The 60948-nt window shown below is 49.1% G+C and overlaps 1 protein-coding gene across 1 annotated transcript; it reads left to right on the plus strand.

Annotated features, from left to right (window-relative positions):
* The first annotated feature begins 12281 nt into the window (after nucleotides 1-12281).
* Nucleotides 12282-59089, plus strand: PLEKHG3 (pleckstrin homology and RhoGEF domain containing G3). The gene is made up of 18 exons (XM_049770317.1): nucleotides 12282-12485; nucleotides 44835-45221; nucleotides 45778-45875; nucleotides 47335-47404; nucleotides 48618-48664; nucleotides 48756-48906; nucleotides 48993-49124; nucleotides 49342-49524; nucleotides 50036-50128; nucleotides 50324-50410; nucleotides 50656-50689; nucleotides 51370-51468; nucleotides 54342-54380; nucleotides 54648-54670; nucleotides 55137-55517; nucleotides 55924-56037; nucleotides 56308-57703; nucleotides 58231-59089. Exons 2-18 carry the CDS (start codon nucleotides 44874-44876, stop codon nucleotides 58923-58925), a joined length of 3990 nt encoding a protein of 1329 aa, XP_049626274.1. The 5' UTR covers nucleotides 12282-12485; nucleotides 44835-44873; the 3' UTR covers nucleotides 58926-59089.
* The last annotated feature ends 1859 nt before the right edge of the window (nucleotides 59090-60948 follow it).

Here is a 60948-nt window from a genome sequence, read left to right on the forward strand (position 1 = left end):
AGGAAGGAGGAAGGAGGAAGGAAGGAAGAAGAAAGGAAGAAAGAAAGAAGAATGAGAGAAAGAAAGAAAGGAAAGAAAGAAAGAAAGAAAGAAAGAAAGAAAAAAAAAGAAAGAAAGAAAGAATGAAATAAAAAGCAAGAAAGAATGAAAGAAAGAGAAAAAGAAAGAAACAAACAAAAAAAGGAGAAAGGAAAAGAAAGAAAGAAAGAAGAAAGAAAGAAAGAAACAATGAAAGAAAAAGAAAGAAAGACAGAAGAAAAAAGAAAAAAGAAAGAGAGAAAAAAAAGAAAAAAAGAAAGAAAAAAGAAAAGAAAAAAGAAAAGAAAAAAAAAAAGAAAGAAAAAAAAAAGAAAAAAGAAAAAAGAAAGAAAGAAAGAAAGAAAGAAAGAAAGAAAGAAAGAAAGAAAGAAAAAGAAAACAAACTTCTGTGTTAGGATTCTCCAGAGAAACAGAATTCTTTCTTGCCTTTCTTTATGTCTAATCTACACACACACACACACACACACACACACACACACACACACACACACACACACACACACACACACACACAAACACACACACACACACACACACCTGTATTATGTGAGGTTCTGGCTCATGCAATTATGGTAGCTAAGAGGTCACATGCTGTGTTGTCTGTAAGCTGAAGACCCAGGAATGTCTGTGATGTAATTTAAAGGTCTGACAGTCAAAAGAACCTTGGGTATGGCTTTTAATCAGGTTTGAAGACTGAGAACTAAGAGCCCTGAGGGCAGGAGAAGATTGAAATTTAGGTTCTAGTAGTCAAAGAGAAACCAACCTTCATCCACCTTTTTGATCTCCCCAGGCCCTCAGCAGATTGAGTGAAACTTAGCCACATGAGAAGGGCAATCCTTTTTACTCAGGCCACCAATTCAAAAGCTAATCTCTTCCAGAAACACCATCACAGATACACCCCAGAAATAATTTCACTGACTAGGGACATCTGGGCTTCCTCTGTTCTAGTCATTATAATGCATAAAATTAATGTTTAAGAGTCCTAACAATTATTCAGCATGGACTATGTCCTAGGCATGTGCTAAGGATATATGTATGAATTACAGAAAGAATAATTCTTCTATTAAGTAACTTACAGGATCTCTTCCAGTTATGAAATTCTTTTACTTGATGTTGCATTAGGGAAATGAGGCTATTAAGGCAGGGCTTGGGAACAAAATAAAAGCAAACATAAGAATAATATAAATGGTTTTTATGGTCTACAAACTGTGCATAGTAACTTACAAAGATGTACTTACTAATTCCCGAAATAGTATTACTTGCCCCATTTTCAGATGAGAAAACTACAACCTAGAAGGAGGATTGGCTTGTTTAAGAAGCAGAGCTGGGACCAGAGTGATAAAATAGCAGTAGGGCATTTACCTTGCATGTAGCCAACCCAGGATGGACTCGGGTTCGAAATCCGGCATCCCATATGGTCCCCTGAACCTGCTAGGAGTGACTTCTGAGTGCAGAGCCAGGAGTAACCCCTGAGCAGTGCTGGGTGTGGCTCAAAAACAAACACACACACACACAAACAAAAGGAAGCAGAGCTGGCATTTGAGTCTGTTGACTCTCGGGCTTATGCTTTCAACCACTGTATTCCTGAGGGCTGTGATGTCATCTGTCTTTTCATGAAGATGGCATCTCTCCAGAAAACCACTGGGTGGCAGGTGAACTGGGGGAAGGAGGGAAGATGGGGAACAGAAGCAAGATCCTCTTATGAGGACCAGCAAGCTTAGAGGGGGCTGAGGTTGAGGAAGGTTCTGGAGACAGAGCTACAAGAGTCTGAGTTCAGTAAGAAGCTGTGTCCCTCAGCAACACTTGCTCAACCTCATCCTTGCTCCCTCTTTCTCTGGAGTGGAACTGGGGATTAAGACAGGATGTTCTCTGGATTCGAACAGCAGGATTATTCCTCAGGAACAAGCAGAGCTGTGATTAGGAGCTTAAAGTCGGTGGTTGGCAGGCGAAGGCCCAACCTCACCTTTTGTAGCCTACTGGCTTGAGAGGCTACAAGTATTAGGAGACTTTGGTTGTTTTTCCTATTGCCTCAGCTTTATGACTCTAAGCACATTTTTCCCATTCTGTCATTCAGTTTTCCAGCCTCAGGATCGTGTCTGTTAGTCACGTGTGAGACTGTCAGGCTTCTGGTAAATTGTAAGGTGGGTTTGGTTGTGCAAGATGGATGAGGACATTTCTTTCTTTGGTTTAATTCACTTGACTTGCTCTGCTCATCAAGTTTAGTGACTCCTTGGGAGTACAGGGGGGAGGGTACCTATTGGTTGAAGTTGGCTCTTAAAAACACAATTTAGGGTCTAGAGTGATAGTCCAGAGATTGAAGCACTTGTCTTCCATATGTCCAATCTAGGTTCAATTTTTGGCATCTCACATGGTTCTTTGAACATCGACAGGAGTGATTCCTGAGTACACAGCCTGGAATAACCCCTAAGCACCACTGAATGTGACCTCCCCAAACTTTAAAATAAGTACAGTTTAGGCTCCACATGGGCCTAGGGACCTGTCCTCAGTCTGTTATTAAGGCCTCAAAAGCTGAGATGTGTGACCTGACCTTTCTGAGCCTCAATGCTTATTCTCTGTAAAATGAGAGCAAAGCGTGACCTGCCCCAAAGGAGTCTGGGAGGAGGGAAATAAAAGGTATATGGGGCACAGCAGGGCACCGTCTTGCTTCTGGTTCTAATCTCCTAGCACACAGAAGACCACAACAGGCCAGTGACAAAGAGGTTGGGAAGGTAGAATCAGAGTTAGGAGGCCTGACTTTGCTTTCTGGTAGGCTTAGTGAAGGAACAGAGTTTGTTGTAGCAGGAAAAGCCAATATGGGGCTCCAAGATTTCCAGAATTAGATGAGACTGTAGGAATCTTCTTTGGCCACAAAGAGGGTTGTGTGACAAGAACATGGAAAACGTGTAAATTGAGGGAATGGATCAATAGTGCAGTGGGCAGGACACTTGCTTTGCATGAAGCTGAGCTGGGTTTATTTCCAGGCATCCAATATGGTACCCCAAGCACTGCCTGGAGTGATTCCTGAAAGCAGAGCCAGGAGTAACATCTGTGTACACACCTCTGGGTGTGGTCCCAAACAAAATCAAACAACAACAGAAAGATTGAGTGAGGGGCTGGAGTGATAGTACAGTGGGTAGGACATTTGCCTTGCACTCAGCCAACCTGGGTTTAATCCCCGGCATTCCTTATGGTCCTCTGAGCACCGCCGGGAGTGATTCCTCAGCACAGAGATAGGAGTAACCCATGGGCACTGCCAGGTGTGGCCCCAAACCAAAATTAAATAAATAAATAAGAGTAAGTGAATTAGGGCATCCCCCACAAAGCACTACTTATGAGAGAACTTGAGACTTTGCTGGCAGTCAAGGCTACAATAAGATGGTGTCTGTTCACTACTCAGCTAGAAAAACAAAGTTATTTGCCTTTATGTCTTTCCTCGGAACTCCTAAACCTGCACTTGGAGATGCTGGCAACTTAGCAAACTGGATGGACTAGGTCCTGATGGTCCTAATCTGGTTATAATCATGTTTATTGAGCGATCCAGCTCAGAAACTCAAGGGCACCCAACTCTGGATCCCGTGGGCAAAGCAGAGCTGTTTTGTCCTCTTTGGGTGAGACAGAAAAACCAGGGTGGGAACCAAGTGGCCCCTGTCTAGGAGGAAAACATCAACAACCAAAATTACAGTTAAGATCTGCCTCCCTCGGCAAGTAACTGCGCAATTACCTCTTAATTAAGTGCTCATTAATTTGTTTTCTGAGCCTTACAATATGGTGCTTGCTAGGAAGGCTCCACCCTACTCGTCACCAAGGTGTTGAAGATGAAATATTTCACACAAATCAAGGTGGAACTCCTCCATCTAATTAAACATAATAACCCAATCTAGCTCAACATTCTGAGGTCTTAATGCCATGATCCTTTATCTTGGGAGCACTGAGAGGAATCGCAGGGTTTTATTTTGAGTCCTGAGTTGTGACGGAGGGCACAGAATGAGAGGAGAAGATAGAAGTCAGAATTCAGACCAATCTTTTTAGGAGACTGGTACATGGATCTCTTTGATATCTGATTTCCTTGCTTCTTAAATATGTAGATTCCTGGAAATTGCTTTCACCTTGAGTCAGAAACTTCCCAGATAATTATTTTTCTTTTTGGGGGGATTTGCTCCCAAGTGATGCTCAGTGTACAAGGAAATGAACCCAGAATTAATGCATGCTAGGCATGCACCCTAACCATTGTACTATCTCTTGACTTACCGTCTTCACTCAGGTCTAGAGGTCTCAGAAAGAAGCAAAAAAAGTCTTTTGGCATATTAATAACATGAAGTACACAAATAATTCAAAACACTATTCTGGCCAATAGTTTCTCAATTTACTCCAGGAAATCTTTCCCTTTAACATCAGGCTGGGGATGCTGGATGGCTCGTGCCTGCACTCTGTTCATCTACAGGTGATGATGCAAATACAGAAATATTAGGCCCAGGGCTTGAGCTATGGCTAAAAGGACCGGAACATATGTTTTGCAGGTGGGAGACCAAGGCTGGGAGTGACCCTTGTCACCGCACTGGGAACAGCCCATGAGCAGCACTGGATGTGACCCCGCCCCCAGATGAAATAACTAAAAGCTTCTGACCCCAAAGACTGGGTGTCAGAGAAAGAATGGCCTTATTGTATAGGATTCAACCTCTGGGTGTCAAAGGCTGACCTCTCAGCCAGCGTCCCTGCTCTGAGGACTTGTGAATGCTACTTTCCAGCCTCTTTATCTACTGATAAGAAAGCTGAACATAAGTGATCTTCAGAAATGGTTCGCACGCGGCTCCCAGGTTCTTGAGACAAACCACAAGTGAGTGGCAAATGTTTCTGTTGTAGACACAAACTCAAGCCAACAATTTATTTCCTCCCATCACACTCCAGGGCAGCAGCGTGTCTGAAAGAAGAGGGGGCGACATGTTCCAATTCTGTCCCCTGCTGCACCCCTCCACTTTCTTCCCTTTTCTTTTTGTTTCCTTTTTTATGGACCTCCCTCAGTAGTGCTCAGGGATTGCTCCTGGCTCTACACTCAGCAGTTACCCCTGGTGATGCCTGGGAACACATACAGTATATTGGGGATAGAACCCAGCGTGGCCATGTGCAAGACAAGTACCTGCCGTACTATGGTTCTGGCCCTCTACACCTTTCTTTGAAAAAAATTTTTGTGGGGGCCAGAGCAATGACGCAAGTTGTAGGGCATTTGCCTTGCACGTGCTGACCTAGGATGGACTGCAGTTCGATCCCCTGGCATCCATATCGTTCCCCAAGCCAGGAGCAATTTCTGAGCACATAGCCAAGAGTAACCCCTGAGCATCACCAGGTGTGGTCCCAAAGAAACAAAAAACAAACATTTTTTTTTTTTCAGTTTTTGGGCCACACCCAGCGGTGCTCAGAGGTTACTCCTAGCTCTTTGCTCAGAAATTCCTCCTGGAGGATCGGGGGACCATATGGGTTGCTGGGAATTGAACCCAGATCCATCCCAGGTTGGCCGCATGCAAAGTAAATGCCCTAACGCTGTGCTTCTGCTCCACGCCCCACCTTTTACAAATTTTTTAAATAAAAAATTTTTTTTAAATTTAAACATCGTGGTTACAAGGTTGTTCATAATAAAGACAGTTGTTTTACCTCTTCCCCTGTCTGGTTTCATTTGTCTAACATTAAAGGGTCCAGTAAGGGGAAAGCTGCTCTTGATAAAGAACTCCAAGAAAAAGGGTCCAGGAGTCTGACTCAGTAGTTGAGTGCCTGCCCTGCATGCAAGAGGCTATTAATTTGATCCCTGATACCACCCCATATCTGAGTGCCACCAGCAGTTATGTGGGTGCAAACCTTGGTGCCACAATCAACATACCATTCCTGGAGCACAACAGCAACAAGCAAAGGGAAAAGGAGGGAAAAGAAAGGGAACTTCAGGAAGAGGTCCCTCACCAGCACTCCTGAGCTGCGGTCCTCTCGGTGTTACTTGTAAGCCTTGTGTTCTGCTCAGTTCAATAGGACTGGGAGTCACTAGGATCTGAGCTACACTCCTATAAGGTCATAGGCATGACATTGAACTTTATTATGCTCTGGAAAGGTTGATTCAACTTGCAGACACTCTATAGTAGTTGCTAGGGAGAGGCTCAGAGAGTTGCTCCCTGGCATGACATGGAACCCTGAACCTTGCCAGGAGAAACCCCCAAGCACTGTCAGTTCTGGTTACAAAGGAAAAACAAAAGAACAACTAAAAGCAACATCCCCAGACTCAGATCTGTTGAGCTATATTTCACATATAATCACTTTCCCTCCATTTTTACCAACTTCCCCTACACTATCTACTCTTATTCCATATAAATCTGCCTATTCTGAACAGTTATGAATGGAATTATATATATGTGTGGACCTTTCTAACTGGCTTTTCACTCTCCCATCTCCTGATTCCCTTTGTTGCCATGATGTTATGAACACCAGGTTGCATGTTTGCCTAGCCGGGACACTCATATGTATTAGCTGTGGTGCTGACTGGAGGTCTCATCAGGTTACTTGTACACTTGGTCTTGATGCCCACAGACTTTTTCACTCCTTCAGAAGTAGTGCTCACATGCATGTTTGCCAGGAGTAGAGTTTTCTTTAAAAAATTATTTTATTTATTTATTTTTTTTGGTTTTTGGGCCACACCCGTTTGACGCTCAGGGGTTACTCCTGGCTATGCACTCAGAAATCGCCCCTGGCTTGGGGGGACCATATGGGACACCGGGGGATCGAACCGCGGTCCTTCCTTGGCTAGCGCTTGCAAGGCAGACACCTTACCTCCAGCGCCACCTACCCGGCCCCTAAAATATTATTTATTAATTTATTAATTGATTGATTGTTTTTTGGGCCACACCCAGTGGCACTCAGGGGTTATGCCTGATTCTGTACTCAGAAATTGCTCCTGGTATGCTGGGGGACCTTTTGGGATGCTGGGAATCGAACCTGGTCCCTCCTGGGTTGGTTACATGCAAGGCAAAAAAATGTCCTACCACTGTACTATCTCTCTGGCCAGAGTTATTTTTTTTTTTTTTTGCTCTAGTGCTCACACACATCTTTGTATTTACAGTGCTCGTGTGTGTGTGTGTGTGTGTGTGTGTGTGTGTGTGTGTGTGTGTGTGTGTGTGTGTGAGAGAGAGAGAGAGAGAGACAGAGAGAGAGAGAAAGAGAGAGACAGAGAGAGAGGCAGAGAGATCAGAGAGAGAGACAGAGAGAAAGGCAGAGAGAGACAAAGAGACAGAAACAGAAACAGAGACAGAGAGAAGCATCTTCCTTTTTGTAGTGCTTACATATGTATTTGGCTTTGGCTTTTGTTGCAGCCAGAAATTACTTGCAGTATTGGGGACCACAGCATAGTTGCTGAAGCTCATTTGGACCACCAAGGATTTAAAATCATGACTATATACTGTTTCTCTGGAGCCTTGATCTATCTCTTCATCATTGATGGACATTTAGATCTTCCTACCTTTTGGTTCTAATGATGAATGCTGCCCACTTTTCCTCATACTTTTCTTTCTTTCTTTCTTTCTTTCTTTCTTTCTTTCTTTCTTTCTTTCTTTCTTTCTTTCTTTCTTTCTTTCTTTCTTTCTTTCTTTCTTTCTTTCTTTCTTTCCTTCCTTCCTTCCTTCCTTCCTTCCTTTCTTTTTTCTTTCTTTCTTCTTCCTTCTTCCTTCCTTCCTTCTTCCTTCTTCCTTCTTCCTTCCTTCCTTCTTCCTTTCTTGGGTTTTTTTGGGCCACACACACAGAAATCACTCCTGGCTTGGGAGATCATATGGGATGCTGGGGGACTGAACCACAGTCTGTCCTAGACTAGTGTGGGCAAGGCAGACGCCTTACTGCTTGAGCCACCACTCTGGCCCCTCTCCATACTTTTCAATCCATATCAGTAGAATTTCTCTATATGGCCAGCACTTGTGTTTCATATTTAAATCTTTTTTTTTTTTTTTTGGTTTTTGGGCCACACCTGGTGATGCTCAGGGGTTACTCCTGGCTATGTGCTCAGAAGTCGCTCCTGGCTTGGGGGACCATATGGGACACCGGGGGATCGAACCGCGGTCCATCCAAGGCTAGTGAAGGCAAGGCAGGTACCTTACCTCTAGCGCCACCGCCCGGCCCCTCATATTTAAATCTTAATTTCTCCATATGGTCAATACTTATTTTTTAAATGTATTTAGCCATCCCAGCAGATAAGAAATTATATTTCAATGTTTCATTGATATGTATTTCCACTGTGGCAAATGGTACTCAGTGTCTTTTCATGTAACTTCTTTGAGGGAATGTTTATTCAGATCCCAAAAAAAGGGGGGGCACACCCGGTGACGCTCAGGGGTTATTCCTGGCTATGCGCTCAGTAGTCGCTCCTGGCTTGGGGGACCATATGGGATGCCGGGAATCGAACCGCGGTCCATCCTAGGCTAACGCTGGCAAGGCAGACACCTTACCTCTAGCACCACTGCACTGGCCCCTCCTTTGCCCATTTTATTTTATAGGGGTTATATTTTGGTGGGAACACTCCCAGATGGGCTTAAGACTTACTCCTGGTTCTATGCTCAGTGATTATTTCTGGCAGTGCTCAGGGGGTTACTCCTGGCTAAGTGCTCAGAAATTGCCCCTGGCTTGGGGGGACCATATGGGACGCGGGGAATTGAACCGTGGTCCTTCCTTGGCTAGTGCTTGCAAGGCAGGCACCTTATCTCTAGTGCCACCTCGCCGGCCCCTCCATTTATTTTCGTAAAGTAACGTATTTTCCGGCATATAAAACGACTGGGCGTATAAGACGACCCCCTAATTTTGCAGTTAAAACCTAGGTTTAGGCCTATATTCGCTGTGTCAGACAGAACGTTCCTGTGCTGCAACTGTATGTCCCACAGTGAGACAGTCACAACAACAAAGGTTCAAAGGTCATACTGTCATAGACTTCCTCTCTGACTCTTGCCACTCTGAGCAGGCTTTTTACAGTGTAGATTCGGGTCCAGAACATTGTCTAATTTGCATGCCTAAAAAGCCTGCTTGGATTGGCTGAGTCAGAGAGGCGGTCCGAGCAGCCTGGCAGTGATTGGTGCAGGATCGAGTTGGAAAATTCCTTTTGTGGCAATATTCAGACAATTTTCGTTTAGCAGCATATTGAAACACTTTTTGGGATATACTCGGCATATAAGACGACCCCTGATTTTCGGTTGACTTTCTTTTGTTTCAAAAGTCATCTTATACACCGGAAAATACGCGCGCGCGCGTGTGTGTGTGTGTGTGTGTGTGTGTGTGTGTGTGTGTGTGTTTTCCCATTCTCGATGTCCTTAAAGCATGAAGTTTTTAAATTTTGGCGAATTAAACACAGTTGTTCAATTCATCTCTTTTTTTCTTTTGTTGCTGTAGCTCACACTTTGAAAAAAAAATCTGGCTAAGATGCAACTTGGAACTCTGAAAGCTTTGAGATTTGGAAGCTTGATGCTTTTCTAGTTTATCTTTGAAGGGCCTTTCCCTCTTTCCCTTCCAATGCTCAGGGTTTCATTATCAATTTGTCAGCTTAGGCCCGTCTCTGAGCTGGAAATACAGAGCCTCAGGGGACCTTTCCAGTGCTTACATCCCTCAACTCGAGGTCTACCACAATAGAACAGCTGAGATGACAGTTTGGAAATGTCCTTTATTGTGAAAACTCAATGGCCTTTGTCTTTAGGATTTGAGATTTTGATGCCAGTGTTGGCAGCCAGAAGTGAGGAAGGGGGGAAGGGAGGAGAGAAGAAACCCTCCCCCTGGCTTCCCCATGATTCATTTCAAACCCTCTGTGTTGTTTTGGTTTTCTCACTCATAAAACCAGGAGAATATTTTCCATCTCCCGAGCTCCGTGGGGGGGGGGGGGGAGGACGTGAAGGTGAATCAATTCATATTTGTTCGCACACTTTGAGATCTTGGATTAAAGGCATGACTGGGCCACAAGCTGTTATTATAATAATAAATGATTTAATTACTGGCAGGGCGAGGCCACTAAAGCAAGAATTGGCAGGAGCGAGAGAGGCTCAAGCTATCCAGTGCTTAAGCCCACACGTGGAGAATAAAACAGGCTTTACCTCCAAAGACTGAGGGCATCTCACCAATGGCACAAATTATTTCACCTGAATCCAGTAATACTTTCCTGAGCGCTTGCCACATGATTTCTGTTATTTTCTGGTTCAGTTGGCCATATGGAACATCAGGGATTGAACCTGAGACCCCAATCTCTTAAGGAAACAAATTTTGCACCACAAAAACATGGAAAACGAGATGAGTCATTAGGATCAAAAGCTGGATTGAATAGAACGAGTATCTGAAAAGTGGAATGAATGGATGAGGCTGAAGGGCTGTGTGTTGTTAGGAGTCCTGGCTTCTGCAAGAGAGCTGTGTGGTCTTGCCTTAGTTGCTTCTAAGACTGCAACCGCTCTTGCAGAAGGGCTTGGAATCACGGTGCATGCAGAAAGCATTTCCAGAAGAGTGCAGCTCCGGATCTGCTCTGGCTATTTATTTATTTGATCTTGGCCAAGCAGCTGGGAGTCTCCTAAATCCCCGCTCTTTTCTGGAAACCGGTGATAGATAGATAGGGGTCCTTACTAGCCTCTAGGCTGCAGCGAGTTGAGGGAACACACCCATTAAATGAGCGCTCCAGCGGTCACTTATTACCTAGGCAGAGGAGCCGGTGAGCTCACTCAGGCCTCAAGTCAGGGGCCCTTTTTTGGGAAGCAGAAACCTGAGGAGGGAGGTGGCACCTGCGAGCGGCTGATAGGACTCCGGGGATGGGAGAAGAAAGCTGGAACGAAGCCAGCCCGAGGTTGAACGGAATGGTCCTGGAGGATGAAAGGGAGGGACCCTGTGTGTCCCCTGCAGTCCCGGGCCAGCCCTCAGGACCTGGAGGCACAGCAAAGGCCTTTTGCCTCCAAGTCCCTTCCGCAATCTCGACTTTCACCTTCCAGCCAGGGCGTGGAGGGCAAAGCCGGGCAGACCCTCCTGCCCTCCCCCCACATAGGAATGTGGGTCCCGCTCCCCGAGCCATCAGGAGCCAGGGACCCAGCTTTCTTCCCCTCCCCCACTCTCCCAGGGATCCAGTTTCAAAGTCACCTGAAAGCCATTTCCTCCCGCCAGCTCCTCCCCACCCCTCCCTCTCTTGCCAATCACCTGGAACCCGCATGGGCCCGGTGCAGCCTTGGATTTGTTTGCAAAGCGCGCTCTGGAGCCGGTTGCTGTATATACACCGCTGACACTCGGTTTGCAAAGAGTTCTGTGCCATCAGCGTTCCGTCCTCCTCTCTTGGAACGTTTAGGCCCCCCAGAGACCTCTTTGGGGGTGCCTCGTGGGCTTCTCCCCGGCAGGAGAAGGCGTGCCGGGCCCGCCTCTTTCTAGGCAAGGCTAATCTCGGCGAATTATCCTGCATTTTTAAACGGATCTGCTTTGACCCAAAGCCAGCCTCCCCAAAAAACGCGCGGCTCTGCTTTGCGCCACTGTCTCCCTGTCCCCGCTTGCTGGTAGTGTAATCCTCTGCCACGACGCAGGGTGTCCCCCATCCCTGTTGTTTTAATTTAATTTAATTCCATTAAATTTGATTGTTTTTGAGCTCCCAGAAGAGCGGTTGCTTCTCCACTTTGGCCAGCTCCACAGAGGTCGGGGTTTCTTTCCCTCTGCAAAGGGCGCAGGCCACCGAAAGAGTTTTGGCGACGACGAGTTCAAGACCTGCCTGGACTCAGGGAAAAAAAAAAAAAAAGCCAAGGTGACCTGCTGGGCTCGGCTGTTGCAAATGGGGACTTTCCAAATCTGCTCCCCAAAGAGCGACTTTTCTGCCCCTCTCCCGTCCGTGCGTCCGTCTGTCCCATCCGTGCGCCCCACGGAGGATGCTCTGGCCCGTGCCAGGGAGCGGGTGGCGAGGCAGGGATTCTGCAGGTCGGGGCCACCCGGCGTGACCCTCCCTGCCACGTGCGTTTCCCAAGTCTGGCAGACTTTTAGCAGCTTGGCAAACTTGGCTCCAGCCCCGCTAGGTGCGCCCGTCCCGTCCCCTTGGGCACTTGGGGAAGGGGTTAATCATTAGCCGGGGCTGAATTTAGACTCCCTCCACCCCCACCTCTGGAAACTGCATTGGGGCCCCCTCCGATCGCCATCCCCTGGATCCCAGCGTTGGGCCCCGAGTCTCCACCCACTGGAAAAATTCCTGGCGCGCCCCGCCCTCGGCCCGCCCGCCTGCCCGCCCGCCCGTTCGCAGCCCCGGTTCGGCCCCGACTTCCTGCCGATCGCTGGGAAGCCGCGCGCTGGTTGGGGTCCCCGGGGGCCGCCCTGGCACTTGGCCGCGTCCCCTGGAGCTCCGGCGGTCCTAGGAGGCGGGAGCTGCCCGCCAGCCGGGGTTCTGCTCAGAGCGACTTGCTATTCACCGCGCGCCCTGCGCCAGCGCCTCCAAGGTTGGCCCCTCGGTGAGTGTCCCTGTCTCCGGTGACCAGGTGGCTCGGTCCTTCAGGGACCCCCGGGCCTCCTCTACAGGGTGCCACCCTTGATTCTCTCCCCGGTGAGTCCTGGGGGGCTCCCCGGGCGGTCCCCAATGGAGCGGCCTCCCAGCTGGGGCTGGCGCGCTAGCGCGCGGGAGCGTGGTGCCAGGAGCCGTTGGCTGTCCTGCGGCCCCCGCCCCCCAGAACAAAAGGCGCCAAGGCTCCGGGTGGAAACCCGCGAGGCCCCTGCGCCCTCCCCGCGCCTTCCTTCCCTGGGCGGCGGGAGCTTTGGCACCGTCCGCGGTGCCCCCAGTGGGTTGTGCGCTCCTAGGGCAGGACCCGGCCGAGCGCGCCCCTGATCCCGGCTTTGTGTGTCTTGCCACTCGGGACCCATCCCCGGGACTCTGGGTTCGTGTTTTGGGGGATCCTAGCGAGCGTTCGAAATTCTTTATTCCTGCAGCGTTTACCTCTCCGGAAATCTTTTGGGCACCCATTTTTCTCATCCACCAAATTTTGCCTGGAAAGCTTGAAGACTTGCAGGCTCCAACTTAATGAGACGTTCGTAAAGGGTTCCTTTGACTCCTTGCTGTTGCTTTTGAAAACAAAAGGAAGAACCGAGTGAGAAATGTTTTGGAGAGAGCTTGGAGAGGTGTGGCTTGCAGTGGGGGGAGGGAGGGGATCAGTGTCCTTGGCCGCTGGAGGAATTCATTTATGTCTTGAAATCTCTGGCTATAAGCTTTTGGTAAGATGACTGGGCCTGTAGCCTGCTCTTCGCGCCCCCCAGGAAGCGGCCCAGACATCATGACCCTACAGGTAGCCCTGGAATGGGGGTTCCCAGAGTCTTCCCAGCCAAGCCTCTGCTTGCAGCCCAATCTTAACACCGACGTTGCCCAAGACATAATAAGCAGGGAGCAGTAATGACAGCCCCCAAGAGGGCTCCGCGCCGAACACACTAGCCTCCCTGCCTGCCTCTTGCAGCTGCCACCCGGCTGGTTTCAGTGACCGCACCCCAACCAGCAGATACCTAGAGACCTAACTTAAAGACCTAGCTCTTCCTCTTTGCTCTTTCCCTGTCATATCCTGGGACACTTTATTCCTGCCTCTGGCTGGGAATACTGTTGCCCTTCTCCCCTTCCTCTCATGAAGGATGGGCAGGTTGGAATATATACCAAGACCAAGGAGCTGACTTGATTGGGGTTGGTTTCAAAGCTGGGTAAAGTGTGTGTGTGTGTGTGTGTGTGTGTGTGTGTGTGTGTGTGTGTGTGTGTGTGTGTGTGTGTGGTGAGACATGCTGCCTTTTATTAGACTGACTTTGCTGGGAGAGTATGAGACCACTGTGTTGGGAGTCAGGCCAACACACCTTTTTTTTTGCATAGGATTGTGTCCTGCCTCGACTGAAGTAGATCAGAGTTTGATGGGAGACAGGCTGGAGTTTGTGATTTGCAGGCAGGTGGCCCAGCTCCCTGGACAGAGTGCTGCCAGGAGTGGCCCCTGAGCACTGAGCACTGCCTGGTGTGACACCCCCACAGCAAACCCAATAAGTAACTTGATGGTGGGTTAGGCGTGCAAGGTTCCTAGAGCTTCTGTATGTACACATGACGGAAGCAGAATCCAGAGCTGAAATTCAGGAGACTTGAGTCTGGTCGTATTGGCCAGTTAGGGCGGAACTCAGATTTCCACATACTGTCTTAACTTCTCCTTTGCTTGTTGGGACCTGAGTAAGCCAACTACCTTTTTGGATTCGATTTCCACTTGAGTATTGTGGGTGCTCTTCGTAGAGACTGTGGTAAAGATCAGACGAAGACACATTTGTGCAAAGATCTATGTCATGAACGATGATACAAAATAAAGGGCACATGATAGCTAGGAGGGGGCCTCCAGAGTTGGATAATTATTGGATGTGGCCTGTGGGTGCCACCAAGACCAGGAGCCAGTGGTGGAAGCTTTTTCTGCTGCACCCCTGGCCTGTAATATCTCAGCGGCAGAATAAACATTTGCCTAACCAAGTCCACAGTTCTTGTAGGGCCCCAGTGTTTACACTGGAAAAGGCCAAAGGCCATGGCCCGAGGAATGACCTGGGCTACAGGGACAAGAGATTAGGTTCCGATGTCTTCTTGGCTTGTTTCTTCACCTTCACTGCCTACCCAGAACCGAGAAAGAGAGAGGGGAGAGAGGGGAGAGAGAGAGGAGAGAGAGAAGAGAGAGAGAACAGGCTTAATCTGGGGATTGGGGGATTGAAGTGATTTGCTTTGAGAGTGCTTGTTGCCTTTGCAGCTGCACTGAGGGCTGTCTTAGCTCCTCTGCTCCCCTCCCAGGCTGTCACTCTGTCCTGCTTCTCTGGCCAGCTGTGTGTCCATAGGCCTTTGTTCCAGGGCTCAAGCCTGCCCTCCCAGCATAAACCCACTAGTCTGGGACACTAGTAGCTGGAACTCACTACTGCCAGCAGGAAGGCTCTGCTGTGGTCTACATGGGGTCCTGTTGGATTGTCATTACCCCTTGTCAGGCTTATCTTGGGGTCATCAATTTGACCCTGGCCAGATTCTGTTTTCTATCATTTCTCCTCCCCCTCCTAAATTATTGGCACCTATTTTTCCTTTCTGTACTCAATACTAGCTCTATTTAAATGTATTCATTCATTCAATGGTTATTCATTTATTCCATAGGTTGTTGTGAAAGAAGGGAGATATTTTAGGTGGGGTGACCTGAGAAATAGCTGAAGGAAGGGCTTTTTGAGGTAAGACCTACAGGAGGGGTACTTGCCTTTCTCTCTGATTTCTCTTTCTTGGAATTCAGTCCCACCCAGCAAATGAAGGCAGAGAGGATATTTCTTTTTCTTTCTTTCCTTTTGGTGTTGGATATTTCTATTGGATGCTCAGGGCTCCATTGGATCCTGACAGCTTATTAGCCCTGCGGGGCTAAGCTCTTTTGAGCTAGTTTTTCTCACCTATAAAATGATGTTAGTCATCCTACTTACCACCTTGGTATCGTGAGAATCAACTGAGATAACCTCTGTCAAACCTGAATATAACCTATCGAGGTGTTCAATAAACTACTGTCTCTGTTTTTTCTCCCAGATTCTATAAAGGGAGTCCAAGACCATTTAATGCCTTATCTCCCTGGCCATTGCCCAGGGCACAAATGACAAACCTTCTTTCTCAATTATAACAGGAGTGGGGAATTCTGGTGAGATGAAAACAGAACTCATTACAAATTTTCTAGCAATACTTTTGTAGTCTTCCCTTGGTTCTTGGTGGTTGAAGGTACAGGACTAGGAACTGGACAGATGGCTTAAAGGGCTGAAGTTCCTACGGAACCCTGGGTTTGATTCCAACTACATGATACCCTCGGTTCTGTAGTGTCACTGTGATGGCCCACCAGTGCTACTGGTCTTGAGCAGGACTAGGTTGATGATCACCTGAAGTGGTTCCTAGGTCTCCTGAGAATAGCCTTAGATACACCCTTTGTGTCTCCTCCTCCAAATGATGTTGGACTCCAGCCATGTGTTGCCTTCCTTGTTGATGGGAGAACTGGGGGCAGCCTTGAACCTCCCTGGCTCTGGAACCTTCTTCCAACTAGTTCTGATGAATCACACTTTGGACGCTGGTCTCTCTCTCTCTCTCTCTCTCTCTCTCTCTCTCTCTCTCTCTCTCTCTCTCTCTCTCTCTCTCTGCCTGTCTGAGGATAACTTTCTGCCCTCGACTTCAAATGCGTCAGTCATGCTCATTGGTGGGTGGGGAGAATGAGGATCTGGCCAACCTCAACAGAGGCTTTGGGAAGCTTTTCTAAGAAGAACCTGTGGAGTGGCAGAAAGATTCTCCTTGAGGGTCTAAGGCAGCTTGGGAAAGAAGGTCCATAAAGGGGTGCACTGGGCCAGAATTTGGAGTCACAGAACCAATAGACACTATCAGAGCTTGGAGCCTGGCCACACCCTGTGGCTCAACTCTGCTCTGCTTCCACCAGCTGATCTGAGGAGTCTCTTCCGCTCTCTGCTGGAACTACCAACCCCAAAGGGAGGGGTTGATTTGAAACTCTGCTGGCAAGGCTGTGGTGTGCGGTTTCCGGGGGGGGCCCCTGCCCTGGTTCCGGAAATAGGGCTGGCTGTGAAGAGTGAGGCCTGGGGAAGTGGATGTCCATCTGACTTCCTTGCGTGAGGGCCCCAATAAGCACACTGGACAGCCAGGCCATCTCTGTGGTGAAGGAACTTTCTAGGTCTTAAGATCCATGCAGTAAGGCTAGGTTTAATCCAGGCCTCAGAGGAATTTGCAAAAAAGGCCCCAAAAATTTGCAAAAAAGGCCCATCTAGGCATAAGAGAGATTTGGGTTGACCTTAAATCAGACTGGGGAAATAATCTGGCAGGATCAACTTGCCTCTGATCCTGATCCTATGGAGGCGTGACAGTCTTCTGAGGATTTTCTGCTCTAAATTTGGTGCTCCTTGGGCTGACTGGCATTGGCTCTCCCTCAGAACCTTGAGAACAGTATAAAGTGACATCAATGAAGGATGGGGTGCTGGGTCCTATCCTGTAATATGGGCTTAGCGGTCTCTTTAGTACGAGGTTTTGCTCCCTGGGGGAGGAATGCAGAAATGGCTGCCAGCCCAGTCTAGTGGTGGCCATTGCCACCGTATTTTTGTTTTTCTTTTGACCTTTGGGGAGGGAGCTTGATTTAAGCTTCAAGTAAATGAAGGCACACAGGACCTGAGCAAGGCTCTCTTGGGTGGAGAGTGGCTGTGTTTGCAATTTGGGAGGAAAATATAGTCTGAGGGCCCTGGACGTTGATCTGATGAGTGCTAGAGACTCATTGGGAGTTGAAGGGGGGAAGCAAAGGGAGTGAAGTCATAACAGGATCCTAAGGGGACTCTGTCCCTTGGCCCTTTCTCTCTCTCTTTCTCTATCTGTCCTTCAGGGAACTAGATGGCCAGTAACCTCCACCATCTGTCTCAGTGCTTGCTGGAGTAGAATTCAGATGAATTTTGATGCATAAGTAAAACTAATTTTTTTTGAGATCTTAGGCACTGAAGAAATCTGTGTGCTTTTAACAAATGTTCCATTCCTGTCCTGGAAGGAAGATTCTTAAAGGCGGACATGCTCCTAGAGGCAGAGTTTCTCCTGTCTGGAAAAGTAGAAAGGTTCATTTCTCCCAGGCCTCTTATTCTCCAAGGTGGACTGTAAGGTAAACTTATTGTCTTGGCCATACTTTCTCCTGTGACACTGCCATAATACCTTATAAAGCCTTTCTTTCCCTGTAAGAACTCAGCTGCCACTTACTTACTTACCTGTAATTGAGATCTGCTGGGGTTCAACTTTCTACATGTTCTTTACACCATCCCCTGTTTAACTTTTATTTTAGGGTTCCTCTCCCAGTCTTGCTTAGTGTGTGTGTGTGTGTGTGTGTATGTGTGTGTGTGTGTGTGTGTGTGTGTGTGTGTGTGTGTGTATGAACACACATCATGCCCTTACCTGCATTACACATGGAAATCAAACCTGGGTCTCCTGCATGCAAAGCATCTTCTTCAGCCCTTTGTACTATTTGTTTAATTTATGTATATGGTTTTTGGGGAACACCTGGCAGTGCTGGGGGATTCTCTGGGAGATACTTAGGGAGAATGTGGTGCCTGGCCATAAACCTGGGCCTCTTCTCTGCAGAACAAGTGCTCCAACCCAATGAGCTATTTCTCCAGTGCCATTTTGAACTTTTTTTTTTTTTGCCACACTTGGTGACTCTCAGGGGTTACTCCTGGCTATGTGCTTCGAAATTGTTCCTGGCTAGGGGGACCATATGGGACACCGGGGGATCAAAGTGCAGTCCGTCCTAGGCTAGCGCCAGCAAGACAGACACCTTACTGCTGTGCCACCACTTCGGCCTTGCCATTTTGAACTCTTATTTATTATTTTGGCTTTGTAGCCACATCTGACTCTGCTCAGGGATCACTCCTGTTGTGCTTAGGGGGCCTTTATGTGGTCTTGGAGATTGAACCCCTGTCAGCCATGTGCAGCGCAAGGGCCCCATCTGCTGTACTATTTCTTCAGCCTCCTCTTTAACTCTTTAAATGTTAAGTGGTACTATTCTTTTTCTTTTCTTAATTACTCTTTCTTTCTTTCTTTCTTTCTTTCTTTCTTTCTTTCTTTCTTTCTTTCTTTCTTTCTTTCTTTCTTTCTTTCTTTCTTTCTTTCTTTCTTTCTTTCTTTCTTTCTTTCTTTCTCTCTCTCTCTTCTTCTCTTTCTTTCTTTCTTTCTTTCTTTCTTTCTTTCTTTCTTTCTTTCTTTCTTTCTTTCTTTCTTTCTTTTCTTTTTCTTTCTTTCTTTCTTTTTTTTTTTTTTTTTTTGGGTCACATCCAGTGGTGCTCAGGGGTTACTCCTGGCTCTGTGTTCAGAAATCACTCCTGGCAGGCTCAGGGGACCATGTGGGATGCTGGGAACAAACCCAGGTCCCTACTTTGTCGGCCGCATGCAAGGCAAAAGCCCTACCACTGTGCTATCTCTTCGGCCCCTCTAAGTACACACTGACAAGAGGCAGCAAGGCAAGAGAGTGGAGAGAACGGCAGAGTAACCGAAACCCAGTGCAGAGAGAACAGATGTGATTGCGGGCACTGCTGCAGGGGACCGGTGTGACACACAAGCAGCCTTCTTGGATCAGCATTTTGATAATTGATGCTTTGCTGGTAATTGTGACCTGAGTCATCAGGAAAAATTAAATTGTGTTCCCTTGACAGTTTAGGAAATGAGGGCAGGGCATAGAGAACAGTTAAAAAAAGATTCCCAATCCAATTGACTAAGTGGGTAACAAATGATGAGACTTAATAAGCAAATTGAGGAATGTTTTCCTGCAACCCCTGAGGAGGAAACCGAGCCCTTCATGGAAAGGTTCACTTTTCATTTTGGTGGGAGCATACCTGGCGATTCTCAGGGGTTACTCCTGGCTCTGCACTCAGAAATTGTTCCTGGCAAACTTGGGGGACCATATGGGATGCTGGAATCGAACCTGAGTTCATCCCGGATTGGCAGCATGAAAGGCAAATAAATGCCCTACCATCTCTCTGGCTCCAGGATGGCTCACTTGTTGGGCATCATTGTGAACTTATGAATGATGGGAACACTCATGCTTAGCGGTACAGGGCCTGGTTCCAGACAGAGCGTCCTTTTTGGAAGAGGACTTCCTGTTCTCCACACTGGGTACAGTCGGCCCAGGAGAGCCAGAATGGGCCCACACTCAGCTCAGCACGCCCCAGCCTGGCAGCCAGTTAGTCCAATTCCGTACACTTACCTTTGAAGCTCCCTCCTGGGATCCACACAACACTTTGCCTGGCAGAAGCTGATAAGGAGGAGCTGCAGCTTCCAAGTCTCAGGCCTCACATCAGCTTTGCTCCCATGTTTTGGTTCAAATTTAGGGCAGGGAGATAGCTTAGAAGTGGGTGCCTGGCATGTGCCAAGGTATGAGCCTGAACTCCAGTGCCACATGACGCCTCTTCATCTGATATCCAACACCTTGGGTGTAACCCTGAAAAGCCCCTGGATTTTGCTGGATATGGCCTTGGTGGTCCAAGTACTGCTGTGTCTGACCATTGAACCATTTGGCTTGGTTGGCCCAGTTTGACCAGGACTATCTCCATCTACCCCAGTTCCCTTAGTATTGCTTGAGAAACCCCTCCCTATTTATCCCCCCCTCCAATATTTTGGGGGGAGTCACACCCGATGGTGCTCAGGAGTTACTTCTGCCTCTGCGCTCAGAAATCACCCCTGGCAGGCTCAGGGAATCATATGGGATGTCAGAAATTGAACCACTGTTTCCTGGGTTGGATGTGGGCAAGACAAACACCCTACTGCTGTGCTATTTCTCTGGCCCACCTTCCTATTTTTTTTATTCAGGTATACAATGTCAAGTGGTAACTTTTTCTGCAGAGGGATGGGAAATTTCTGCTGACTGGCACTCCCTCTCTCTCTATTGAAACCTCAGAGACAGAATGTTTCAGACAGGGTAGAAAACTTCCTTCTTTTTTTTTTTAAACTGGATTCCTTTTCTCTTTTTTCAATGCCCAAAGTAACTTTCACCTAAAAGTGGTATTTGCTATCCTTATACACTTCAGATACATCATTAATTTCTATGTAATATTATGTTGGAGATGTACTTAGTGAATTTGCATATTTTGAATCCAGTACTGTTGTCTATTGTTTTACCCACCTTTAAATCTTTTTTGTTTGTTTGTTTTTGGGTCACAACCAGTGTCGTGCTCAGGTATTACTCCTGACTGCGCTCAGAAGTCGCTCCTGGCAGGCTCGGGGGACCATATGGGATGCTGGGATTCAAACCGGGGTCCATCCTGTGTTGGCTGTGTGCAAAGCAAATGCCTTACCACTATGCCATCGATCTAGTCCCTAAATCTTGTTTATTCCATAGTGGTCTTGGTCATGCTACAGTCCCCTGCTAATCACCATGTAGGTAGTTTCCATTTCTCATCATTGTAATTGCAGTATTCAACATCCATGTGTGTGTGTCAGCAGTGGAATTCCTGGGTCATAAGTTGTCTTTTTCAAGATTCTCCCAAATAAAGTCTGTCTAAGCTGTGTGACCAATTGAAAGTCTTCTCCGAAGTAGGAGAAATTCCATTTCACTAATATTTGGATTATGTTTTTTTAATCTGGCAGATATAAAGTTACATTTAAAAAATTCAGAAAAATCATTAGACCTGAAATGTAGTTTGGTGCTAGAGCACCTACCTTATAGGCATGAAGGAATAGCTTGTTTCCTGCATGCCCAGTTTAATCCCTGGCACCGCAAATGTGATTTCTGGTGCACTGCAACAAAGTCTGTGTCTGTACCACAAACAAGTGTGTGATCCCTAGACATTATAAAAGCATAACAAAAGGGAAGGGGAAAATTGTGTGTATATGGTTTTTGTTTTTTGGGTTTATTTTTGCTCACACCCGGTGGCACTTAGAGGTTTCTCCTGGCTCTGCGCTCAGAAATCACTCCTGGCATGGTCTGGGCTAGGAATCGAACTGGGACTGTCCTATGTTGGCTGTGTGCGAGGCAAATGCCTTACTGCTATGCTATTGCTCCAGCCCCATGGTGTTTCTTTCAAAGTAACGCTTTGACTACTTGTAGAAATGAGTACTTTTCATTTTTATTGACCATTTGTATTTGTTACTTTGAGTCTTTGTCCTTTATGTTAAAACTTTAAAGCCAGGGGCCGGAGAGATAGTACAGTGGTAGGGCATTTGCCATACATGTGTGATTGACCTGAGAGGGACCTGGTTAGATTCCCAGCATCCTATATGGTCTCCCAGCCTGCTAGGGGTGATTTCTGAGTGCAGGGCCAGGAGTAACCCCTGAGCACTGCTGGGTGTGGCCCAACAACCAACCAACCAATCAATCAAGTTTAAAAAAAATTTAAAGCCAGATAACATATCAATACAATTTAGATTTCAAAAAAGAATAATGATGATGCCTCTTCCCTCTGACCCCCAGGTTATAAGATCTTTACTTTGCAATGTTAGAAATTCTTAAGAACTTTCCGACAGAATTTTAATTACCATTGTCTCTTGGGGTGAGGGAATTGGTTCAAACTTACACCTCACTATGCTCAGGAATTATTCTTTTTTTTTTTTTTTTTTTTTTTTTTTTTGGGCCACACCCCGGCGTTGCTCGGGGTTACTCCTGGCTCTCTGCTCAGAAATCATTCCTGGCAGGCATGGAGGACCATATGGGACACCGGGATTCGAACCAACCACCTTTGGTCCTGGATCGGCTGCTTGCAAGGCAAACACCGCTGTGCTATCTCTCCGGCCCTCAGGAATTATTCTTGCTCAGGGTTTACTACTTGCTTGGGGTTTACTCTTACTTTTTGCTGGGGTTTACTCTTGGTTGGGTTTGGTGGACCCTATGCAGTGTTGGTTATTGAACTGCAGTCTGAGAGTGACAAGTGCAAGGCAAGGGTCTTAATTACTGTACCATCTCTCTGGCCCTTGAGATGACTTTTATGTCCAGCCTTGGCTGGGAACCTCTAAATCTTATAAGAGACAGCTGTTTTTATTTTTTCCAATGTGATAGCCTATTTTCCCACAACTAGTCTGTACTTTTTCTTGCTTATTACATGTGTTTGAGTTTTTTGTTTGAGTTTTTTTTTTTTTTTTTTTGGTTTTTGGTCCACACCCAGCAGTGCTCAGGTACTCCAGGCTGTCTGCTCAGAAATAACTCCTGGCAGGCACGGGGGACCATATAAGACACCGGGATTCGAACCAACCACCTTTGGTCCTGGATCGGCTGCTTGCAAGGCAAACGCCGCTGTGCTATCTCTCCGGGCCTGTGTTTGAGATTTTTATTCTTTTAGTTTTTGGGTCATACCTGGCAATGCTTATGGGTTATTCCTGGCTCTACACTCTGGAATCACTCCTGGTGGTACTTAGGGGACCATATGGGATGCATGGGATAGATTCCAGATCTGCTGCTCCTTGCATTTAAGATTTGATTGATTTTTTTTGATTCGTTTTGTATTTTTGGGGCCACACCTACCAGTGCTAATTGTTTACTCCTGGTTCTATGCTCAGAGATCATTCCTGACAGTGCTCAGGGGGCCATTTGCATTATGAGAATTGAATCCAAATCAATTACATGCAAAAGCAAATACCCTTTGTATTACCTCTCCATCCCATAATTTGATTTTTGCATTCTCAAGCACCCCAAAGATTTGGTGGACATACTTTTATTGAGATTTAAAAAATATAATTACTTTATTTAAGTACCATAGTTACAAAATGATTGATATTTTTTTAATGCATCTCAACATTTGCTCATAAAAGTACATATAGTTAAGTGGTTTTTAAAACAGAATTGGGCAACCTTTACTACTCTCCAATCTAAAATAGAAACCCTGTACCCATTGGCTGTCATTCCCCTTCCCAGGCCACATTCGCCTACTTGTGTTCTCTGAATTTGCCTATCCAAACATTTTACATAAACAAATTTCTGCAATGTATGTTGTGACTGGTTCTTTTGTTTAACATAATGCTTCCCAGAGTGTTCCATGATGTCAGTTTCATTTTCTTGGCTTTTTATTGTCAAATAATATCCAGTTTTTCAATTTCAACTGACGGGCATTTGAACATAAATGTAATGCCCTTGTGAAAATTATGTACAAGTTTTTGTGTGGATAGTCTCACAGTTTTATACCTAGTGGAATTGCTAGGTCAAATATATATATATATATTTTTGTTTGTTTGTTTGTTTGTTTTGTTTTTGTTTTTTTGTTTTGGGCCCAAACTCGCCAGTGCTCAGGGGTTTACTTCTGGCTGTCTGCTCAGAAATAGCTCCTGGCAGGCACGGGGAACCATATGGGACACCGGGATTTCGAACCAATCACCTTAGGTCCTAGATCAGCTGCTTGCAAGGCAAATCCGCTGGTGCTGTCTCTCCGGGCCCTGCTAGGTCACATATTATAACAGTGATATGGGAACTTTTGAGAAACTGCTAAATTGCTTTTCACACAGGCTCAATGATTTTAGATTCTTAACAGTTATATACAAAAATTCTTTTTTTTTCCTTTTTCGTTTTGGGGGCTCATCCCATCTCCCCACACCCCAGTCCCCACACCCCCATCCTCGGCCCAGGCGCCAAAGTTCCAAAAATTCTAATTTCTCTTCATTTCGCCAACATGTCAACAATTTCAACTATCCAAGTTATATTAATTGTGGTTTTGATTTGCCTTTCCCTAATGCTTAATAATGTTGAGTATCTTTTCAGTTGTTCCATTATTTTATACCAGCCACCATACTCTGGCATAACTATAGGTTTGTAGTCAGTTGCAAACTGAGTCTTTCAAATTTGTTCTTTTGCAGGACTGTTTTGATTATTTGTGATTCATTACTTTCTCATATAAATTTTAGGATCAGCTTGGGAGTTTCTGCAAAATAAGAAATCACTTGGGACAAAATTGGGAATGAGTCAGAAAGATCAATTTGGCAGTTATTGCTATATACTAATAAAGTGTTCTGATCTATGAATGTTGGATTTTTCCATTAATCCAAATATTTTAATTTCTTTCAACAGTGTTTTGTGGTTTTTCAGTGCATTTTGCTAAATTTTGCCTGCCTTTTGCTAAATATATTCTGAAGTATATTATGCATTTTGCCTGCTTTTATAATATTGTTGCTCTGCTTCTTGATTTCATTATCTTTTTTTATTTTATTATTTTTTCGTCACATCCAGCTTATTCCTGGCTCTGTGTTTAAGGATCACTCCTGCTGGGGCTCAGGATTTTATGTGGTGCCTGAGATAAAACCCATTTCCTCGGGCCTGCAAGACAAGTGCCCTATCCAATGAAACTTATCTCTCCACTCCCTTACTTCCGTGTTTAGAATGCTCATTGCTACTATATAAGAATACAGTAGTGTGTCTTATGTATTAATATTATAGTTTATGGGGGACCGGGCGGTTGGCGCTGGAGGTAAGGTGCCTGCCTTACCTGCGCTAGCCTAGGAGACGAAACGCGGTATCGATCCCCCGGCGTCCCATATGGTCCCCCAAGCCAGGAGCGACTTCTGAGAGCATAGCCAGGAGTAACCCCTGAGCGTCACCCGGGTGTGGCCCAAAAAAACCAAAAAAAAAAAAAAAAAAAAATATTATAGTTTTACCTTGCTGCTGAACTCAGTTATGTAGACAATATCCATGGGGTTTTCTATAGATATAAGAACTGTGAGTTTTTCTTTCTCTTCAGCTTGGGTATCTTTTATTATTTATCTTGTCTAATTGCTTTGGCTAGAAGTCTAGTATAATGTTGAATGTAAGTAGTGTTGAAAGGATGTTCTTGATGTTAGGAGGAAACCAGTATTTATTTATTTTGTTTGTTTTTGTTTTTGTTTTTGAGCCACACCCAGCATTGCTTAGGGGTTACTCCTGGCTCAGAAATAGCTCCTGGCAGGCACGGGGGACCATATGGGACACCGGGATTCGAACCAACCACCTTTGGTCCTAGATCGGCTTCTTGCAAGGCAAACACCGCTGTGCTATCTCTCTGGGCCCAGAAACCAGTATTTATTAGCTATGAGAGCTTATGGGGTTTTTGTTTGTTGAGTCAAATCTTGGGTGCTCAGGGCTCACTCCTGGCTCTACTCAAGGCTCACTCCTGGTGGGGGTATGTGTGTGTCATAAGAGCATATGTCATGCTAGGAATCAGGTCTGGGTCAGCCACATGCAAAGGAAGTGACCTACCTACTATACTATTGCTCTGCCCCCACCCCCCAACTCCCTGTGGACTTTTTAAAGATATTATTTATGTGGTTAGGAATGCTTCCTTCTATTCTTAGTTTGTGTTGCAGTTTTGTTATGGAAAAATATTAGACCTTTGCCAATTTTTTTCTCCTGGGATTTTGTATTCAATGAATTACTTTAATTACTTTTGAGGATGTTAACCCTATATTATAGTCCGAGAGTATTCTTACTTTTATATATTGCCAGATTCAATTTGTTAGTAGTTGTTTGTTTTGGGGCCCATACCTATAGGTGCTCAGGATCGCTTCTGGTGGGCTTGGGAGACCAGATGAGTATTAGCATAGAACCTGGATTTACCATGTGCAAAGCAAGCACCCTTCATAAGCTGTACTATATATATATTTTTTACTCCAATTTGCTTGTAATTTTGTTTATATTTATTTATTTATCTATTTATTTTGGTTTTAGGACCACACCCAGCAGTGCTCAGGGGCTACTCTGGGCTCTGTGCTCAGAAATTGTTCCTGGCAGGCTCTGGGGACCATATGGGATGCCGGGAATCAAACCTAGCTGTCCTGGGTCTGCCCTGTACAAGGCAAACACCCTACCACTGTGCTATCTCTCCGGCCCCTTGCTTATAATTTTATATCTCTAATACAATGGGGCCAGAGTAATAGTACAATGGGTAGGGATTACCCAGGTTCTAACCTCCAGCATTTCATAGGATCCCCTAAGTTCCCCCACACCCCCCAGGATTGATCCTTGAGTGCAAAGTCCTGAAAACTGAGTATGACCCCAAAATATCTGGTTTTGATATTGGGGTAATATTTATCTTATAGAATGATTTTGGAAGTATTCTCTTTTGTTTTTTTTTTGGAACATTTATAAAGCAAAGCCATCTCTAGTTCAGGAATTTTTTTCCATTGGAAAATTTTTAATTATTCAATCTCTTGTTAAAATCTTCAGATTTTCTATTTCTTCCTGAATCAGTCCAGGAAATAAGTCAATCTATTTCACCTTAGGTTTCTAATCGTTGGCATATTTTCTCCCCCTCCTTTACTCCCTCCCTTCTTTCTTTCCTTCCCTCCTTCCTGCCTTCCAAAATGCCCAGGGGCTATACCAGCTCTGTGTCATGAGTTACTCCTGGTATTTCTTGGTGACTATGAGGTACTGGGGATTGAACTGGTACTCAGGGCTTGCTCAGGGATCACTCCTGGTGGGGAGCAAGGCAGGCAGGCACCTTACCTGCTACACAAACATACCTTCCTCTTCCTCCCATTCCCCTCTTAAATTTAAGTTGATGCAGGTCTTCTTTCTGGGAAATTCATGGCTATTATATCTTGCTGAAAATTATTTCTTGCTGTTTTTTCCTTTTTCTTCTGAGTCTCTGCCTCTTACTGTTTTTATTTTTTTTATTTCTTTACACTGAATTTGGGTGACTTCTTCAGTTCTTTATTAATTCTGATTTTTGTTTTTGTTTTGGGGGACAGTGCCTAGGAGACCTAGGGGCCCCAACATAATTATGGGCTAACTGGGCCAGTGGTTCAAAATGTGAGGTTCAAGGATGCTGTGCCAGAGATTATCTAGGTCTCAGGGACCAGGTGGTGATGGGGACCAGGCCTGGGTGAGGCTCATGCGAGGCAAGCAACCTAGCCTCTCTACCAGGGGGGGCCCTATCATAGTTTTCATTTATATTTAGGCTTTTCAAACTCTTTCCTCCTACCCCAAATATTTCTTTATATTTTCTAACTCTCTGAAGTACCAGTTTGTTTCATCTGATTCTCTTTAGTTTGTTTCATTTGTATGATTTAATATTTTTATACTGAACTTTTTAGTAATTGCAGGGAAATAACTAGTATACCCCTTTAAAATTAAGCTAATCTTTACAGCAATCATCAGTTCAGTTTATTTAAAAATTATTATTTGAGGGACAGAGGTAAGATACCACATCAATTTATTTAAAAATACTGTTTTGGTGGACTAAGAGATAGTACAGTAGATAAGGTGTTTGCCTTGCAAGTGGCCTGGACTCGATTCCTGGCATCCCATATGGTTTTCTAGGCAGTACCAGGAATAATTCTTGAGTGTAGAGCCAGGAGTAAGCCCGGAGCATTACCTGGTGTGGCTCAACACCCCCCAAAATTATTATTATTTTGAGGAGCAGAGGTAAGGTCACACCTGTATTTAGACAGCAAGCTGTCTCCTAGCCTCCAACACTGACCCTAGTCATTATTATCACTTTTCTGTGACCCCCTTTCCCAATTTTTTTTTGTTTTTTGTTTTTGTTTTTTTGTTTTTTGGGCCACACCCGTTTGACGCTCAGGGGTTACTCCTGGCTATGTGCTCAGAAATCGCCCCTGGCTTGGGGGACCATATGGGACGCCGGGGGATCGAACCGCAGTCCGTTCCTTGGCTAGCGCTTGTAAGGCAGACACCTTACCTCTAGCGCCACCTTCCCGCCCCCCCCCCCCCCCCCCCCCCCGCCTTTCCCAATTTTGGTTTCACTCCACTCCTGCTCTTTGGCCCCTAAGTCCCTGACAGTCTCTCTTGAGCAGTTCCTGGTAAGACAAAGTTAGGAGACTGTACCTGCTCACTCCTTTGCATGCATCCCCTACCTGTTCTCAGACCCTGATGTTTCCAAACTTAACTATATCTTGAAAGCAAAATACTTTGAAAGTGATGACTTATTGGTGGTGGTAGTAATGTGTGTGTGTGTGTGTGTGTGTGTGTGTGTGTGTGTGTGTGTGTGTGTGTGTGTGTGTGTGTGTGTGTGTGTGTAGAGGAAAAGACTGTTGGAAAGAATTTTTTAGCGTTGACTCATTGACTCTCTAGCTATTGCTTAGAATATTCGAGTTACATCCTCAAGCCTTCTGTACCCAACAATGTTGCATATATTTTTCATCTTTATAACAATTTTATCTTCTTTGTAACATCTAAGAGATAAAAGAAGCCTTATCTTCTTAGGCAGTTCTTCTTTTTCTTTTCTTTTTTTTTTTTTTTTTTTTTTTTGGTTTTTGGGCCACACCCAGCGGTGCTCAGGGGTTACTCCTGGCTGTCAGCTCAAAAATAGCTCCTGGCAGGCACAGGGGACCATATGGGACACCAAGATTTGAACCAACCACCTTTGGTCCTGGATCGGCTGCTTGCAAGGCAAACGCCGCTGTGCTATCTCTCCGGGCCCCAGACAGTTCTTCTTTTTGTGACTTTATTCTCTACTGGAACATGAGCTTCGTGGCAGCAAAGATTTATCTTATGTTGACTTCTGCCTAAGTGACATAGTTTTTATACTCTCAGTAAGTTCTTCCTTGTGAGTTTGCCACAGGAAGTCACTATGTTCCGATTGTGCAGTTTTTAGTTGGCTGGATCTAAGTGGCAGTGGAGAAGAGAAAGGAGAGGTGAACAGCTGGGCTTTTTTGAACCTCCAATAGGATGACTTTTCTCTTATCATCAGGGTCCCAAAGATGTCAGCCACCCCGTGTGCTTCAGACCAGAGCCCAAGGGTCTACTCAGCAGTAGAGAGCCAGAAAACCTAAGAGGGAAGGGACCAAGGCAGCATGATCTGAGTTCAGAGAACAACACACACCAGAAACTTGGGCACAGCTGTCACTCAGTCCCTCAGTGTCCCCCACATGGAAGGATGGGTGAAGGGATGCCTCTTGCGTGCTGGCCCTGCCATCATTTGTTGTCACAGAAGTGGCTTTGGAGCCATCTATGGGCACGAGAGGACTCCACTTGGCTTACTTTTAGAATTGCCTCCACAGCAGTTCTGTGTATTTGTTCTGTTTGTAAAGAGTCAGAAGTCCTAACTTCAAGCAGTGGTCCTCAAACTATGCCCCACGGGCTATATATTGTATTTGTCCCCGTTTTGTTTCTTCACTTTAAAATAAGATATACGCAGTGTTCACGGAAATTTGTTCATAGTTTTTGTTTTTACTATAGTCCGGCCCTCCAATGGTTTGAGGAACAGCGAAGTGGCCCCCTGTTTAAAAAATTTGAGGACCACTGTACCTAAGAGGACATTCCCAGAATGGGGTGAGGCACAGCACAGTTCCGGTCTTGGGCTGTATCTCCTGGGCCTCTGGAAGAGGGTGGTGGAGAATGACCAAGAACAGAAGAGCCTGAGTTCCAGCTTTCCTTGGCTTTCCCACCTACCTGGCTTTTTAATGCTTCCTGTGAGTAAACCAAACAAAACCGCTATGTCATGGGCTTTTTTTTTGTGAGGCGCTTACTTAGAGAATGCATTTTGCACAGTGCCTGGCACACCCTCATAAAATGCTGGTTAGTATTAAATAAAATCCAAATATTTTTGGCTATTTGTGCCTGTTTCTTGGTTTTTGGTTTTTACTCTTGGCAGAACTGGGTAGGTGGGAGGGGGGACCATCTGGAATGCTGGATAATTGAGCATATAATAGAAGGACCAGAGAGAAGGCACAGCGGTAGGGCGTTTGCCTTGCATGTAGCCAACCTGGGAGGGACCCGGTTCGATTCCCATGTGGTCCGCCAGCCTGCTAGGGCGATTTCTGAGTGCAGAGCCAGGAGGGACTCCTGAGCACCGTTGGTGTGACCCAACACACAATCAATCAATCAATCAAGTTTAAAAAATAAATTAGCAAAGGAGCTTTGATGGTCCATCTACAAGGTCAGCTGCCTCCGTATTTTGTTCTGCAAAACCTGAGGCTCACCTGTTCCTGTTCCTCCCACCGTCTGCTTGCTCTGTTGTAAGAGCTCATGTTCATGAGCTCTGAAGGCTTGGGGTGGGTGGGGATCACATGAATGGAGCATTGTTGTGTGGATGAATGATCTGGCTTTGTTCTGGGTCTTCAGTGTTTGACTTCCTGCAGTTCGTGTCCCCCCCCCCGTTAATTGCTAGAGGTACTCCTCGCTCAGTGCTATGTCCCTCTCCTAGTCATTCCTCCGAAGGGACCTGCTGAGTTGGGGTGGAAAGCTGCATTTCCTTCTCAGGAGCTCCCCAGGAATCAGGAATGACAGAAATGCAGCAAGTATACCCCACACGCGGAACCAGTTCTGAATAGGACATTGATTGGAGAAGTTTTGCAGGAGGCGGTGGACGCTTTAATTCCCGAGGCTGTTGGTGGCAGCTTGCTGCTGGCTCCAAACCCTTTAACTGCTTGGCTGCCAGAGTTCCGGGGGAATGCAGCACCCCAGCCCCACACAGCCCTCTCCGTGCCCAGATGGGAGCCCTTTTGAGGAAAGCGGTAGGTACTCACCCAGGCTGGACCAGAATAGTGGGTGTGGGTGTGGGTGTGGGTGTGTGTGGGGGACAGTTCTGTCTCCGTTTTGGGCCTCCGAGCCATGCCAAACTCGCAGGAAACTTGATCAGCCATAGGTGACTCCCTTGTGGGTTCTGGGGCAGTGGATTTCACAGGTTTTCTTCCTGTCCAAGCTGCTTCTAGTAGGATTGCTGGTGAGATGAATTGTTCTCTGTGGAGGTGACTCCAAGTTCTTCGAGGGCCGGCCCAAGGGGTCTTCTGAACACACACACACACACACACACACACACACACACACACACACACACACACACACACACACATTCTCAAAATTCTCTCTCACACACACACACACTGTCACATCTATGCATGCACACACAAGCATGCTGAGAAATGCAGAGTTAATCTCCTCTTCTTCCTGATTGCCTCTTCCCAGAATCCACAGAGGTTGGTTATTTTGGATGAAAATCAAGTCATGGTGGGTGGAACAGGTGAAAGGAAGTTTTCCCCAGCTGCTGGGCTAGGGCAGTGCCTACCACACAGAGCCCACCATCTTGGTATTGGCTGTTTGCACCCTGATTTGACTCGATTCTGCCAACCGTGGATCAAGGCTGGCATTTCTAGGAGCAGAACTCTACTGCAAGATTGGCCATGCCGTGGCCTGTGCACTCTGTGTCCCCAGAATCTACAGTTTGGCGACAGCTGCCTTTTCTTTCTTTTCTTTTCTTTTTTCTTTTCTTTTCTTTTCTTTTCTTTTCTTTTCTTTTCTTTTCTTTTCTTTTCTTTTCTTTTCTTTTCTTTTCTTTTCCTTTCATTTCCTTTCCTTTCCTTTCCTTTTCCTTCCTTCCTTCCTTCCTTCCTTCCTTCCTTCCTTCCTTCCTTCCTTCCTTCCTTCCTTCCTTCCTTCCTTCCTTCCTTCCTTCCTTCCTTCTTTTTTTTGGTTTTTGGGTCAACCCGGCAGTGCTCAGGGGTTACTTCTGACTCTATGCTCAGAAATAGCTACTGGGGGCCAGAGATATAGCATGGAGGTAAGGCGTTTGCCTCTCATGCAGAAGGTCAGTGGTTCGAATCCCGGTGTCCCATATGGTCCCCTGAGCCTGCCAGGAGTGATTTCTTTCTTTCTTTCTTTTTTTTTTTTTGGTTTTTGGGCCACACCCGCCGGTGCTCAGGGGTTACTCCTGGCTGTCTGCTCAGAAATAGCTCCTGGCAGGCACGCGGGACCATATGGGACACCGGGATTTGAACCAACCACCTTTGGTCCTGGATCGGCTGCTTGCAAGGCAAATGGTACTGTGCTATCTCTCTGGGCCCAGGAGTGATTTCTTAGCGTAGAGCCGGGAGTAACCCCTGAGCACTGCTGGGTGGGACCCAAAAACCAAAAAAAAAAAAAAGGAAAGAAAAAAGAAAAAAGAAAGAAAAAAAAAAGCTCCTGGCAGGCTTGGAGGACCATATGGGATGCCGGGATTCGCACCACCATCCTTCTGCATGTGAGGCAGATGCCCTACCTCCATGCTATCTCTCCGGCCCAACAGCTACCTTTTCTGTCAGCAATAATACCCTCCTCTCCAACATTATCAGAGACCACCAGATTAAACCCATAGCCCTGTTTATGCCAGACACACATTCCAACCCTTTGAGCAGTCTCCCAGGCCCACATTTCTTTTCTTCAAATGGATTCTTAATTCTCCCTTCCCCCTCTCTGGCTTTATGATTGTTGTGAAGCCTGGACACACACACACACACACACACACACACACACACACACACACACACACACACACGGCTGTGGTGTTCTCTGTGGCCTGGGGATACACACACAAACACACATGCTCTTTGTGTTGGGGCTCATTATGGTTCTGCTGCTGAGTTGGGGTGTGCAGTGCTTACAAGCTTGCTGTCTGAGGGTGCTCCTTGGTCTTGATGTTCGCATGGCTTTGTAGTTGTGTTGGAGGTGGGGAATGACGGTGGAGGGGTTGCAGCGCTTTTTTTGTGGGGCCTCCGCACACTTGCCTGTGTGGTATGGCTGGTGTAACTGTGATACCCATGACATCCCAGATAGCAGAGCTGCCCGCATGGTGCTGGGTACACATTGGACAGCAGAGATTTGAACTGTGACCCTCCGTTCATTGGCTAGGCAGGCATTCTGTGCAGAGCTTTGCACTGTTCCTCAACCCTGTCAGCCCCAAGGCCCTGTGGGCTCTCAGCCCTCACCTCCCACCTACCCCCATGGGCTCTCAGGCCCCCGGGGCTTTTGGGGCTGTGCAGGAACCTCCCCTGCTGCCAGAGAAGAAAGCATTCTCCTCCCCTCTGAGAACTGGTTGGATGAGTTTGCTGGGCTTCCTTGGTTGAGGCCCCTTAGAAAGGAAGGCCAGGGGCCTGCAGTGCTGGGACTGGGGGTGGGGGGCAGAGGTTGGAGGGGGAGTGCCTAGCCCTTGTCTCTGGAGGGTTGGCAGCCCTTGAGGATTGGCACTAGATGACAGAATTTAGAAGGTCTGTCTTTGGAAACTCCCTTCCCTCGCCTTCAAGATGGGCACTGGACCAGAGGTCAGCATCCAGTGGACAGGGCCTGGGGGTGGGGTGTCCTTTGGAGCTGTCTCATGCTGTGCTGCCTAAGGGGTGAGGAAGGCCTGGCCCATGGCAGTGCTCATGGGAGCATGTACACACACATTTTTTTTTTTTAAATCTGCATTCTGGCACTTGGAATCGGGGGTGGGATGGAGGAGGGATAGGGAAGTAGGAGGCTGTGTTTGTGGGAACTTCCATGTTGGCAGAATCATAATTCTAGATTCACTGAATTCTGTACTTGTCTAGTTCTCATTCCAATGGGAGGTTCCCTTTTGGATCCTATCTCAATGATCTAGCATGGAGGGAATGGGTTAAAGAGGGGACAAGCAGTATTCCATTTCCATCACCCCCTTTTAGCTAAAGTAACACCGACTCCAAGGGGAGATGCATGTTTTTCTAGGCCATGTGTTTAGTTAGCATGTTCCATCTCCATCCATCAGGGCTGCAGACTTGGCACGGGGCTACCTTTGTCCATAAAGCCATTGCCAGTGTCTTCCATGCCTGTCAGCCTGGCATATGGTAGCTAGGTGTTCAGGTGCTCAGGTCCTTCGGGATCTCACCTGCTGCTGCTTTTGTACCAAACACTCTCAGGTCTCCCTTTCTCCTGGCACAGTGAACTTCTCACTCAAGGCTCAGCTGAAAAGTGGGGCTGCAGCGATAGCATGGTGGGTAGGGTATTTGCTTTGCGTGTGACTGGCCTGAGTTCAACCCCCAGCACCCTATGTGGTTTCCTGAGCATCTAAAACTAACCAACCAACCAAAATAGACAGTAAAATTGCCCTCAGCTCCCTTAAAACTCTCTTGGTCCCCTCAGGTGTCAAGAGCTCCTGTGATATTATTTAGTCCTATTTCCGTACTAGCACTCAGAGCTTTGCTTGGTAGATAATCTCTTTTATGGATGTTTTTCTTTTTAGAACTTAGTTCTTCAAAGACTGGGACGATATCTCACCTATCCCAGTATCCTCAGGGCCTTGCACTCTGCACAGAAATGTTGACTGAAACCTCACGCTGGAGGCGATTTGAAAAGCACTTTCTCTTCCTTCTGTTATCATGCGCTCATCTTGTTTCTCCTGTGAAGGTATCTAGCTGCTGAGCCACTTGTCTACCCAGAAAAGTGCATTCTGACACCCATCTTCAGAAAGTGCAAGTAGTGATCATTCTAAAGGAGAGGGCTGTAGTGTGGGGCAAATTTCTCACTGCCTTGCCCCCCCCCTCCAGCTGGTTAGAGCAGAGCTAAGGCTGAGAGATCTGGGCTGTTCTGCTACTGTCCATCCTTTTATACCCCTGGGACTTAGGAAATGGGTGAATACCGGGCTGTCCCCAACACCGTGCATCTCTGTCCTGACATTCACATGTGTTCTTCAAAACAGGAGACCTTCTATTTAAAACTCAGGATTGGGGGCCCGGAGAGATAGCACAGCGGCGTTTGCCTTGCAAACAGCCGATCCAGGACCAAAGGTGGTTGGTTCGAATCCCAGTGTCCCATATGGTTCCCCCGTGCCTGCCAGGGGCTATTTCTGAGCAGACAGCCAGGAGTAACCCCTGAGCACCGCCGGGTGTGGCCCAAAAAAACCAAAACAAAACAAAACAAAAAAACTCAGTATTGGGGGGCCAGAGAGATAGCATTGAGGTAGGGCATTTGCCTTGCATGCAGAAGGACGTTGGTTTGGATCCTGGCAGCCCATATGGTCCTCTGGGCGTGCCAGGAGCAATTTCTCTCTCTCTCTCTCTCTCTCTCTCTCTCTCTCTCTCTCTCTCTCTCTCTCTCTCTCTCTCTCTCTCTCTCTCTCTCTCTCTCTCTCTCTCTCTCTCTCTCTCCTCTCTCTCTCTCTCTCTCCCTTGCCAGGAGCAATTTCTTTCAGTTTGTTTGTTTGTTTTGGGGGATCACACCCGGCATTGCTCAGGGGTTCCTCCTGACTCTGCTCAGAAATTGCTCCTGGCAGGCTTGGGGGACCATATGGGATGCCGGGATTCAAACCACTGTCCTTCTGCATGCAAGGCAAATGTGCTACTTCCATGCTATCTCTCTGGCTCTCCAGGAGCAATTTCTGAGCATAGAACAAGGAGTAATCCCTGAGCGCTGCCGGGTGTGACCCAAAAACCAACCAACCAAACAAACAAAACAACAACTCAGTATTGGGGCCAGGAAGATAGTATAGCAGGTAGGATGCTTGCCTTGCCTGCGGCTGACCCATATTCTATCCCTATACCTCTTGTGGCTCACTGAGTGCAGAGCCAGGAATAACCTCTGAGCAATTCTGATGTGGCCCCCAAACAAAAAAATTAGAAACAAATAACTCAGTGCTGAGGGTGGTTTTAGTCATCATCTATTTTCAGTTATGTTACCTGTGCTGCCTTAAGTTCTCTTCCTTCTTGGGTCAGTTTACCCTTATGGCTCACTCACTTCCGCCCCAGCTCCTAGCAGTACAGTCTGTGCTATCTCTCTCTCCTCGTGGAAGGCTCTGGAATGTGCCCAGCCTGCTACAGTGAGGACTGACTCACTTAGGCCTCATTTTCTAGCTTGACCTTCAGTGGGGCACGGGTATCAGATTGTTTTTCGTCTCCAGCCGAAATGTTTTCTATTTGCCTTGTATGATCATGGCCCCCATTAGCGTTCGGGTCACTGACGGTGGATAAACACTTTGGTGGGGAAGGGCGAGGTCATGCTTAACGTATCATTGAAATTAGTTGAAGATAGGGATCAGAATTTTAGGTGCCAGTCAGAAAAATATCATGTTCTGGGGCTTGAGTAATAATTTACCTCTTATCATTTGCAGTCATTTAGTGGGCTTAGTATTCTCTTGCTGCGCTGTGCTTGGTTGGTGAGATGATGAACTTGCAGGTTGGTGAGTTCTGTCTTGCTCAAGACAGCCTGGAACCAATAGCAAAGGCAGCTGGGAGGCCAACCAGGTCTGTCAGACTCAGACCTTGTGAATACATTTAGTGCTCTTGAACTTTGTGCTGTATGGCCCCTCCGTTCACACAGCAATTCTTGTTCTCTCCTTGCTGGAGACTACAGGGGCTGATAGAACCCCTCTCTCTCCACACCTCACATCTGCTGAAGGTCTCCAGTGCCTATGAATTGATGCACTATAAATGCCGCCGTTTTGAAGGTGCCATTCCTGTTTACTTCCTACCATCTCTGAATTTGAGGCCTGAAAACCTGTGCTTTTTTGCGATGGGGCAGGCCCTACTTGTCTGTAGCTTGGGGTTCCCTGTGTTTTGCTAAGAAACCATGTGTCAGGGAACCTTTTTGACCTAGAGATTGAATGAGGGTTGTGGGGTTTCCGGGACATTTGGACTTGTCTGGTTTCTAGTACCTTCTTTGACTGGTTCATCTTTTGGAGACCTTGTTTCTTTATCCCGCAGGCTTTGCCTTGAACAATATTTATTTCTCCTAGCAGCAATTATTCTCCTTTACCTTGAATATGTGTATTGGGTGAAACTCTTGGTAGAATGATTTTCTTGGGATATTTATTGAGGACCTTCTTGCAAACCGTCAAATGCTTCCTGGGCTCCTTTTCCTGTCTTCCCAGTCTTTTTTAGAGATTGCTCATTTAGCATGTGACCTGGTAGGGCTGTGGTGCCCTGGTCGAGCCCCTGGTCTGGGGCTAAGTATTTGGGGAATGCAGGGGTGATGGAGCAGTCACCTCTCTGGGGGCCTCTCTGCTGATTGGAGCCTTTTGGACGGTGATGAATGTGGAACCTCACAGTTAGGAGGAATTAACTCTGATTTTGACTTTGACCAGTGTTTACTCTGTGACTGGTTGGAGGAGTGGGGTGTGGTGCTCCAGGCATGGCTGATGACCTTCCTGTGGATAGCTGCTGAGCAGCTGGTCTGCACCCTTCCCTGAGAAGCAAAGGAGGGTGTAAGAAGGAAGAACCGTAGACTCTTAGGGTTCACTGTGAGTTCTGGGAAGAAACACTTGCACCTAGGCATCTCCATTGGCCTATGTGATTTTTATTTATTTATTTTTTGGGGGGTCACACCCACTGGTGCTCAGGCATTACTCCTGGCTCTGCATTCAGAAGTCACTCCTGGCAGGTTCAGGGGACGATATGGGATGCCAGGATTTGAACCAGGGTTCGTCCTGTGTTGGCTGCATGCAAGGCAAACACCCTACCGCTGTGCTCTTGCTCCGGCCCAGACTATGTGATTTTTAAATGATACCCAGGAATATTCAAGTTCGTAGAAATGTGTGTGTATTCTTATCCATGGATGCTGTAACCATGCCACAAACTTAAAATAACATACATTCTCTCCGCCTCTGCAGGTGAGAGTTGGTTTGAATTTACATGCTGCGCCCTGCTCCTCCACCACAAACCCAGCAGCTTGGCACCTGCCAGTCTCCTAAACACTCCCCTTCTACTTTCATTGCCACAGCTTCAGTTTATTTATTTTTATTTATTTATTTAATATATATATATAAAATCTTTATTTAAGCACCATAATTACAAGCATGATTGCAGTTGGTTTTCAGTCATAAACAGAACACCCTCCTTCACCACTGCAACATTCCCACCACCATTGCCACCCCCTCCTCCTCCTCCCCTGCCTGCATTCAAGACAGACACTTCAGCTTCAGTTTAACTTCTGTCACAACTCCCTTCTAAGGACCTTTTAGGACATTAGGCCTACCCTGAAACCCAGGATTCTCTCTCGGTTACAAAATCCTGAATTTGATCTCATCTGCAGCCTCCCTTGCCATATCTGATGGCATTCGTAGGTCCCTTTTATTCATAGATGAAAGTGTTGATGCATCATTATGCCTCTCAAAGTATGAGTGTTGAATGGGTTGAAAAAGGTTAAGGGGGCCCGGAGAGATAGCACAACGGCGTTTGCCTTGCAATGAGCTGATCCAGAACCAAAGGTAGCTGGTTCGAATCCCGGTGTCCCATATGGTTCCCTGTGCCTGCCAGGAGCTATTTTTGAGTTGACAGCCAGGAGTAACCCCTGAGCATCGCCGGGTGTGGCCCAAAAACAAAAAAACAAAAAACAAAAAACAAAAAAAAAGAAGAAAAAGGTTAAGGAAGCCTTTCAGAAGGAAGTGGCTGCATTTTTGTAAAGTGAGGGTCTGGGACACATTCCAGGCTTGAGAAGCAACCTGAGCAAATGTTGAGGTGGTGGACGGTGGGAGGGTGTGTGTGTGGGTGAGCTGTCCTCCCCTGAAGCAAGGTGCCAGGGGCTTTCCATTCCTTCGGACCAGATGGAGGGAGTTTTCTGGACTTCATGCTGCAGCCTGACTCCCTCTTAGAAAATATGTGGGTGCTCTGTGGACACCCATGATTCTTCCTTTCAAGCAACTGTGGTCTTTCTTTGCTTTGGGGACCTGGCCACACTTGGTGGCCTTCTGCTGTTTCCAATAGGTGGTAAAATAAATTCATGGGGGAAAATGAATTTAAATCAGCTGCTCTGGGTTTGGGTGGCCTGGAAAGGTGGTCCCACATTTCCCACAGCCTCAGTGGTCGTTGCTACTTTGCTTCCAAGGAACCCTCCCCCCCCCCCAAAGATTTTCCTGGTCTCTTCTGAGGGTGCAGAGGGCCTGGACTCTCTGAGGAGGATGGAAGGGTCAGAGTGCAGAAACTGCTCTGGAACGGGGCCAAGAACCAGACCCTCTGGAGTTCTTACCCTTCTTGGGGAGCTGGGGTGAGGGCAGGGGGCAGTGGGCCATAGGGTGGGGCTGAGGCCAGAAAACTGCTGACTGAGTTCAGAATTTCTGTGCAGGTTCCATATTGCCCTATCCCCTTTGTAGCTTTTTCTCTGTGACTTTTTTTTCTGGTGCCCTTGCTGAGGAGATCCTGAAGGTACAGTCACCGGAATTGTTCTGGCACAGATTAAATGCAGTTTGATAGTTCTGAGGTTTTTTGGGGGTGGGGGTTGCTGTGCAGGAGAAGGGGATTGAGTCACCCAGAGCTCCGGTCATGAGCTGGTAGATTGTCTCCAAGAAATTTATTTATTTATTTATTTATTGGGTTTTTTTTGAAGGGGGGGGGGTCACATTCGGCAGCGCTCAGTGGTTACTCCTGGCTCTATGCTTAGAAATTGCTCCTGGCAGGCTCGGGGGGGACCATATGGGGTGCTGGGATTTGAACCACCGTCCTTCTGCATGTAAGGCAAATGCCTTACCTCCATGCTGTCTCTCTGGCCCTGGAATTTATTTATTTAAAAAAACTTTTTTTTGGCTTTGGGGTCACACCTGGTAGCGCTCAGGAATTTCTCCTGTCTCTGCGCTCAGAAATCGCTCCTGGCGGGCTCGGGTATGCCGGGATTTGAACCATTGTTTGTCCTGGATTGGCTGCATGCAAGGCAAACACCCTACAACTGTGCTATCTCTCTGGCCCCTCCAAGGAATTTTTTTTTTATTTATTTATTTTTATTTTTGGGTCACACCCAGCAGCACTCAGGGGTTACTCCTGGCTCTACACTCAGAAATCGCTCCTGGCAGGCTCAGGGGACCATATGGGATGCCGGTATTCAAACCATGATCCTTCTGCATGCAAGGCAAGTGCCCTACCTGCATGCTATCTCTGCCCTCCCTCCAAGGAATTTTTAAGTGCCAAGGTGACTGAACCCATGAGGGAAGAAGGCCCAAGCCGAGGGTGTGGGTGCCAGGAGAATCCTGCTTTGCCCAGGGTCTGTCACTGAGCAGGAGCCCCTCGCCCCTCTTCTGCCCACTTACCTGCAGTTGTGTTGTGGGGCTCACCTTCTTGAGTGTGGGTTGAAGGGCGGTAGGTGAAGGAGTGACATCAGCCGCCTCCACACCTGGGCGACTCTCCAGAGTGCCGGCCTGAGCCAGGCCTCGCCCTGTCTGTCTCCCCTCTCCTGTCCTCTCAGCCCCTGGCCGGGGGAAGGAGGCCTGAATAGAGGGGTGCTAAGGCATAGATTCTTCAGATGATTCCAGCTTCCCCTCCAGGGTGGACCCTCCTTTCTGGAGAATGTATTTGTGGAATTTACCTGCCCCAGGGACCAGAAGTGTGGGCAGGGGTCACTTCTTTTTGGTTGGTTTGTTTTTGGTTTCTGGGCCACACCCAGTGGCACTTAGGGCTTACTTCTGTGTTCAGAAATTGCTCTGGGCTTGGGGGACCATATGGGATGTGGGGGACCGAACCTGGGTTTGTCCCAGGTCGGCCACCACATGGAAGGTAAATGCCCTACTGCTGTGCTACCACTCCGGTTCTGCAGGGGTCACTTCTTTTGGAGGCTAGAGGGGTTCAGGCAGATTAGGGAGGAGGGCATAGGGTGCCACCTGGCCAGTGCTGGAAATCATGGGGCCTGCTGCAGCCTGTCTCGCTCACATGGGGCTGGGAGAAGATCCCCAACAGTGACCTAGGGCAATGGGGGATGGGAAGAAGAATAGGAAGAAGGATATTTAAAGCTGTAGAGAAGGATAAAATAGAAGCTAGCCAGTCTTTCCCACACCCCCAGACTCCTGAATGGCTATGTCTGAGCTGCTCAAAGTGAGGCCCTTCAAAAAGTGAGGTCGAAGAGGGCTTCTCAGGAATTCAGGAATTTCTGGAATTCTGGAAGCCTGACGCTTGGCCTGAGATGACGATGAACTGGATTGCTTTGTGTGGAAAGGTGGTAGAGGTCCTGTTGGGTGCTGGGGAATCTGGAGACAGGGTGGATGTGGGCACCTGCGTCCAGGGCCCACTATAACCTGCTCCATCACCCCCAACCCCCAGGATATACTGTTTTTCCAGGAGAGAGTGGAGAACTGGGTTCTCATCTTCCTGTTCTATCTGGGGGTGCTCCTAGGAGTTGGTTGTCCTAGGAATGCTTCAATAACCTTGCAGTGCCAGGCCAAGTGAGCTGCCTCTTGAGTCCCATTGGTGGTCCCCACCGTTCTACCTTCTTTGCACATTCACTTTTCTTTCCTGGGTCTATAAGTCCTTTGGGGCTGGGGAAGGTTAAGGGGCTATTGAGAGCCCCCGTGTTTCTGCACCTTCTGATTCTCACGGGTCTCTTAGCATCCGGGCTCCAGTCTGTTTTTGTTGGTACTTGCTCTGACGTCTGTGGCCATTCCATTTGGAGTTTATATTGTCTAATCAGAGAATGAACTGACAGGCAGTGGGACAAGGTAGATTAGTAAAGAATCATTAAAATATATATTATTTGATTCGCTTTCTGATATTTTTATATCTGAAGATGTCTCCCAAGTGATACAACGGAGGCCCAAGACTCCCTCTGGCAATTCTGGGCCAACTGCTTGGCCCTGCAATGTGAAAGATTGCCTTGGGGGTGCTTGGAGAGACCCCTAGAGCTGCACCTAGCAATGCTCAGGGGACACTGGGTGCTGAGGCTTGTGCATAAGACATGCACCTTAACCCTGTTCTATCTCTCCAGCTCCCTTTACCTCTCACCCTTAACTCTTACCCTTCACTGTTGCCAGTGAGGGTAAACAAAGCATTAAGTTAAAATCTCTGATCTTTTAAGTCTCACTCTCCCCTTCCCCCCCAAGTTTACAGTGAGTAGAGGCTGAGAGTGATGACTAATCCATAGCCTGTGGCCGTGTGTGTGTGTGTGTGTGTGTGTGTGTGTGTGTGTGTGTGTGTACATGTACTCAGCCCTTTTGTCCCTTCAACTTCCTGGCTGTGGGTTTGGGGAGGGGTTCAGGTTGGGGGCTGGCTGGATCTCTCTCATGCATGTTCCCTCCCACCTTGCAGCTGCTTCTGCAGGAAGTCTAGTTGCTGAATCTCAAAGGCTCTAGAAAAGAGGGAGAAGAAAACAGCAGGCCCGCATTTTTCTGAGGCTCCCAGTTGCAATAACCCCAGGGTATGAAGGGAGTACTGGGAGGGAGAAGACCCAGCGCTTCTTGAGTCCTCATCTGCCCCATGAGAGGATCATGAAGCACCCCAAACTGAGATAGGGTTGGTGGGTGGATCCTGCCCGACTGGAGTACCTACTCAATAGGCCTGGGTTAGGGTCATCATGGTGGGCCATGTGCCTTAAGGCGCCCCCAAGTCTGGGGCTAGTCAGACCCTGGGAGCCAGCAGTTGGGTACTGGTGTGCTGTGAAAATTGTCTTGGGGGCAGTTTCCTTGAGCGGGGGAATAGTGTTAATAGTGTTTGCTCAGAAATTTAAAGATTATGGGGCCGAAGCAGTGGCACAAGTAGGGCGTTTGCCTTGCATGTGCTAACCTAGGACGGACCACTGTTTGATCCCCCGGCATCCCATATGGTCCCCCAAGCTAGGAGCGATTTCTGAGCCCATAGCCAGGAGTAACCCCTGAGCGTCACCAGGTGTGGGCCCAAAAACAAAACAAACAAATAAACAAACAAACAAAACCCAAAAATGAAATTCAAGGGTTAGGTAGAAGTGACTCAGTGGAATATTGTGACTATTTGAGCCAGGGTGCTGACCATAGCAAGTTTGGGGGCCCCTTCAGGGCACCCTCTAGCTCCTTCTAGTGACTCCCATCTATGAATTAGTAGCTTCTGAGCCCTTGGAGTAGAAGGTTTTGGGTGGGAGAAAGTGAGACATGGAGACTCGGAAGCTTATTTCCAGTGGAAGTAGCCAGCGGGTGTGCCTGGGAGTTGTCTCTTCTGAGGCGGTGTGGAGTGTTTCTGTCCTTCCCCAAAGCCTCTCTCTGCCCCTCCCTGCCCCTCCTGGCCTGCAGCTCCCTGCTTTCCGGGAGAATGAGCACCTGAGGCTGCGTGTCTCACCTGGGAGCCGCTTCCTGTTTGTTGAGATTGGGAGTAAACCCGGGTCATGCACAGCTGGCTCAGCTCTGGGGAATTTCCTGTGTCAGCAGACGCTAGATGTCTTGGGGGGGGAGGGGCTTGTACCAGGTATGGGAATGGGGGTAGTGTTTAAATTTCCACCTTGTCCCCCTCTTTTTTGTGGCCCTGTCTGGAGTCAGGGCATTTGTTGTTCTGGTGCTTGGGGATTATGCAGTCCTGGGAAGAATAGACCCTCTGGCCTGTGCAAAATCTTCCTGGGACCTGTAGCGTGTGGGCTTCAGTTCCATACTGGGTGCCTCACCCACTTGCAGGACTCTGGGTCCACCTGCGGGTGGCTGTGCTTCTGGCTGAGCAACAGAACTGGACTTGGGTTCCGTCAGGAGGTGGTGCCATTGGTAGGGGAGGCACAAGTTAGAGGCTCCTCAGAATTTCTTTTTCTGTGTGTTTGGGATTTGGATCACACCCTGCGGTGTTCAAGGGTTATTCCTGGCTCTGCGCTCAGAAATTGCTCCTGGCAGGCATGGGAGACCATATGGGATACTGGGGATCGGACCTGGGTTGGCAGTGTGCAAGGCAAACACCCTACTGCTTGGCTCCTCCTCAGAATTTCTGAGGATCCTTTTTTTGTCCTCAGGTTGGTTTACCTTTTATCCACTGTGGGAAAGGGTGCGGGAAGGAACCACACAAACATCCTAGAGCCTGTGCCTGGAGCTTCCTTGGCCTCCAGAGCTGTTTGTTTTTAGTATTTTGGGGCCACACCCATCAATGCTCAGGGATTGTTCCTGTCTCTGTGCTCAGTCAGGACTGACCCTGGGCAGTGCTTGGTGGATCATATGTAGCACCCAGTTGACATAGTAAGGCAAGCATCTTAATTCCTCTGCTCCCATCGCTATTTTTATTTTAGTATTGTTGTTTAAAGATATTTGGGGGGGGGGGCTGGGGTACCCCTGCTGGGCTCAGGTTACTCTTGGTTCTGCACTCTGGGGTTATTCCTAGTTGTTCTCAGAACCATATGGGGTGCCAGTGTTTGAACCAGGGTCGACCCTATACAAGGCAAATGTATCATCCCTGCACTCTATTGGGCCTCTTTTTTGGGGGGGACGACACACCCAGTGACACTCAGGGTTTACTCTTGGCTTTGTCCTCAGAACTCGCTCCTGGCTTGGGGGACCATATGGGACACGGGGGGATCGAACCGCTGTCCGTCCTAGGCTAGCGCACGCATGGCAGATGCCTTACGCCCTGCACCACCGCTCAGTCCCCTCTCGGGCCTCATTTTAATCTACTTTGTGGGTACCTCCACCGAGGTCCTTTGGATCCATTGGGGCCACACTCAGTAGTGCTTGAGGGGCCCTGGAGTGCCAGGAACTGAACTTGGTGACCTTATACATTCCAGGCAAGGACTGTTGACCTTTGAGCTGTCTCCCCAGCTCTCCTTTTAACCATTTTCTGCATGTAGATAAACAACAGTGAGAATTTGCGGTGCACACCCATTACTGCTCCCAGCCCCCAAAACTTGGTTTCTGGCAAAATGAAGCTCCATGTCCTTTACACAGCAACTCTCTAATCTTTCCCCTTCCCCGACTCCTGGATACATCCTTTTGCATTCTGTCTCTGAGGATTCCGGAGTTTGATTTTTTTATCTGTTCTGTTGCAGAATCTTCCTGGGGTGCCCCTGCCAGGCAGCGATGCCAGGATGCCTGTCTCTGCCTCCCCTCGCCAGGATGGCAGCCAGGAGCGACCTCTGAGCCTGACCTCCACCACCTCCTCATCAGGCTCCTCCAGGGACAGCCGCAGCACCATGGAGGAGCCTGGGGGCCCAGAGGCGTCCACCGAGAACGGGGCCAGCTCCCCCCGAAGCAGGCATGCCCCCCACAACAACAACAACTCCAGCGGCTGGTTGAACATGAAGGGACCCCTGTCCCCCTTCAATGGCCGGGCAGCGGCTGGACCCGCGCATAAACTCAGCTACCTGGGCCGGGTGGTACGAGAGATTGTGGAGACGGAGCGGATGTATGTCCAGGACCTTCGCAGCATCGTGGAGGTGAGGTTGGCACCTATGGGCTGGGTGCAACCTGGTCTTCAGTTCATATACCCTTGGGAGTGGCCTGGCTGGCTGGCAGAGATGCCTGGAAGGAGGGTCTCCCTGCCTGAGGCATCTTGGCAGCCACCCTAGCAGGAGATTGGAGGCCTCAGGCAGAGCTCCCCTAAGCAGCCACTTGTCCGCTGGAACTAGGGAAACTCTTCACTGTGGCCTGGGATGTCCAGTAAGGCTCTGGGCAGTGAAGTTTAAACACTGAGAAGTAATGGTTCCTGAACCCTCGCTTTGTTGTTTCCTGACTGGATCCCAGACATATGTGTCACCCCTCAAGTCTTGGGTTCTTATCTCTATGTTGAAAGTGCACACACCTTTTGGGGCTGCATAGGTGAAGGGTTTCATGCTGGGCAAAACATTCGAGAGAAGGAGACTGTGTAGTCAGGCTGAGGATGCCCCAGCCTGCTTTGGAGAATGCTTCCCTGGCTTCTCAGGAGGGATGTTTAGGGGAGGGGCTGGGGACAGGATCCTTTTGGGGTTTTCTGAGCACCGTCTCTTCCTACAGGACTACCTCTTGAAGATCATTGACACGCCTGGGCTGCTGACGCCCGAACAAGTCAGCGCCCTCTTTGGGAACATAGAAAACATCTATGCTCTGAACAGGTAAGAGCTAGCTGCATCCTCTGTGCTCGCCTGTCTTGAACTTTAGAAGGCTCCTGGGGATTCTCTGGTCTCTTGATCTGAAAGCAAACAATGGCTCTCTGGAGCTCTGTCCGTCCTGCTCATAGGTACCAAGACATGACAGCAGGAGGGACATCTAAGTGTGGCCCTGCGGCCAATGTGTAGCCCTGCATGGTGCCTGGGAGATGGGTGCAGGCCTGTGTTCTGGGTGCAGCTAGGCCAGTATCCTTGATAGATGCTGGATCCATCCTTGTGCTTGGTGCTCTCCCTCTGGGTGGTCCCTTCGCCCTCTTCATCTTTCTTTATTTCCATGTCTCCCTACTTCCTCCCCACCTTCACTTTGAGTCTGTAGGATGCTAAGTCCCTCTTTGATGAGCTGACCCATTGGGGGAGCCAGAGGCCAGGCAAGATGAGATGGAGGCAGAGCAAGGCCTGGCCAGCAGCTGCCTCGGGACAGTAACTCCTTGTGGGTCAGAGTATATCCCCTGGGCCTACAGACTGCCAGGAAAGAGTGGTTGGCAGGAATAAGGCTGGACATTCTGTCATTGCTAAGATAGGAGGAAGTTGGGGCCGGAGAGATAGCATGGAGGTAAGGCATTTGCCTTGCATCGGTGATTCAAATCCTGGCATCCCATATGGTTCCCCGCCGTGCCTGCCAGGAGCTATTTCTGAGCATAGAGCCAGGAGTAACCCCTGAACAAAAAAACAAACAAAGAAGATAGGAGGAGGCTGGTGAGGTGGCGCTAGAGGTAAGGTGTCTGCCTTGCAAGTGCTAGCCAAGGAAGGACTGCGGTTCGATCCCCCGGCGTCCCATATGGTCCCCACCCCAAGCCAGGGGTGAGTTCTGAGTGCTTAGTCAGGAGTAACCCCTGAGCATCAAACGAGTGTGGCCCCAAAAACAAAAAACAAACAAACAAACAAAAAGATAGGAGGAAGTTGCCTTACACTGCCCAGAGGAATTTCCTGTTTCTGCAGGTATGAACTAGAGAGCTGTCTGAGGGGCAGGTGCAGGCAAGACTGAGACGATGGGGTTTTGGGAACAGGAGGAACAGGGGTTCGATTTCTAGGTTTCCAGTGGCCCTTTCTAAGCTCAGAAAACGTTGAGACTCAGCCTCCTTACCCCCCATGCCTCACCCTTCCTGTGCCTCTCTCTTCTTCCTCCTTTAATTCCTGCTTTTGTCTGTTTAACTCCTGCCCACAGAGGAGCTGTTTCCCCTCTAGAGGTGGGTACACGTGTCCTCTCTCCCTCTCCTGCTTGCTGAGCACGTGGGTCTCTGTCCCCTCCTTCAGGGTGGCTGCCCCAGGCAGGACTCACTCCCTGGAGGTGTGCGACCCTCCGGCATGGCACCACGAATTTGGGCTGGGGGCATGTTAGTGGTTGTAGAGGCTAGAGAGCCCCCACAGCCCTAGGCCTGATGGCTCTTCTTCCTCCAACCTCCAGCCAGCTCCTCAGAGACCTGGACAGCTGTAATAGTGACCCCGTGGCCGTGGCCAGCTGCTTTGTGGAAAGGGTAAGAAGGGTGGAGGCCTTCATGTCCAGCCTGCCAGGGGCTTCAGAGGGACAGGAATCCCTCGCTGACGAGCAGTCTGAGCAATGGGGGTCTCCCTGCCTTGAGTGGGAAGGGGTTCTGGGGGTCACCCTGTGCTATTGGGTAGTAAGAAGAATCTTAAGGAATGGGAGCCATAGGGACCTTCAGAGGCAGAGCCTCTGTTTTACAACCAGGATTGTATTCTAATATCAGGCGTGGGAGATGACGCAAAGGTTTAGATGGAGCACATGCTTGCTTGCATGGGAGAGGTCTGGATTTGATTTCCAGCATCTTATGTTCCCTGGCATGGCCAGCCGTGGCTCAAAACTCTTCAGATGAGGCCAGAGTGACAGTTTAGTGGGTGGGGTGTTTGCCTTATATGTGACCATTCTGGGCTCCATTCCCAGCATCCCATATAGTGGCCGGAAATAATTTCTGAATGCAGAGCCAGGAATAAGTCCTGAACACCACTGGGTATAGTCTTAAAAGAAAAAGAAAAAAAAAAGAAAGAAAGGAAGGAGGGATGGAAGGAGAGTGAAAGGAAGAAAAGAAAGAAACCCTTTTATATGGGTCAGGATGCATGCTTTGCACATGGCAACCTGAGTCAATCCCTCAGCATCACATATGGTTACTCCAAGCCCCACCAGGACTGATCTCCGAGCTCAGCTGAGAGTAAGGCCTGAATGTAGCCAAGTGTGGTCCTTCAGATAAAACAACCAAAAAATAAATCCAAAAAGCAGAAACAGACCCCAGAGTATAGCGAGAAGGAAAGAAACAGTGGAAGAGGAGAGACACAAATACAAAAGGATGGGGACCAGGGGCCAAGTGGGCTCAGGTACATTGGTAATGTTAAAAAAATGAGACAGAACTGAATATCCAAGCCAAAGGCAACAGCAGTGGAATCAAGAGACCCAAACATTAATCTAAACTTCAAATGGGCCTGTTCTTTTGGCAGGTTGGGGGGCAAAAGGTGGTAGTATGGAATACATTCTTGGGACCAGTGGTGGAGGGAGGTCAACACTGGTGGTGGGATTGGTCCTGATTCATCGTATATTTGAAGCCCATCTATGAAAGACTCTGTAAATCACAATAATTTCAATACAATTAAAACATTTTAAAAAAAAGCAGAAACAAAACAATTTTATGTGTTCAAATAGGAGTTGCCCTGAAATCATACTTTCCTCCCTCTCCCTAGAGCCAAGAATTTGATATCTACACCCAATATTGCAACAACTACCCTAAGTGAGTAATTCGACTTTAGGGAACAGGGCAGGTAGAGCAGCCCAGGGGCCCCTGTGGATCCGTGGTGGTGACAATCACCCATCCCTTGCAGCTCGGTGGCCGCCCTGACGGAATGCATGCAGGACAAGCAGCAGGCCAAGTTCTTCCGGGACCGCCAGGAGCTGCTGCAGCACTCGCTGCCCCTAGGCTCCTACCTGTTGAAGCCTGTGCAGCGCATCCTCAAGTACCACCTGCTTCTTCAGGTAACCCCTTGCACCTTCCAAGCCAGGGCCGGGGGTTCTGGATGGGGAGATTCCCAGCACTGTCTGAGCCCCTGTCTCTCATGCAGGAGATCGCCAAGCACTTTGATGAAGAGGAGGATGGCTTCGAGGTGGTTGAAGATGCCATCGACACCATGACCTGCGTGGCCTGGTATATCAACGACATGAAGCGGCGACACGAACACGCAGTCCGGCAGCAGGTGCCCCCGCACTCAGGGCCTGGGGGACAGGCAGGGTGTGGGGTGGTGGTTGTGGTAGTGGTGTCAAGGTTCAGGAGAGGGTAGCTGGTTTGAGCTGAGGGTGGTGACAGATGGACTGGGTTTCTCTGAGGGACGCCCCCAGGGTGACTGGTCTGTAGCGGGGTCCCAGGCAGCTTGATCCAGGGTTGACCCAGAGATTTGGGCATCTGGGCTGCAGGAGATCCAGTCTCTGCTTATCAACTGGAAGGGGCCAGACCTCACCACATACGGGGAGCTGGTCTTGGAAGGCACATTCCGAGTGCATCGCGTGCGCAATGAAAGGACCTTCTTCCTCTTCGACAAAGCGCTGCTCATCACCAAGAAGCGGGGTGACCACTTCGTCTACAAAGGGCATATCCCGGTAACCAGGCCTGGACTCTTTGTCCAACCCCTTCCCCACTCGTTTCTTTACCCATGGGTGCCATGCAGCTCTAACTTCCAAAGTGACTTTCCCTTGCTCCCTTCCATGCTTCTGACAGCCCTCCTCTGTTGAATTAATTATTAATTATAAAGTCCTTGATGGTGCATGGAGTCTGCCTGGCACCCAATGCCCCTTTAGGCAAGCGGGTTTGAGGGTTCAAGGAAATTACCCACAGCTGTCATGAAGTTTCAGTAGAAATTCAGCTTTATTATAAGGCCCTAATCACCGTGTGCAGCCTCTTTCTTGCTCCTGTATCTAACCTGTCTCTCATCTCTCCATGCTGCGTCCTCTTCCTTGCTGAGCCTCTCTCCCTGAATCTCTCTCACCCCTCTTCCAGGCAACCCCTTAAATTACCAACCAGACTCTTCCCAGCTATGGGAGGGTCTCCCTCTCCGGGTGAGATAACCAGGAAGTTGGGGGGAAGGGTGACACTCCTCTTTCTCCGCTGTAGTGCTCCTCCCTAATGCTGATCGAGAGCACTCGGGACTCCCTCTGCTTCACGGTCACTCACTACAAGCACAGCAAGCAGCAGTACAACATTCAGGTGAGGGCCGGGGCTCCCTGATAGAGGGTGGGGCCTTTTCTCAGGCTCCGGCAGAGGAAATTGCCCAGCATGGCCCAGCACAGCCCCTTTCTCCCTCTCTGTGGGAGCACGGTTCAGCCATCTCCCTTCCCACTTGGTTTCAAGCCTTTGGTGATCCCCCCCTGAGCTCTTGGTCCCCTGGATCCTTCCTTCTAGGCCAAGACAGTGGAGGAGAAGCGGAATTGGACTCACCATATCAAGAGGCTCATTCTCGAGAATCACCACGCCACCATCCCGCAGAAGGTCACTTTCCCTGACCTGGCGGCTCCTGGGGCTCATGGGCAGAGAGGGGTCCTTCTGAATGCCTGCAGGATTGACTAGGGTCTCACCTTACCTGCTGATGTTGGCTCTGCTGGGCAGTAGACTGTACCCAGCAGATGCCACAGGCCTGAGCATGGCATGAGGGTGTCCCTGCATGGTGGGGCAGAGGAAGTCTGGTCCCAGGGAAGTGCCGTACTAGGATTAAGTCTGGGTTTCTTCCTTTCCAGGCCAAGGAAGCCATCTTGGAAATGGATTCCTACTGTAAGTGTACCTCCTGCCTATTATAAGTGTCTTTTCCCTCCCTGTTGTGTCCTTCCTTCCTATAAGTGTCCTCTCTTTCCTATTGTAAGTGTTCTTCCAGTTTTGTTTGTTTGTTTTTGTTTGGGGGCCACACCCGGAAGTGTTCAGGGGTTACTCCTCGCTCTATGCTCAGAAATGGCTCCTGGCAGGCTCGGGGGACCATATGGGAAGCCGGGATTTGAACCACCTTCCTTCTGCATGCAGGGCAAATGCTCTACCTCCATGTCATCTCTCCAGCCCCATGTCCTTCCTGTTTTTAAGTCTCCCTCTTTCCTACTGTAGTTATCCCTCTCCTACCTGTAGTAAGTGTCCCTCTTTCCTAGAAGTGTCCCTTTCCTTCCTGTTGTAAATGTCCCTCTCCTACCTGTTGTAAGTGTCCTTCCTGTAGTGTCCCTCCTTCCTGTTGTAAGTGTCTCTCTCTGCTGCCTTCCGCCATTTTGTGCCTCTCTCCTGGTTGTGTTTTGCTGATACTTTGTTCTGCAGAGCAAGGAGACTTCCTGAACAGGAGCAGGGAGTCCAGGGGGGCTGTGAGCTCCTTAATTGCAGACGATGGAAGCTGAGAAAGGGCTGTGGAGGGAGGCTCGGACCTAGTCCAGGTCAGGGCGATGGTCCCTGAGGCCCGCTTGTCTCTCCTGGTACAGATCCCAGCCGGTACCGCGGCAGCCCAGAACGGCTGAAGAAGGCTTGGTCCTCTCAGGACGAGGTGTCCTGCCATGTGCGCCAGGGACGCCGGCAGTCTGGTAAGGGAAGGGCTGGGGTCACATCCCAATGTGGTAGGTTTCCCCTCTCCCCCTAAGGAACACTGGAACAATCAAGGAGGGTGGAAAGGCCTCGGGTGCAATCATAGAATGTTTGCTGTTTGTTGAAAGATTGAGGTAGATTTCCAAGGGGTACTGAGCAGCGATTTTCCTTTCTTTTTCTTTTTCTTCATTTTTTTTTTTTTTGCTGGTTTTTGAGCCACACCTGGCAGTGCTCCAGGATTTACACCTGGGTCTATATAGGCTCAGGGATCACTCCTGAGGGTGTACTGGGGATTAAATCCTGGTTGGCTGCATGCTAAGTGAGTGTCCTACCTGTTGTACTATGGATTCAGCCCCGAGGTGTTTTGTTTTCAAGAGGGGACAGTGGACAAATAAGTTTGGGAATCTCTGATCTGCAGCATGTTCTGGGGTTGACACCTCCATGGCCCAGAGCTGGAGAAAAGGTGGGAGGCTCATGGGGTATTGGGGTCTGCCATGTGTGGGTAGGTTCTCTTTTTCCAAGGTGTCTCGGCTGTTGGTTCATTTGGTCCATGGCACCATTTACTGCCACGCAGTGTGAGTCAGCCAGGAGTAAGTCTCAGTTCTTGCATCATTCTGGAACAACGCAGAAGCGGGACATGAGGAAAACAAGTTAGATTTCACATGGCACCAAATCCAGACAGGAAATATTGACTTTAGGTCTTAGGGAAAAGTTCCATTTTCCTCTCCTGCTTTTTTCTTCCAGGGCTGGTCTTGTTGCTGCTGTGGATCTGGGTTTATTAGAATGAAGTGCCTATTTAAAAAGAGAAAGCCTGGCTTTTCTCCTAGCTTCCATGGTGACGAGTATATGAGTTTTTTCCCGTGTGAGGTCCAGGGACAGATTGATGGTGGCAGAGACTACCTGCCAGACTTACCTATAAGGCAGGATTTGGGGTGAGAACTGTGGAGAGCCACAGAGTTTCAGGAGTGAGCAGGGGCAGCAGGCCAGCTTTGTCCTTGTTGCATTGGATATTTTATTGGCCACGAACTTGAATAGCCCTTTCGCCTTTGAATGTCTAGAAGGGAGAGCCATCTAGGTTCTGGAAAGCTCTCCAGGTTTTGCTCTGGTATTGCTCCCAAAGGATCTGGAACTGAGGCAGAGGTTTTTGTAGGTCTCTGTGTTTAAGTCTCTGAGTTGCGGGTTTCTGGACCTTTCCCCCCCCTTTCTTCTGCTTCCTCTCCCACTGTAATCTTGTTGATATGTTAGAACTTTGAATTGGGAGTGGCTGGCACAAGGAAATGTCCAGGCAGTAAGGACTGGTGGTTATAGCAATAGGAAGATTCCAACTCACTTCAGCTCCAAGCTAGTGATGGAGGTGCTTAGGACTTGTTTTAAAGTTCCAGTTTCCATGTGATTGGTAGTTTAGCCTGCACATACTCAAAGAATTGGGCTTTATGCTTTTCCTTCTTTGGGCTTGTTTGAATCCTTATGAAAGATAGAAAACGTGCTACGTACTCTCCAGCCTTTTAATACAGGGATATTGACCACAGTTAACAGTCTCACTGAGAAGTAGGACCTGCAAGATGCCTCCAGGGCCCCTGAGATCTGGGGGACTGTGATTGCCATAGAGACAGCCTGTGTTGGAGGTGTTGTGTTCATCCCTTCAAGGCACTAGGTGTCCTATCTCATCTGCCCCAGCATGCTTCTCTGTTGTAGCTTTTCTCCTCCTCCTCTGTTAGAAGTCAGTCCATCCAGGTGGGTGTCCACACAGGTTGGAATCACTGAATGAGAAGGCAGTATTCTGAGCAGATAGTGTTCCAGGCTCTCACTTTGATGGCCTCTAGTCCTCCAGTCTTCCTGTTTCCTGCTCTCCCAGAACTCAGATGGGCTGATAAGTTCACTACATAGTAACACCTGTTGTCATGATTTGCCACTTACTTTTTATTCATGGTGGAGGCATACCTGGTAGTGCTCAGGGGATTACATGTTATCATGGATTGGAACCTGGGGTTCCAGCCCTCTGAACTGCTTTTCTGGCCTTATGGAACATTTTTTCCCCTATATCTTGGAAATAAAAGAGTAGAATATTTTATATGTATCACTTTAGAATGGTGAGAGATTTATTTTGGATTATACTGTGTGTGTGCGTGATTGCTTTGTGCACATATATTCATACATATACTTGACTATCTCATGAATATACTCGTGAATTTTGTGAATACTCTGAGGGAAAATGATTGGTTGGGAACAACTTGAGGGGCTTTTGTAGTCTTGCCTCCTAGGTCCATGTTGGTTGTGGGCGTCCTACTCAATGCCGGTTGGGTGTGGACAGGGTAGAACAAGCAAAGAGGACAGTTGTCCCCCTTCCTTACCCTGCCTGCCTGCCCACCAGGTCTGTCCCAGAAGGGGACCTGGTGCTGACAGCAGCAGCCTAATGGATGTGTTTGTATCCTGTCCTCAGAGCCTGGTCAGCCCCCGCACAGCCGGGCAACACTCCCCAGCGGGCAGCGAGGCTTCATGGTGCCAGGCCTTAAGTTAGGCCGTAGAAAGTCGGGTGCGACCTCTGCTTTCCAGCTGGGGGTGCCATGAAGGGGCTGGGTGTTGGGGGCTGTGAATGCGCTATGTGCTCCTGGCCGGGCGGTGTGGCCTTGCTTGCGGTGTGTTTAGGCCCTACGCCAAAGCCTGGCTCAGGAACCAAGGGGGTGAGGGTGCTAATGTCGGGAGGCTGAGGGCCCCAGGGCTGGATGGGGAGGTGCTGAGGGCAGCCCTGCTGGAGGCAGCCAGGCAGAAATGGACTTTGAGCTGGTGATGGGCTGTCGTGCTGTGAGGGGGGGATCTGGCCAGTCCTGGCTGTTTGTGGGCCTACACTGACTCTACTCACTTTCCTCTGCAGAGCCCACCAGACACCTCTTGAGGCAGCTGAGTGAGAAAGGTGAATGTGGGTGGGCAGGCAGGGTGTTCTGGGTGGGCTTGAAGGAAACCCTGGTGCTGTCTGGGTCTGAGTCCCCCACCTGGGTCCTGGGGTAACAGACATGTGACTTGCTCTGGCACTTTTTGACAAGTCCCAGAGAACTGGGTGAGGGTTCCAGCAATCAGAGCCCCTGTAAGGCCTTCCCAGGAGTCTCTGGCCTCTTTCTCCCACTTATCTCTCCCTTCCCCTCCCCCTTGCTTGTATGCTGGAACCTCATAACCATGACAGCAGCCAGAGCAACAGGAATGAAGGTAAGGCCAGAGGTGGAGGGAGCCGGATTAGGGGTGAGGGGAGGGGGTGGGCAACCCCTGGTAGCCCCTTCACCGCCATTGTCTTCAATCTATAACCAACTCCTCTTAAGCACTCGCTGCTCTCGAGGGACTCAGAGATGGCTAAGCCATGCCCATTTCCCAGAACCCTTCCTGCACCCTCAAACCCCCTTTCCTGTCCCAGCACCCTCCTGACAGCTGCCCTGGCCCGGCTCTGTCCTGCTGTCCCTCTCTCTGGGCTTTGAGTTCCTACTCAGGCCCTGCCCGCTTTCCCCTCTGGACTTAGAACTACTTGTAGCTTCCCCCCTCACCCCCTTTTCTTACCGGCCCCCTGGAGACCAGCTGTGCATGCCCCTTGGAAGGTCTCTTGAAGCCGCCCATCCCCACTGTCAGGAAGATGGGAGGTGGCCCTGAGGCCATTACTAGAGGAATTTTATGCTCTGGACAGCATGCGGGCAGCGCTGGCACTCTACTGGACTTCGAGCAGCCACCCTGTCCTCGGGGCCTGCAGACGAAGGGTGAAGGGGCTGCCCCGGAGGCGCAGGAGGAGGAACAGGTGGTGGAGGAGGAGGAGGAGGAGGAGGAGGAGGAGGAGGAGGAACAGGAGCAGGCCTTTCAGGTCTCTTTGGAGGCCCTGGTCAGGCCTGAAGGCAGCAAGAAAGGGACTGGGCCAGAGCCCCCAGGCTCGGAGGAGGAGGAGGAGGAGGAGGAGGAGGAAGAGAGCCTGGCAGTGGCGGAGCAGGTAGCCGACTTTGCCAGCTCCCTGCTGGCTGCCCTCCACTGCTGGCACTATCGGGCCAACGCTTTACTTTTCTCCCGGGGTGCTATGGTGAGGTGTCTCTTTGATCCCCCTCCTCTTTGCATGTTCCTTGGCATGTGCATGCCCACCCCCAAGCCCTTCCCCATCCTCCCCAGCCCTCTCTCCTGCTGGCCATCAGCATTTCCTAACCCTGTGCTCACTGCCATGCCTCAGTGAGCCCCTGGCATGTGCTGCCTTGGTGCTGGGTACTAACTGGTGCTGCCCACTGAGCATGTTGAAGGGGGGTGGCGGCAGGGATGGGGAGAAGCCAGTGCACGGGGAGCTAAAGGGACCGGGGGGTTGTGTGGGCCAGGGGTGCCTGCCGTGTATGCGGACACTGAGCTGGCCCTGGCCCCAGACTGGCTCGCAGACCCCATCCTTTTGGGCTCCCACTCCACCTCTCTGGAAACTAAAGACATCCCTTGGCTGGTTGCAGGGGAAGGGACGCCGGGAGTCGGAAGGCTCTAAGGGCTGCCGGAGGCCCAATGGCCAGTCTCCAGCCAGCACTGAGAAGCGCCTGAGCGCCGAGTCCTTCTCCTCTCTGCCTGAGGTGAGCAGCCCACAGCTAGAATGGACGAGTGCATGCAGCCTGGCCCACTCTCCAGGCCTGCAGGTTGGGCATTGTCCTGTGGGACCCATGGGCAAAGGGGGTGCTCATCCTTGGGGAAGTCTGTGCTTGGGGAGCAGACAGGCCTCTCTGAGTCAGAGGAAGGTGTCCCTGAGCTCTTGGTGCTCCCTGAGTCAGCTCCTCCCTCTCGGCACCTGAGTTCTGAACTCTAGCCACTCTCTGGGCTCATGGGGGATCTTTGTACTCTATTAGGTGGATCCTGACCCTGTGTCCGGGTTCGAGCAGGAGGTGTTTGCTGCAGAAGACCCCTGCCCCGAGGAGATGCACTTGGATTCCGAGTCCCTTGAAGTTTTGGAAAAACATCTCGACATACCCCATGAACTACTGAAAAATCCAGGCGACATGGTGGATTTTGTGGTGCCTGAGAGCACGGAGGACCTCAAACCCCTGAGCAGTGAGGAGGAGGAGGAGGAAGAGGAGGAATTGGTTGCAGCCCAGGAGCCTGAGAGCCTCCTGCCACCCTCCGTGCTGGACCAGGCCAGTGTCATCGCCGAGCGGTTTGTCAGTGGAATCTCCCGGCGCAGCAGCCTGGCGCTAGAGGATGGCAAGTCCAGTGGCTTCGGGTCACCTCGGCTGGCCAGCCGGAGCAACAGCGTCCTCAGCCTCGATGGCAGTGAGAAGGGCCTGGGAAGGCACGGCAGCCTCTCGGACTCCCTTAGCACCCAGCTGCCCCAAGACACGGACAGTGGTGCAGGAGGCCCCACCGAAAATGGCTCTTCTGTCAACGGGATGGAGGCCCCTGGCCCCAGTGGGCCCCCGGAGCCTTGCAAGAAAAAGGAATCCACGCTCTCCACCCGGGACAGGCAGCTGTTGGACAGAATCAAGACCTACTATGAAAATGCAGAGCACCACGATGCAGGGTTCAGCATCCGGCGCCGGGAGAGCCTCTCCTACATTCCCAAAGGGTTGGTGAGAAACTCAGTCTCCAGGTTCAACAACCTTCCCAGGCCTGACCCCGAACCCCTGGCTCCCCTGGGGCCCAAGAGACAGACAGGCTCCCGGCCGGCCTCCTGGGCTCTGTTTGAGTTCCCAGGACCAAGTCAGGCAGGCCCAGGGGACCCAGCTCCCATCACTGACTCCGAGTTCCGCCCGTCTTCCGAGATGGTGAAGCTGTGGGAGGGCATGGAGTCCTCCCGGGGGAGTCCTCGCAAGGGGCCAGGCTCAGGCCACGCTAATGGCCTTGACTTTCATGAGCCACTCTTCATCTTGGAGGAGCATGAGCTGGGGGCCATCACTGAGGAGTCTGCCACTGGCTCTCCCGAGAGCTCCTCTCCCACTGAGCGATCCAGCCCAGCCCACCTGGCCCAGGAGCTCAAGGAGCTGGTGAAGGAGCTCAGCAGCAATGCCCAGGGCGGGCTGGTGACCCCTCTGCACCCCCGCATCGTGCAGCTCTCCCACATCATAGATGGCCACATAAGCGAGAAAGTCAAGAACAAGGTCTACCAGTTGGCCCGCCAGTACAGCCTCCGCATCAAGAGCAAGTCAGTGACAGCCAGGCCACCACTGCAATGGGAAACGGAGAGAGACCAGAAGAGCCCCGCCAATCCCCAACTGCAGAAGGAGGCTGGAGAATATTCAGGTGGCAAAGGTATAAGGATAGGATGAAAATGGGGTGTCCTTCTTGTACATCTGGGAGTGGGAGGCCCTTTTAGGAGGCTCTGGGGGAGAATGACCCATAAAAAGCAACTACTAAAGGGAGCTAGAGATGTAGTGTGGTGGTGTACATGTGGGGCCCAGGGTTTGATCCCCCAGCATGATAAGAGTAAGTAAAAGGAAGATGAATGGCTTGGAGTGAGCCCTGGTAGTTGGCCAAGTTCCATGGTCAAGTCCCATGTTGGATCTCTTCATTGCCTTCATGGCCTTTCTGCCCATCAGAAATCAAAAGGCCTGTTCTATTCCAAAAACACAAGGTCTCTCATTTCTTCTGTTGACTCCAGACCCCTCTGCTTTTCTATTTCTTATATCCAATAAAGAGGACATGTATAGTGCTATGAATTCTCCACCACGCCCAGCCCCTGTCTATTAGTGTGACCTGCAGAGTAAGTTGGAGTCAGTTGAGGGGCTCTCCTGCTCTTTGTTCCTTCCCAGGATTCAGGCAACTTGCTCTCTCCACAGGTAAGAGAAGGCCGGTGCTGTCCCTTTTCTACCCAGAATCGCCAACAGGCTCAGAGCACAGCCCTCCAAAGTCCACTGCTGGGGAGACATCACCACGGTATTTCTCCTCCAGCTCCTCTGCAGCTAGTCCCAGGACCACCTCTCCTGGGTCCCGGGCCTCTACACGAAACCCCCTAAGCCCCTTGGATACTGAGACCTTCAACTGGCCCGATGTCAGAGAGCTCTGCTCCAAGTACGCTGCCAACGATGAGGCCCCACTGGCTGAAGGCAGCCGACCCTGGGCTCCCCCTGTTAACCGGAGCCGCTCGGTGCCGGAGAACATGGTGGAGCCTCCTCAGTCGGCCAGAGTGGGCCGCTGCTGCAGCCTCAGTACCAAGAGGGGCCAGGCAGGCCCAAGGGGACCAGGGGACTCACCCCAGCATGATTCGGATAGAGAGGACGACCTTTATGTCACTGCCCATGTCACCTTGGACAACAACCAAAGGGTGATCATCATGGAGAAGGAACCCCCACCCGGCTCTGCTTTGGAGGACAGTGAGGGTCTCCACTCGCCTGTGACCATGCCATGGCAGGGACAGGATTTCCGGGAGTATGGACTGAAAGAAGAGGGTCCCAGGGACTCAGCAGACCCAAGTCAGCAGGGCAGAGTGAGGAACCTGAGGGAGAAATTCCAGGCCTTGAACTCCATAGGCTGACTCTGACCCGGCGGAGGAGCCTGCGGAATGCTACACAAAGTCTGCACAAAGACTGTATGTGTCCTGTTGAAGAAGTCCTACTCTGTGCCCTCTCCCCCCAGAAATCAGATGAAAGACAGATGTGGGGCGCCCAGTTTGAGTGTTGTCCATGTACTAGGTGACTTCTCAGAGGCTCAGATGAGACCATCTCCTGAAGCCAGTGTGGCTACTTCTCTTGTATATATATAGTTCTCTGTGGTAAGAAGGTAGATATTTAAGCTCTCCTCTTCTCAGAGAGAACAAGGCCTGCTCAGGCCCCCAGATGGGCCAGCCACTGCCAGATGGGAGTGGGCACACCCAGCCAAGGGAGATGCTGGGAGGAGGTCAGAGCAGGCCCAGCTCTCAAGCCTTTCTTTGTTAAGGCAGGAACGATGCCCCTAATTTATTGTTTTGTGTTCTGCGATGTGTTTATTATGTATATGGTGAGTATCTCCTCCCTGTGAAGAATGTAAAGGTTTCCCCCATTCAGGTACTTCTGGGGGTTGTTGTCTAGTTGGTCCCGTGGTTGTTGCTAATGGACACACATTTCACTATTTGCCAACAGTGCAATAACCACTGCTGACCAAGCTGTGTGTGGACTCATTTTTGGGGCTACGTTGAGGGGCGTGGGACACGAGGGTGTTGCTCGTCCAGCCATGCCATCCATCATTGTCACTGTCTCCTTCAGTGTTAGTCCAGGCATAGCACTCAAAGGGAGTTGTGGGCAGTATGACAGGCAGGAAACTTTGCTGTTGCATTTTTTCATGCTTCATGCATGGCTCTGCAGACCAGAGCTTGGTGTGATGCTACAGGTGGGTGCAGGGTTTGAGCTCATTTCCCACTGCAGCTTTGAGCTCATTTTCCCGAAGTTGAATTCAAAGGGTGAGTGAGGTTGAGGTTTGAGGAAGGGAGCAAATGGAACATTTTTCAAGTAACCCAAAGTTCTACTACCTAGTTTATTTCTTTCTTTCTTTCTTTCTTTCTTTCTTTTTTTTTTTTGCTCTCTTGTTCATTCCCAGGAGATATCCTAGGGATGAGAATTCTAAACTCAGAGAGCCTGAGAATGTCTTCAGGTCATTTAAAACATTGCAGGGGAAGTGCATTCATGTGGGCTGGATCTTTTTCACCCCATTCTCAAAAAAGTTTCTCAAAAAGGGCTGGGAGATGGTACAGTGGTTAGAGTACATGTGTTCCCCCCCCCCCCCCCCATATTCCATTCCTAAGGATCCTGGGCATAAGCACCTCATCAGGCCCTTGCTGGCCTGGTTGACCAAAAATCCCTGCTGGGGCCCTGGGTACCACTTAGGGCCCCACACCCGTTTTTCCAGAGTAAATGATGCCCTTATTTCTGATGGGCTTTGTGTCCTTTCTTAGGGTGCAGCATCCTCACATGGTCCTGTCTCTTTGGGGCTTGGCTATTGGGCTACAAGACTGGCCTCACTTGGAGGACAGACAGCCTGGGGATGGATGGGCCTGCTGAGTGGAGTGAGGGTACCGAGTGGTGAAGGGGGAATGGAGACCTCTCCTAAGCAGCCGCAGATGAGGAACTTCCCCAGATTCTGCCAGCTTCCCTTAAGTGTCTACAGGCACCACCCTTGCTAAGAAGGTCTTGACTTCTGCCAAGCAAGGTTCCCACGTGATGCTGCATCACCCGCACACACCTGCTGAGTCAGGAGCCTCCAGTTTATCGCTAACTTGGAGGGTGGGGGCCGAACTGCTTTTCCTTCACCAGTAAATGGGGAGATAGATGAGTCACCATTTCTCAACAACCCCCAGACATCTCAGGGCCTGGGGAATTGAAGTGGCTCTGGACTTAACTCTAAGTATGCCTGATTCTTAAATGATATTTGGAAATCTCACTAGCTGCTGAATAGAATCAGCAAGGGAGTGATGTGTTTCAGGGCCACTGTAGAGTAGGTAGGGTGTTTGCTGTGCATGTGGCCAGTTTGGTTTTGATTGGCATTATTTATGATACTCCCAGCTAGCCAGGACTGATCTCTTGAGT

The sequence above is a fragment of the Suncus etruscus genome, chromosome 3, assembly GCF_024139225.1.
Source record: "Suncus etruscus isolate mSunEtr1 chromosome 3, mSunEtr1.pri.cur, whole genome shotgun sequence".
Classification (NCBI taxonomy): Eukaryota; Metazoa; Chordata; class Mammalia; order Eulipotyphla; family Soricidae; genus Suncus; species Suncus etruscus.

Excerpts from the sequence above, each read along its gene's own strand:
- PLEKHG3 (XM_049770317.1), top strand. The coding sequence starts at position 44,874 with ATGCCTGTCTCTGCCTCCCCTCGCCAGGATGGCAGCCAGGAGCGACCT. Across the intron at positions 50,411-50,655 it reads ACGCCACCATCCCGCAGAAG|GCCAAGGAAGCCATCTTGGA; the intron begins GTCACTTTCCCT and ends CTTCCTTTCCAG. Across the intron at positions 55,518-55,923 it reads TTTTCTCCCGGGGTGCTATG|GGGAAGGGACGCCGGGAGTC; the intron begins GTGAGGTGTCTC and ends GGCTGGTTGCAG.